Consider the following 72,089-nt stretch of genomic DNA (forward strand, 5'->3'; position numbering starts at 1 on the left):
AAGACCCGCGGGTTCCACACACAGCTCGACGAGGGGCCTGAGACCCCCTGAGCAACTCGAGAGGCCAGCGGGTTTCCCTTCTTCAGACAAGACGAGGCCTGACTCTCCTGTCCCAACTCTGCAGGGACCCTGCGGTCGGAGTCCGAAACGGAGACGAAGCCTGAGGTGCCTGCCTCCCCTCGAGGTGAGGCCCTCTTCCGTTGCGCCAGACCCAGCGGAGTCCCGAGGGGCCCCGCCACCTCCACAGGATCCCTCGCCTCTCAGAGGCACCCTGGGAAGTTCCCTAAGGTCCCCGGCAGAAGGCGAGGGAAACGAGGGTTTCCCGCCGCCCCCCGAGAAAGACCTCGAGAGTCCTTCTTCAACGCGTCTCGAGGCCCTAGGCCCCTCCCGTGACTCGAGAGCCACGACGCGCTCCCCTTCGCCACGCGCATGCAGACCTGACTTCCCTGGCACCACACGAGAGGCTCCCTGAGATCCTCGTCGTGCCTCGGGAGAAAACCCCCACGGGCGCCGCAGCTCGAGGAAACCCCTGAGACGCCCCCGTCCTCGCGAGCTGAGGGCCTTCTTTTACTGCATGGCCTGGAGAGCAATCCCGGATCCTCTCTCCAAACGGAAGAGGAGGCTGGACTCCCTTGAGGCCGCTCAGGGGGCTCCAAGAGACCCGCGTCGCGACTCGAGTGGAGAGCGGAGTCCTTGGCTTCCCCTCGAGATGAGGCCTGACTCCCCGGGGGAACCTGGAATGCAACCCCGAGATCCCTGCCTTCCCTGGAGAGGAATATTAGGTCCCGGACACACGCCTAGGTGAGGTCTCTTCGGCCCTGCAGTGACTCGAGCGCAACCCCCAGCTTTCCCTTGCAACCCGAGGGGAAGTTTGGGCTTCTCAGGGCCAACCCAAGGGGAAGGCTGAGATCCCCGTCGTAACTCGAGAATCCCGCCGCAACTCGAGAAAAACCACATGGCTCCCCCGTCATCGCAAGATGAGGCCCTTGGCCGCTACAGCGTATCAAGAGAAGTCCCACGTTCCATCCTGAAGTACAAAACGGTACTTGGCACACTTGATGCGACCCCCAAAGTTCCCTGACATACCGGTCTCACTCGAGGGAAACACCAAAGTTCACGGCAGCACTTCCTGTGAGCCCCTTCACCCCTCCTGATCGCGACAGAAGGGTCCATTCCCATGTTTTGTCTGCAAGGGGTTCCCGACGTTCCCCGTGAAACTCCAGATGAGGCCGGTCTCATGAGGAAATTCGAAAAGTAGCCTCATGGTTGGTGCCATATGCTGAAAGATCCCGAATTCCCGGTCCACTCTAGATAAGAACCTGACGCCCGGACATCTCTTCGAAGGCAACCCTGTGGATGAAGGCACAACACGAAGGGACACTGACATCCCCATGCATCGTCTGGAAAAACCCGCAGATTCCACTCACAGCTCCAAATGTGGACTGTCACCTCGTGAACAACTCGAGAGGCAAGTGAAGTTGCATTCCTTCACACATGACGAGGCCTTACTCTCCTGTCCCAACTCTTCAGGGACCCTGCAATTGGAGTCAGAAATGGAGAGGAACCCTGAGGTTCCTGCCTCAACTAGAGAAGAGGCCCTCTTCCATTGAACCAAACTCAGTGGTGTCCCGAGAGGCCCCTCCCAACACCACAGTATCCCTGAATTCTCAGAGGCTCCCTGAGAAGCTACCTGAGGTCACTGGCACAAGTCGAGGGAACCCAGAGTTTCCTGAAGTAACCCGAGAAAGACTTGGAGAGTCCTTTTTCAACGTCTCTTGATGCCCGATTCCCCTACCATGACTCCAGAGCAAGGACGCGCTCCCCTCGCCACAAGCAGGAAAACTGACTTCCCTAGTACCACACAAGAGGCTCCCTGAGTACCCCATCGTACCTCGTGAGAAAACCCACAATGGGGCCGCAGTTCGAGAAAAACCACAAGATGCCCTGGTCAAAGAGAGATGGGGGCATTCTTTTCCTGCCTGACCTGGAGAGCAATTCCTGGTCCTCTCTCCAAACTTCACAGGAGGATTGACTCCCTTTAGGCCACTCAGTTGGGTCCAAGAAATACCCGGTGCGACTCGAGAGGAGAGCGGAGTCCTTTGCTTCCCTGGAGACGAGGCCTGACTCCCCGGGGAGTTTGGAATGCAACCCCGAGATCCATGTCACCCCTGGACTGGAACATTATGTCCTAGACACAAGCCTAGATGAGGTCTATTTTGCCCTACAGTGACTCGAGAGCAACCTCCATCTCTTCCTCACAATTTGAATGGAAGATTGGTCTTCCCACGGTCAACACAAGAGGAAGTCTGAATTTCCCATCGTAATTCGAGAATTCAGCCTCAAGTCTTAAAAACCATGTGGTTCCCCCTTCATCGCAATATGAGGCCCTTGCCAGCTAGAGTCTCAAGAGAAGTCCCACGTTCCATCTTAAAGTTCAAAATGCTACTTGGCACCCTTGATGCGACCCCAAAGTTCCCCAACATACCGGTCTCACTCCAGGGGAACACCGAAGTTCCCGGTGTCTCCAGGGAAGTCCCATGTTCTGCCCTGAAGGGCGAAACGGTACTTGACACCCTTGATGAGACCGCAAAAGTTCCCTGACACGCTAGGTTCCCTCGAGGGGAACACCGAAGGTCCCGGCACCACTTCATCTGAGCCCCTTCTCCCCTCCTGATCGCGACAGGAGAGGCGATTCCCCTGCGTCGTCTGGAAGGGGTTCCCGGCCTTCCCGGCGCACCTCAGGATGAGGCCGGTCTCACGAGGTAATTCGAGACGAGCCACGTGGGTGGGGCCACATGCCGAACGCCCCCGATTCCCCGTTCCGCTCTTGAGAAGGACCCGAGGCCCGGACCCCTATTCGAAGGCAACCCTGTGGGTGAAGGCACAACACGAAGGGGCACTGCCACCCCCGTGCATCGTCCGCAAAGACCCGCGGGTTCCACACACAGCTCGACGAGGGGCCTGAGACCCCCTGAGCAACTCGAGAGGCCAGCGGGTTTCCCTTCTTCAGACAAGACGAGGCCTGACTCTCCTGTCCCAACTCTGCAGGGACCCTGCGGTCGGAGTCCGAAACGGAGACGAAGCCTGAGGTGCCTGCCTCCCCTCGAGGTGAGGCCCTCTTCCGTTGCGCCAGACCCAGCGGAGTCCCGAGGGGCCCCGCCACCTCCACAGGATCCCTCGCCTCTCAGAGGCACCCTGGGAAGTTCCCTAAGGTCCCCGGCAGAAGGCGAGGGAAACGAGGGTTTCCCGCCGCCCCCCGAGAAAGACCTCGAGAGTCCTTCTTCAACGCGTCTCGAGGCCCTAGGCCCCTCCCGTGACTCGAGAGCCACGACGCGCTCCCCTTCGCCACGCGCATGCAGACCTGACTTCCCTGGCACCACACGAGAGGCTCCCTGAGATCCTCGTCGTGCCTCGGGAGAAAACCCCCACGGGCGCCGCAGCTCGAGGAAACCCCTGAGACGCCCCCGTCCTCGCGAGCTGAGGGCCTTCTTTTACTGCATGGCCTGGAGAGCAATCCCGGATCCTCTCTCCAAACGGAAGAGGAGGCTGGACTCCCTTGAGGCCGCTCAGGGGGCTCCAAGAGACCCGCGTCGCGACTCGAGTGGAGAGCGGAGTCCTTGGCTTCCCCTCGAGATGAGGCCTGACTCCCCGGGGGAACCTGGAATGCAACCCCGAGATCCCTGCCTTCCCTGGAGAGGAATATTAGGTCCCGGACACACGCCTAGGTGAGGTCTCTTCGGCCCTGCAGTGACTCGAGCGCAACCCCCAGCTTTCCCTTGCAACCCGAGGGGAAGTTTGGGCTTCTCAGGGCCAACCCAAGGGGAAGGCTGAGATCCCCGTCGTAACTCGAGAATCCCGCCGCAACTCGAGAAAAACCACATGGCTCCCCCGTCATCGCAAGATGAGGCCCTTGGCCGCTACAGCGTATCAAGAGAAGTCCCACGTTCCATCCTGAAGTACAAAACGGTACTTGGCACACTTGATGCGACCCCCAAAGTTCCCTGACATACCGGTCTCACTCGAGGGAAACACCAAAGTTCACGGCAGCACTTCCTGTGAGCCCCTTCACCCCTCCTGATCGCGACAGAAGGGTCCATTCCCATGTTTTGTCTGCAAGGGGTTCCCGACGTTCCCCGTGAAACTCCAGATGAGGCCGGTCTCATGAGGAAATTCGAAAAGTAGCCTCATGGTTGGTGCCATATGCTGAAAGATCCCGAATTCCCGGTCCACTCTAGATAAGAACCTGACGCCCGGACATCTCTTCGAAGGCAACCCTGTGGATGAAGGCACAACACGAAGGGACACTGACATCCCCATGCATCGTCTGGAAAAACCCGCAGATTCCACTCACAGCTCCAAATGTGGACTGTCACCTCGTGAACAACTCGAGAGGCAAGTGAAGTTGCATTCCTTCACACATGACGAGGCCTTACTCTCCTGTCCCAACTCTTCAGGGACCCTGCAATTGGAGTCAGAAATGGAGAGGAACCCTGAGGTTCCTGCCTCAACTAGAGAAGAGGCCCTCTTCCATTGAACCAAACTCAGTGGTGTCCCGAGAGGCCCCTCCCAACACCACAGTATCCCTGAATTCTCAGAGGCTCCCTGAGAAGCTACCTGAGGTCACTGGCACAAGTCGAGGGAACCCAGAGTTTCCTGAAGTAACCCGAGAAAGACTTGGAGAGTCCTTTTTCAACGTCTCTTGATGCCCGATTCCCCTACCATGACTCCAGAGCAAGGACGCGCTCCCCTCGCCACAAGCAGGAAAACTGACTTCCCTAGTACCACACAAGAGGCTCCCTGAGTACCCCATCGTACCTCGTGAGAAAACCCACAATGGGGCCGCAGTTCGAGAAAAACCACAAGATGCCCTGGTCAAAGAGAGATGGGGGCATTCTTTTCCTGCCTGACCTGGAGAGCAATTCCTGGTCCTCTCTCCAAACTTCACAGGAGGATTGACTCCCTTTAGGCCACTCAGTTGGGTCCAAGAAATACCCGGTGCGACTCGAGAGGAGAGCGGAGTCCTTTGCTTCCCTGGAGACGAGGCCTGACTCCCCGGGGAGTTTGGAATGCAACCCCGAGATCCATGTCACCCCTGGACTGGAACATTATGTCCTAGACACAAGCCTAGATGAGGTCTATTTTGCCCTACAGTGACTCGAGAGCAACCTCCATCTCTTCCTCACAATTTGAATGGAAGATTGGTCTTCCCACGGTCAACACAAGAGGAAGTCTGAATTTCCCATCGTAATTCGAGAATTCAGCCTCAAGTCTTAAAAACCATGTGGTTCCCCCTTCATCGCAATATGAGGCCCTTGCCAGCTAGAGTCTCAAGAGAAGTCCCACGTTCCATCTTAAAGTTCAAAATGCTACTTGGCACCCTTGATGCGACCCCAAAGTTCCCCAACATACCGGTCTCACTCCAGGGGAACACCGAAGTTCCCGGTGTCTCCAGGGAAGTCCCATGTTCTGCCCTGAAGGGCGAAACGGTACTTGACACCCTTGATGAGACCGCAAAAGTTCCCTGACACGCTAGGTTCCCTCGAGGGGAACACCGAAGGTCCCGGCACCACTTCATCTGAGCCCCTTCTCCCCTCCTGATCGCGACAGGAGAGGCGATTCCCCTGCGTCGTCTGGAAGGGGTTCCCGGCCTTCCCGGCGCACCTCAGGATGAGGCCGGTCTCACGAGGTAATTCGAGACGAGCCACGTGGGTGGGGCCACATGCCGAACGCCCCCGATTCCCCGTTCCGCTCTTGAGAAGGACCCGAGGCCCGGACCCCTATTCGAAGGCAACCCTGTGGGTGAAGGCACAACACGAAGGGGCACTGCCACCCCCGTGCATCGTCCGCAAAGACCCGCGGGTTCCACACACAGCTCGACGAGGGGCCTGAGACCCCCTGAGCAACTCGAGAGGCCAGCGGGTTTCCCTTCTTCAGACAAGACGAGGCCTGACTCTCCTGTCCCAACTCTGCAGGGACCCTGCGGTCGGAGTCCGAAACGGAGACGAAGCCTGAGGTGCCTGCCTCCCCTCGAGGTGAGGCCCTCTTCCGTTGCGCCAGACCCAGCGGAGTCCCGAGGGGCCCCGCCACCTCCACAGGATCCCTCGCCTCTCAGAGGCACCCTGGGAAGTTCCCTAAGGTCCCCGGCAGAAGGCGAGGGAAACGAGGGTTTCCCGCCGCCCCCCGAGAAAGACCTCGAGAGTCCTTCTTCAACGCGTCTCGAGGCCCTAGGCCCCTCCCGTGACTCGAGAGCCACGACGCGCTCCCCTTCGCCACGCGCATGCAGACCTGACTTCCCTGGCACCACACGAGAGGCTCCCTGAGATCCTCGTCGTGCCTCGGGAGAAAACCCCCACGGGCGCCGCAGCTCGAGGAAACCCCTGAGACGCCCCCGTCCTCGCGAGCTGAGGGCCTTCTTTTACTGCATGGCCTGGAGAGCAATCCCGGATCCTCTCTCCAAACGGAAGAGGAGGCTGGACTCCCTTGAGGCCGCTCAGGGGGCTCCAAGAGACCCGCGTCGCGACTCGAGTGGAGAGCGGAGTCCTTGGCTTCCCCTCGAGATGAGGCCTGACTCCCCGGGGGAACCTGGAATGCAACCCCGAGATCCCTGCCTTCCCTGGAGAGGAATATTAGGTCCCGGACACACGCCTAGGTGAGGTCTCTTCGGCCCTGCAGTGACTCGAGCGCAACCCCCAGCTTTCCCTTGCAACCCGAGGGGAAGTTTGGGCTTCTCAGGGCCAACCCAAGGGGAAGGCTGAGATCCCCGTCGTAACTCGAGAATCCCGCCGCAACTCGAGAAAAACCACGTGGTTCCCACCTCTTGGTAAGATGAGGCCCTTGCCCGCCACGGCGTCTCAAGGGAAGTCCCCTGTTCCGCCCTGAAGGGCGAAACGGTCCCTGACAGCCTTCCTGCGACCCCCAAGAGTCCCCCGACACGCCAGGTTCCCCCGAGGGGAACACCGAGGGTCCCGGCACCGCTTCCTCTGAGCCCCTTCTCCCCTCCTGATCGCGATAGGAGAGGTGATTCCCCTACGTGGTCTGGAAGGGGTTCCCGGCCTTCCCGGCGCACCTCAGGATGACGCCGGGCTCACGAGGAAATTCGAGACGAGCCACGTGGGTGGGGCCACATGCCGAACGCCCCCGATTCCCCGGTCCGCTCTTGAGAAGGACCCGAGGCCCGGACCCCTCTTCGAAGGCAACCCTGTGGGTGAAGGCACAACACGAAGGGGCACTGCCACCCCCGTGCATCGTTCGCAAAGACCCGCGGGTTCCACACACAGCTCGACGAGGGGCCTGAGACCCCCTGAGCAACTCGAGAGGCCAGCGGGGTTCCCTTCCTCAGACAAGACGAGTCCTGACTCTCCTGTCCCAACTCTGCAGGGACCCTGCGGTCGCAGTCAGAAATGGAGAGGAAGCCTGAGGTTCCTGCCTCCAATCGAGATGAGGCCCTCTTTCATTTCGTCAAACATAGTGGAGCCCCGAGAGGCCCCTCTAACTCCTCAGTATCCCTCACCTCTCAGAGGCACCAGGGAAGTTCCCTAAGGTCCCCTGTAGAGGTCGAGGGAAACGAGTGTTTCCCGCCCCAACCCAAGAAAGACCTCGAGGGTCCTTAAATGTGTCTTGAGGCCCTAGTCCCTCCCATGACTCCAGAGCAATGACGCGATCTGCCTGGCCACACGCATGGAGGCCTGACTTCTCTGGCGCCGCACGAGAGGCTCCCTGAGCTCCCCATCATATCTCCTGAGAAACCCCACACTGGCGCCGCAGCTCGAGAAAACCCATGAGACGCTCCCGTCATCACGAGAGGAGGGCCATCTTTAACTGAATTGTATGCAGATCAAGCGTGAACCTTCTGTCCAAGCTACACAGGACGCTTGACTCCCTTTAGGCCACTCATTGGGCTCCAAGAGTTCCGTGTCGCGACTCGAGAGGATAGTGGAGTCCTTTGCTTCCACTCGAGACGAGGCGTGACCCACTGGGTGAGACTGGAATGCGACCCCGATATCCCTGTTGCCCCTGGAGAGGAACACTACGTCCTGGACCCAAGCCTAGATGAGGACTCTTTGCCCTGAAGTGACTCGAGAGCAACCCACAGCTCTCTCTGACAAGTTGAGTGGAAGATTGGACTTCCTGGGCCAACACAAGAGGAAGCCTGAATTCCCCGTCGTAACTCGAGAATCCCGCCGCAACTCGAGAAAAACCACGTGTTTCCCTCGTCATCGCAATATGAGGCCCTTGCCCGCTAGAGCATCTCCAGAGAATTCCCACGTTCCATCTTGAAGTGCGAAACTGTACTTGGCACCCTTGATGCGACCTCAAAAGTGCCGTGACATACCGGTCTCACTCGAGGGGACCACCGAGGTTCCCGGCACCACTTCATCTGAGCCCCTTCTCCCCTTCTGATCGCGACCGGTGTGTCGATTCCCCTGCTTTGTCTGCAAGGGTTCCCTACCTTCCCGGCGAACCTCAGGATGAGGCCGGTCTCCTGAGGAAATTCGAGACGTAGCCTCGTGGGTGGTACCACATGCTGAAAGACCCCAATTTTCTGGTACTCTCTTGAAAAGAACCCGATGCCCGGACACCTCTTTGAAGGCAACCCTGTGGATGAAGGCACAACACGAAGGGGCACTGACACCCCTGTGCATCGTCCGGAAAAACCCGCAGGTTCCACACACAGCTCAACAAGAGGCCTGTCACTCCGTGAGCAACTCGAAAGGCAAGCGGAGATCCATTCCTCCACGGAAGACGAGGCGTGACTCTCTTGTCCGTACTCGGTAAGTACTCTGCGACCCGAGTCAGAAATGGAGAGGACCCCTGAGGTTCCTGCCTCCATTCGAGATGAGGCCCTCTTCGATTGCACCAAACCCAGTTGAGTAACGAAAGGCCCCTCCCAAATCCACAGTGTCCCTGACTTCTCAGAGGCACCCTGAGAAGTTGCCTGAGGTCACCGACACAAGTCGAGGGAACCCAGGGTTCCCTGCCGCAACCCGAGAAAGACCTCGAGAGTCCTTCTTCAATGCGTCTTGAGGCCCGATTCGCCTACTATGACTCGAGAGCAATCACGCACTCCCCTTCACCACACGCAAGGAGACCTGACGTCCCTAGCACCACACGAGAGGCTCTCTGAGCTCCCCGTCATACCTCGTGAGAAATCTGATACTGGCGCCGCAGCTGGAGAAAACCCACGAGACGCCCACGTCATCGCGAGATGAGGGCCTTTTTTCCTGCATGGCCAGGAAAACAATCCCGAGTCATCTCTCCAAACTCCATAGGAGGCTTCACTCCCTTTACACCACGCAGTGGGCTCCAAGAGATACCCGTCGCGACTCGACAGGAGAGTGGAGTCCTTTTTTTCCCCTCAAGACGAGGCCTGACTCTCCGGGTGAGTCGAGAATGCAACCCTGAGATCCCTGTCGGCCCAGTAGTGGAACACTAGGTCCTGGACACAAGTGTAGATGAGGTCTATTTTGCCCTGCAGTGACTGGAGAGCAATCCCCAATTCTAACTTGCAACTCGAATGGAATACTGGATTTTCCTGACGCCACACAAGAGGCTCCCTGAAATCCCTGTGGTACTTCATGAGACACCCCACACTGGCGCCGCAGCTCGAGAAAACCCACGAGACGCCACCGTCATCTCGAGATGAGGGCCTTCTTTTCCTGCATGGCCTGGAGTCCAATCCCGAGTCCTCTCTCCAAACTCCACAGGAGGCTTGACTCCCTTTAGTACACACATTGGGCTCCAAGAGATACCCATCGCGACTCGAGACGAGAGCGGAATTCTTTGCTTACCCTCGAGGTGAGAACTGACTCCCCGGATGAGGCTGGAATGCAAACCCGAGATCCCTGTCGCCCCTGGAGAGCAACATTAGATCCTGGATACAAGCCTAGATTAGGTCTCTTTTGCCCTGCAGTGACTCTAGCGCAATCCCCAGCTCCCCCTCGCAACCCGAATGGAAGATTGGATTTCAAGGCCAACAAGAAGAAGCCTAAATTCCCGGTCATAACTCGAGAATCCGGCCGCAACTCGAGCAAAACCACGTGGTTCTCCCGTCATCACAAGATGAGGCCCTTGCCCGCTACAGCGTTTCAAAAGATGTCCCAGGTTCCGTCTTGAAATGCCAAACGGTACTTGGCACCCTTGATGCGACCCCAAAAGTCCCCCAACACGCCAGTCTCACTCAAGGGGAACACCGAGGTTCCCGGCACCACTTCATTTAAGCCCCTTCTCCCCTCCTGATTGTGACCGGTGGGTCGATTCCCCTGCTTTGTCTGCAAGGGGGCCCGACCTTCCCTGCACAACTCAGGATGAGGCCGGTCTCATGGGGTAATTCGATACGTAGCTTTGTGGGTGGTGCCACTTGCTGAAAGACTCCAATTTCCCGGTCCGCTCTTGATAAGAATCCGATGCTCGGACACCTCTTGGAAGGCAGCCTTGAGTATGAAGGTACAACACGAAGGGGCACTAACACACCTGTGCATCATCCGGAAAAACGGGCAGGTTACACACACAGCTCGACAAGTGGCCTGTCACCTCGAGAACAACTCGAGAGGCAAGAGGAGTCCCATCCTCCAGAAAAGACGAGGCCTGACTCTCCTGTACCAACATGCAGGGACCTTGCGATCTGAGTCAGAAATGGAGAGGAACACTGAGGTTCCTGCTTCAACTCGAGATGAGTCCCTCTTACATTCCACCAAATGCAGAGGAGTCTCGAGAGGCCCCTCCAAACTGCACAGTATCCCTGACTTCTCAGAGGCACTCTGAGAAGCTCCCTGAGGTCGCAGGCACAAGTCAAGGGAACCCTGGGTTTTATGCAGTGACCCGAGAAAGACCTCGAGAGTCCTTCTTCAACCCGTCTTGAGGCCCGATTACCCTACCATGACTCGAGAGCAATGACGAACTCCCCCTAGCCATCTCATGGGGACCTGACTTCCCTGGCGCCACACGAGAGGCTCCCTGAGCTCCCTCTCGTACCTCATCAGAAACCCGGCACTAGCGCGGCAGTCTAGAAAACCCACAAGACGCCGCCGTCATCGCGAGATGAGGGCCTTCTTTTCCTGCATGGCCTGGAGAGGAATCCCGAGTCCTCTATCCAAACAGCACAGGAGGCTTGACTCTCTTTAGGGCACACAGTGGGCTCCAAGAGATACCCATCGCGACTCAAAAGGACAGTGGAGTTCTTTGCTTCCCCTCGAACGAGGCCTGATTCCCCGAGTGAGTCTGGTATGCAAGCCCGATTTCCCTGTCGCCCCTAGGGATGAACATTAAGTCCTGGACACAAGCCTAGATGAGGTCTATTTTGCCCTGCAGTGACTCGAGGGCAATCCCCAGCTCTCCCTTGAAACTCGAATGGAAGATAGGACTTCCCTGGGCCAACACATGAGGAAGACTGTATTCCCCGTCGAAACTTGAGAATCCCGCCACAACTCGAGAAACGCTACGTGGTTCCCCCGTCATCGCAAGATGAGGCCCTTGCCCCCTACAGCGTCTCAAGAGAAGTCCCACGTTCCGTCTTGAAGTGCGAAACGGTATTGGCACCCTTGATGCGCCCTCAAAAGTTCCTCGACACACTGGTCTGACTCGAGGAGAACACCGAGGTTTCCGGCACCACTACATCTGGGCCCCTTCTCCCCTCCTGATCGCGACAGGAGGGTCGATTCCCCTGTTTTGTCTTGAAGGGGTTCCCACCTTTCCCGGTGCATCTCAGGATGAGGCCGGTCTCACGAGGATATTCGAGACATAGCCTCGTGGATGGTGACACATGCCGAAAGACCCCGATTTCACTGTTCGCTCTTAATAAGATCCCAATGCCCGGACACCTCTTTGAAGATAACCCTTTTGATGAAGGCACAACACGAAGGGGCACTGACACCCCCGAGTATCGTCCGGAGACACCCAGAGGTACCACACACAGCTCGAGAAGTGACCTGTCACCCCGTGAACAACTGGAGAGGCAAGCAGAGTTCCATTCCTCCACACAAGACGAGGCCTGACTCTCCTGTTCGAACTCTGCAGCGAAACTGCGATCCGAGTCAGATCTGGCCCAGGGGAAGTCATGAGAGGAAACATGAGTTTCCTGCCTCCACACGAGATGAGGCCCTCTTCCATTGCACCGAACCCAGTGGAGTCCCGAGAGGCCCCTCCCACCTGCACAGTATCCCTGACTTCTCAGAGGCACCCTTAGACCTTCCTGAGATCACCGGCACAAGTCGAGGGAACCAAGGGTTTCCTGCCCCAACCCGTAAAAGACCTCGAGAGTCCTTCTTCAACGCGTCTTGAGGTGCGATTCCCCTACCATGACTCGAGAGCAATGACGTGCTCCCCCTAGCCATGCGCATAGAAACCTGACTTCCCTGGCGCCACAGGAGAGGCTCCCTGAGCTCCCCATTATACCTCGTGAGCAACACCACACTGGAGCTGCAGCTCGAGAATACCCACGAGACGCCCCAGTCCTCACGAGATGAGGGCCTTCTTTTGCTGTATGGCCTGGAGAGCAATCCTGAGTCCTCTCTCCAAACTCTACAGGAGGCTTGACTCATGTTAGGCCACACAGTGAGCTCCAAGATATACCTGTCGCGACTTGACAGGAGAGCTGTGTCCTTGGCTTCCCCTCGAGACAAGGCCTGATTCCCCGGGTGAGTCGAGAATGCAATGCCGAGATCGCTGTCGCCCCAGCAGAGGAACATTAAGTCCTGGACACAAGCCTAGATGAGGTGTATTTGGCCCTGCAGTGTCTCGAGAGCAATCCCCAGTTCTAACTCGCAATTCGAATGAAAACTGGACTTCCCTGGGCCAGTTGAACAGGAAGCCTGAATTCCCCGTCGTAACTCGAGAATCCCGCCCCAACTCAAGAAAAACCACGTGGTTCCCCCGTCATCGAAAGATGAGGCCCTTGCCCGCTACAGCGTCTCAAGAGAAGTCCCACGTTCCTTATTGAAGAGCGAAAAGTTACTTGGAACCCTTGATGCGACCCCAAAAGTTCCCCGACATACCATTCTCACTTGAGGAGAACACCGAGGTTCCCGGCACCACTTCATCTGAGACTCTTCTCCCCTCTTGATCGCGACAGGAGGTTCGATTCCCCTGCTTTGTCTGGAAGGCATTCCCGACCTTCCTGGCGCACATCAAGATGAGGCCAGTCTCACGAGGAAATTTGAGACATAGCCTCGTGGGTGGTGCGGCATGCCAAAAGACCCCAATTCCCTGGTCCGCTCTTGATAAGAACCCGATGGCAGAACCCAACTCGAAGGCAATACTGTGGATCAAGGAACAACACGAAGGGGCAGTGACACCCCGGTGCGTCGTCCAGAAAAACCGCAAGTTCCACATACAAATTGACAAGTGGCCTGTCACCCCATGAACAACGCGAGAGTCAAGCGGAGTTCCATTCCTCCACACAAGACGAGGCCTGACTCTCCTGTCCCAACTCTGCAGGGACTCTGCGATCCGAGTCAGATCCGGCGCATTCGAAGCCAGGAGAGGAACCCTGAGGTTCCTGCCTCAACTTGTCATGAGGCCCTCTTCCATTGCACCAAACCCAGTGGAGTTCCGAGAGGCCCCTCCCAACTCCACAGTGACCCTGACTTCTCAGAGGCACGCTGAGAAGCTTCCTGAGGTCACTGGCACAAGTCGATGGAACCCAGGGTTTCCTGCTGCAACCCAGGAAAGACCTCGAGAGTCCTTCTTTAACACGTCTTCAGTCCCAATTCCCCTACCATGACTCAAGAACAATGACGGGCTCCCTCTCACCACGTGCATAGAGACCTGACTGCCCTGGCACCACGTGAGAGGCTCACTGAGCTCCCAGTCTTACTTCGTGAGAAACCCCACACTAGCGCCACAGCTCGAGAAAACCTACGAGACGCCCCAGTCATTGGGAGATGAGGGCCTTCATTTCATGCATTCCCTGGAGAGCAATCCCGTGTCCTCCCTCCAAACACCAGAGGAGGTTTGACTCCCTTTAAGCCACTCAGTGGGCTCCAAGACATACCCGTCCGACTCGAGAGGAGAGCAGAGTCCTTTGCTTCCCCTCGAGACGAGGCCTGACTCCAAAGTGAGTCTGGAATGCAACCCCGAGATTTCTGTCGAGCCTTGACATGAACATTAGGTCCTGCACACAAGCCTTGGTGGGGTCTCTTTTGCCTTCAGTGACTAGAGCGCACCTCCAGCTCTTCCTCGAATCTCGAATGGAAGATAAGACTTTTGTGGGCCAACACAAGAGGAAGCATGAATTCCCTGTGGTAACTCAAATATCCCACCGCAACTCGAGAAAAACCAAGTGGTTCCGCAGTCATTCCAAGATGAGGCCCATGCCCGCTGGAGCACCCCAAGTGAAGTCCAACGTTCCATTCTGAAGAGGGAATCGGTACTTGGAACGCTTTATGCGACCCCAAAAGTTACCCGACATACCTGTCTCACTTGAGGGAAACACCGAGGTTCCCAGCAGCACTTCATCTGAGCCACTTCTCTCCTCCTGATCGCCACAGGAGGGTCGATTCCTCTGCTTTGTCTGGAAGAGTTTCATGACCTTCGCGGCACACTTCAGGATGAGGCCGGTTTCATGAGGAAATTCGAGACAACCCACGTGGGTGGTGCCAAATGCTGAACGACCCCGATATCCCGGTCCGCTCTTCATAAGAACCCGATGCCCACACACCTCTTCGAAGGCAACCCTGTGGATGAAGACAAAAAACGAAGGGTCACTGACACCCCCGTGCATCGTCTGGAAAAACCTGCAGATTCCACACACAGTTTGACAAGGGGCCTGAAACCCCATGAGCAACTCGAGAGGCAAGCGGAGTTCCATTCCTCAGAAAAGACGTAGCCTGACTCTCCTGTCCCAACTCTGCACGGACCCTGATGTCGGAGTCAGAAACAGAGAGGAAGTCTGAGGTTCCTGCCTCCCCTCGAGATGAGCCCCTCTTCCATTGCGACAAACCCAGCGGAGTCCCGAGAGGCACCGCCAACTCCACAGTATCCCTCAACTCTCAGAGACACCCTGGGAAGTTCCCTAAGGTCCCCGGCAGAAGTCGAGGGAAACGACTTTTTCCCGCCACAACCCGAGAAAGACCTCGAGAGTCCCTCTTCAACGCGTCTTGAGGCCCTAGTCCCCTCCCATTACTCGAGAGCCACAACGCGCTCCTCCTCGCTACGCGCAGGGAGACCTGACTTCCCTGGCGCCGCACGAGAGGCTCCCTGAGATCCTCGCCGTGCCTCGCGAGAAAACCCCCACGGGCGCCGCAGCTCGAGGAAACCCCTGAGACGCCCCCGTCCTCGCGAGGTGAAGGGCCTTCTTTTCCTGCATGGCCTGGAGAATAATCCCGAGCCCTCTCTCCAAAATGAAGAGGAGGCTTGACTCCATTGACGCCACTAGGGGGCTCCAAGAGATCCGCGTCGCGACTCAGGAGGACAGCGGAGTCCTTTGCTTCCCCTCGAGACGAGGCCTGACACCCAGGGGGATCCTTGAATGCAACCCCGAGATCCCTGCCTTCCCTGGAGAGGAACATTAGGTCCTGGACACAAGCCTAGATGAGGTCTCTTTAGCTCTGCAGTGACTCGAGCGCAAACCCCAGCTTTCCCTCGCCAATCGAATGGAAGACTGGGCTTCCCAGGGCCAACAGAGGAGGAAGCCTGTAATCCCCATCGTCACTCGAGAATCCCGCCGCAACTCGTGAAAAAACACGTGGTTCCAACGTCTTCACAAGATGAGGCCCTTGCCCACTACAGCGTCTCAAGGGAAGTCCCATGTTCCGCCCTGAAGTGCGAAACAGTACCTGACACCCTTCGTGCGACACCCAAAAGCTCCCCGACATGCCGGGTACCCTCGAGGGAACACCGAGAGTCCCGGCACAGCTTCATCTGAGCCCGTTGTCCCCTCCTGATCACGACAGGAGAGTCGATTCCCCTGCGTGGTTCAGAAGGGGTTCCCGGCCTTCCCGGTGCACCTCAGGATGAGGCCGGTCTCACAGGGAAATTCGAGACGAGCCACGTGGGTGGTGCGACATGCCAAATGCCCCCGATTCCCCGGTCCGCTTTTGAGAAGGACCCGAGGCCCGGACCCCTCTTCGAAGGCAACACTGTGGGTGAAGGCACAACACGAAGGGGCACTGACACCCCCGTGCATCATCCGGAAAGACCCGCGGGTTCCACACACAGCTCAACCAGGGGCCTGAAAACCCCTGAGAACTCGAGAGGCAAGCGGGGTTCCCTTCCTCAGACAAGACGAGGCCTGACTCTCCTGTCCCAACTCTGCAGGGACCCTGTGGTCGGAGCCGAAACGGAGAGGAAGACTGAGGATCCTGCCTCCCCTCGAGGTGAGGCCCTCTTCCGTTGCGCCAGACCCAGCGGAGTCCCGAGAGGCCCCGCCAACTCCACAGGATCCCTCGCCTCTCAGAGGCACCCTGGGAAGTTCCCTAAGATCCCCGGCAGAAGGCGAGGGAAACGAGGGTTTCCCGCCGCAAGCCGAGAAAGACCTCGAGAGTGCTTCTTCTACACGCCTTGATGCCCTAGTCCCCTCCCAGGACTCGAGAACAATGACACGCTCCCCCTCGCCACGCTCATGGAGACCTGACTTCCCTGGCGCCGCACGAGAGGCTCCCTGAGAACTTCGTCGTGCCTCGTGAGAAAAGCCCCACGGACGCCGCAGCTTGAGGAAACCCCTGAGAAGCCCCCGTCCTCGCGAGGTGAGGGCCTTCTTTTCCTGCCTTTCCTGGAGAGCAATCCCGAGTCCTCTCTCCAAACTGAAGATTAGGCTTGACTCCCTTGAAGCCACTCAGAGGGCTCCAAGAGATCCGCGTCGTGGCTCAAGAGAAGAGCAGAGTCCTTTGCTTCCCTTCGAGGCGAGGCCTGACTCCACGGGGGATTCTGGAGTGCAACCCCGGGATCCCTGTCTTCCCCTGAGAGTACTACTAGGTCCTGGACACACGCCTAGATGAGGTCTCTTGGGCCCTGCAGTGACTCGAGCGCAACCCTCAGCTTTCCCTCGCAACTCGAATGGAAGATGGGGCTTCCCAGGGCCAACCCAAGAGGAAGCCTGAAATCCCCGTCGTAACTCGAGAATCCCGCCGCAACTCGAGAAAAACCACGTGGTCCCAACGTCTTCTCAAGATGGGGCCCTTGCCCGCTCGGGCGTCTCAAGGGAAGTCTCACGTTCCGTCCTGAGTTGCGAAACGGTACCTGACACCCTTCATGCGACCTGCAAAATTTCTCAGACACGCCGGGTTCCCTCGAGGGGAACACCGAGGGTCCTGGCACCCCTTCATCTGAGCCCCTTCTCCCCTCCTCATCACGACAGGAGAGTCGATTCCCCTGCGTATTCTGGAAGGGTTTCCCGGCTTTCCCGGCACACCTCAGGATGAGGCCGGGCTCCCGAGGAAATTCGAGACGAGCCCCGTGGGTTGTGCCACATGCCGAACGACCCCGATTTCCCAGTCCGCTCTGGATAAGAACCCGATGCCCGGACACCTCTTCGAAGGCAACCCTGTGGGTGAAGTTACCATTCGAAGGGGCACTGACACCACCGTGCGTCGTCCGGAAAAACCCGCGGTTTCCACACACAGCTTGACGAGGTGCGTGAGACACCCTGAGCAATTCGAGAGGCAAGCGGAGTTCCCTTCCTCAGACAAGACGAGGCCTGACTCTCCTGTCCCAACTCTGCAGGGACCCTGTGGTTGGAGTCCGAAAAGGAGAGGAAGCCTAAATTTCCTGTCTCCCCTCGAGATGAGGCCCTCTTCCATTGCGCCAAGCCCAGTGGAGTCCCGAGAGGCCCCGCCAACTCCACAGCATCCCTCACGTATCAGAGGCACCATGAGAAGTTCCCTCAGGTCCCCGGCAGAAGTCGAGGGAAACGAGGCTTTCCCGCCGCAATCCCAGAAAGACCTCGAGTGTCCTTCTTCAACGCCTCTGGAGGCCCTAGTCCTCTCCCATGACTGGAGAGCCATGACGCGCTCCCCCTCGCCACGCGCACAGTGACCTGACTTCCCTGGCACCGCACGAGAGCCTCCCTGAGATCCTTGTCTTGCCTCGTGAGAAAACCCCCACGGGCGCCGCAGCTCGAGGAAACCCCTGAGAAGCCCCCATCCTCGCGAGGTGAGGGCCTTCTTTTCCTGCCTGACCCAGAGCACAATCCCGAGTCCTCTCTCCAAACTGAAGAGAAGGCCTGACTCCCTTGAGGCCACTCAGTGGGCTCCAAGAGATCTGCGTCGCGACTTGAGAGGAGAGCGGCATCCTTGGCTTGCCCTCGAGGCGAGGCCTGACTCCCCGGGGGAGTCTGGAACGCCACCCTGAGATCCCTGTCTTCCCTTGAGATGAACGTTAAGTCCAGGACACAGGCCTAGATGAGGTCTCTTTGGCCCTGCAGTGACTCGAGTGCAACCCTCAGCTTTCCCTCGCAACTCGAATGGAAGATTAGGCTTCCCGGGGCCAACACAAGAGGAAGCCTGAAATCCCCGTCGTAACTCTAGAATCCCGCCGCAACTAGAGAAAATCCACATGGTCCCAACGTCTTCGCAAGATGAGGCCCTTGCCCGCTACGGCGTCTCAAGGGAAGTCCCAGGTTCTGTCCTGAAGTGCGAAACGGTACCTGACTCCTTTCATGCAACCCCCAAAAGTCCCCCACACGCCGGTTTCCCTCGAGGGTAACACCGAGGGTTCCGTCCCCACTTCATCTGAGCCCCTTCTCCCCTCCTGATGGCTACAGGAGAGTCGATCCCCCTGCGTTGTCTGGAAGGGTCCCCGGCCTTCCCAGCACACCTCAGGATGAAGCCGGCCTCACTAGGAAATTTGAGACTAGCCCCGTGGGTGGTCCCACATGCCGAAAGACCCCGATTTCCCTGTCCGCTCTTGAAAAGAACCCGAGGCCCGGACACCTCTTCGAAGGCAACCCAGTGGGTGAAGGCACAACACGAAGGGGCACTGTCACCGTCGTGCATTTCCGGAAACACCCGCAGGTTCCACACACAGCTCAACAAGGGGCCTGAGACACCCTGAGCACCTCGAGAGGCAAGCGGAGTTCCCTTCCTCAGACAAGACGATTCCTGACTCTCCTGTCCCAACTCTGCAGGGACCCTGCGGTCGGAGTCCGAAACGGAGAGGAAGCCTGAGGTTCCTGCCTTCCCTGGAGATGAGGCCCTCTTCCATTGCGCCAAACCCAGCGGAGTCCTGTGAGGCCCCGCCAACTCCACAGCATCCCTCATCTGTCAGAAGCACACTGGGAAGTTCCCTAAGGTCACCGGTAAACTTTTATTGCACAAGGTCCCCATGAAAAGGCCCACGCAGCAGGACAGCCACAGATTCTGTCTGCCATTAAAGGGCAGTATGGTGCCCTCCCCCCTTCTTTGCTGCCTCGGCGGCCACCAGGGTGCAATTCGCGTACCCTTCCCTTTCCCATCCTAGCAGGTGCTCCAGGGCCCGCTGGCCTACAAAGTGCCAGAAGCAGGGCTGGGCCAGCCGGCCAGAATTCAGGGTTCTGTCCCTTGGACTTCCAGCGGACACTAGGCTGCTTGGGAAAACCGCGCAGACTCTGAGGTTTTTCAGCAGAGGGGTGGAGCGGTAAAGGCCTTGACCCCAAAGACGAGGCCTTTCTGCGACTGCCAGGTTGGGGAGCTCTGAGACTGTGCCAACACAGGGCGGAATACATGGTTCCCTGCTCCACGCAGTCCCCGTTCCCTTACCTGTGTTCCGCACCCCTCCGCTGTGGCCAATGGATGCCGATCCTTGGGGATCCAGGAGTTCACGAAATGGGCATTCCCAGCCGAAATGGCGACCCCCAACAGCACATCTGGAAAGCCCTCCCCCACCCCCGCCAGGAGCCGACCCCCACTGCGAACGGAACCCCACCCCGCCCCGCGCCGCCAGGTTTCGCCCCGGCCCTGCCGGGCTCCCGGCGGGTTCCCAGCCATATTGGCGACCCCCGGGAGCACAACAGGGACCGACCCCCCACCCACAGCGAGCGGAATCTCGACATGTGTAGCCCAGGTTTACCCCACCCTGGCTGCGCTCCCGGCGCTTTTCCAGCTGCAGTGGCCATCTCCGAGAGCACAACTGGGAAGCCCTCCCCTACCCCCGCCAGGAGCCGACACCCGCCCTATGCCGCCCGGGTTCGCCCCGCCCCTGCTGCGCTCCAGGGGCGCTGCCCACCTCACCAGTGGCTCTGGGTGAGCCCCGTCCCCACGCCCGGTTCCAGGAGAGGCTCTCGGACCTCGCTGCTGCCGCCAGGTCAAACATGAGGAAAATACATACACCCCACAGAGACAATCCAAGCTGTCTATGATTTAGGGATAAAACGAGGACTACAGAAAGGCAAGATGACCTGACCTAGGAGGGCCATGATATTCTATAGAACCAGACAAAGTTGGTTACCAAGGAAACTTTTTTCCTTGGAACCCAGAAAGCTGGTTCTTTGCATATGCAATGACCAACAATTAGCTTGTTACCCAAGCCTGCCTTACTGCCACCCCCATCCCCCCACTCCCCAGAAGACTGGCTCAAAGAAATATTTTAAATCTCAGGCGGAAACCTGGAAGATGTCTTGTCTGTCTGTTTGGATTAAGGTATGTGTCAGTGTGAGCCTTGTGTTTTTTGATAATATTGCTCAAGTTCTGTGTTCTGATTTCAATGGTCTCAAGACAAGGCAGCCCTTCCAAATCAAACTGCTGGAAATACAAGAAAACATTGACCTAAATGAATGTCAGAGTTCCGTGAACTGGGAACTAGTCAATATTAAATATCTAGTATTTTTGGTTTTGCTCCTCCACTATAGACATGTCTAAGAGTCAACAACATTAAGCACAACATGTTCATAGTGCCTAGGTTTCTTTTGAGGTAAAAATTGCTCTATTGTTATATCTGTCACAAGCTTGTCAGGAAGAAACTACCTGGAAACGACAACAACAAAAGTAAAAAATGTAAATGTGATATGAGCTTTTAGACAAACTCTTTACAATAATTATACTCTAAAATATCTGCCTCTCATAGTCTTGATTGAAGGCAGAGCAGAAGGGGATGACAGAGGATAAGATGGTTGGATGGCATCACTGACTCGATGGATATGAGTTTGAGCAAGCCCCTGGAGCTGGTGACGGACACAGAAGCCTGGCGTCCTTCAGGCCACGGGGTCCCAAAGAGTCAGACACGACTGAGCAACTGAACTGAACTGAACTAACAAACGTTTCTCCAGGTGTTTTGGTTACCCGAGTTTCTATCCTTGTGACGACAGTGTATTGAATAGCTAGGTCATTTCCAAATAAATGAAAGTTCTGAAACATTCACGACTTGAAAGGACCTCCCTTTTACACAGAAAAAAAAGAGATTTTTGACTCTCCATGAATAGTGTCTGGCACCATCCTGACATGTTAAATGTAAGAAAGCAATTGTTTTGTTTTGTTTTGTTCTGTTCTTGGGGGTGGGGGGAGGGGGGCGGGCTATAGCCAATGCCAATATAAAAGTCAGTTCTTGGTTGCTGAAGGGAAATGTATGACTTGTTATTACAAGAAAGTATGTGGAATGCAATGGCACTTGAGGAAGGAAAACAAAGTAGTTCTGTCTTACAGGTGGCCGTTTCAGGATGGGAGAAGCAAAGGAATGGGTACAGAATGGGATAAGGAGGTGTAGGGAAAGTGGACCCCCAGAAAAGAGTTCTGTGCCTAGCACAAGTTTTCTTGAGATGTCGAACTGCCTTTGATAATGGAGTTTAAGTTTCTTTACCTCTTAAGTGATCTCTTCTAGGTTGACCTAGAACATAAATCTTTTGTTAGCTTTGGCTAAGTGGAGAAGTAGTGTTTCACGGTGACATATGTGATCCTTCCTGACTGTTTGCAGACCTTTTGATAACGATGCACTGCTTCTGCTGCTGCTGCCGCCGCTGCTGCTGCTAAGTCGTTTCAGTCGTGTCCGACTCTGTGCGACCCCATAGACGGCAGCCCACGAGGCCCCGCAGTCCCTGGGGTTCTCTAGGCAAGAACACTGGAGTGGGTTGCCATTTCCTCCTCCCATGCATGAAAGTGAAAAGTGAACGTGAAGTCGCTCAGTGGTGTCCGACTCTTAGCGACCCCATGGACTGCAGCCTACCAGGCTCCTCCATCCATGGGATTTTCCACGCAAGAGTACTGGAGTGGGGTGCCATTGCCTTCTCCCATATCTATGCACAAGCCTGCCTAAATCATTGACTTCTAGCTAGCTTTGGGATGCCAATGACCATCCACCCTTACAAGGCAACAGAGAAGAGAAAAACACTTACCACAGGAGGTCCTGGTAAGGAACGAGGAACTAACAAGCTCCCACCAACCAGGATTCTGCAGAGGTCAACAAGAGGTCAGTAAGAGATGGAAGACTGCAGTCCAGAGGTCCTAGCAACTTCCATCTTGCAGCAGAGACCCAGCATAGTCAAAACGAATTCAATGTTGCAAAAAATAAGTAAACAAATAAAGGACAGAAGTTCTTTGAACACATGACTGAGATTAGGGCTGAGGCAGTACATGTACGGTGCCCGGAAAATCTTAAAGTATGAGAAAGGAAAGAAATTAAAGACAACTATCAAGCTGTCCAAACTGATAAAAACGAAAGATTACACAGTTTTTTCTGTATATATTACCAGATAATAATCTGAAAAGGAATTAAAAAAAATTCCCTTTCAATAATGTCAACATGAATACAACACTTTGCCATGGATGTAACGAGGATGACAAGACTGGCACACTGGAACTTATACACCCTGGCTGAAAACTATCCTGAATACATGGACAGGTATTCCATAACAATGGAAAGACTTAAGATGGCAATACCATGGAATGCATCTTCAATCTGAAATGAAGATTTGATATGATTTGATCGCTCAGAGCTTTTGTGTCATCAAGTGTTATTAAAGTATAAATGAGATAGAGAAAGCTGCTGACTTAGACTTGAGGCGGGGTGTACGCCCTGCTGGTCTCTAGCCAGATATTCTACAGGCACTAGCAGTCAGCTAAGGAAAGAAAGGCACTGTCTCAGGGAATGGCACCAGGCCCCTCCCCCACGACATGCCTTGAGGTCACATTGGCAGCAGGTGAGTCATCCTGGGCCAAAAACTGATTGACATGAATCTTGAAGAAAGGCAGTATTCCAGGCAAATATATCATTTCCTTAACATAGATTAGGAGAACAAGGTACGAGGAAAACATACTGTTTTGTTCAAGTCGCTTCTGAGCCTATTGGGGGAATAGACCTGAAGCCAGAGTCCAGCAGATATACATAGGATATTTACATCGCTTAAGACAAACATTTCCTCAGGAACAAATGCATTGCTTAGCTCAAGGTTTGTCTGCGAAATTCTTACACATCAGGAGATGGCTCCGAGCTGGGTTTCTACACACAAGAACATGAATGCAAAGGACAAGCCTGCACAGCCCATCTGCCCCCCTCCCCCACAGCCAGCAGCATTTCCAAGTGACCTCCTAAGGCCTTCCCCAAAATACAGGGGCACCTCTGGGTTACCTGTTTCCCTCACTTTGAACACTTTTCTTAAAAAAAAAAAAAATCCTGCACACTTCTTGACAGAATGCCACAGTGCAAGGAAAACAGGCCTTCAATACTTAAACCTCCCTGTGCCAAACACTTGGGGCTTGGTTCTGTTTTGTTTTGTTTTTTAATTACACCACCACATAATTTAAACTTTTTACAATTTCTAATTATTCAGTACCAAAACACCAAACTTTTATTGCACAAGGTCCCCATGAAAAGGCCCACGCATCAGGACAGCCACAGATTCTGCCATGAAAGGGCAGCAAGGTGCCCTCCCCACTTCTTTGCTGCCTGGGCGGCCACCAGGGTTTGAAATCCATGCACCCTACTAAGTTTCTAGGGTGCAATCCGTGGACCCTTCCCTTTCCCATCCCAGCAGGTGCTCAAGGGCCCGCTGGCTTACAAAGTGCCAGAAGCAGGGCTGGGCCAGCCGGCCAGAGTTCAGTGTTCTGTCCCTTGGACTTCCAGGGGACACTAGGCTGCTTGGGGAAACCGTGCAGACTGAGATTTTTCAGCAAAGGGGTGGAGCGGTAAAGGCCTTGACACCAAGGGCGAGGCCTTTCTGCAACCGCCAGGTTGGGGAGCTCCGAGAATGTGCTAACAGAGGGTGGAATACTTGGTTCCCTGCTCCAAGCAGTCCCAGTTCCCTGACCTGTGGCCCGCAGCCCTCCGCTGCACCCACTAGATGTGGATCCTTGGGGACACAGGAGCGTAGGAAATGGGTGTTCCTAGCCGCAGTGGCGACCCCCAAGAGCACAACTGCGACCGAACCCCCACCCACAGCCATCTAAATCTCGACCCGCGCAGCCCAGGTTTACCCCGCCCCGGGTGCGCTCCCGGCGCATTTCCAGCCGCAGTGGCCACCACTGAGAGCACAACTGGGAAGCCCTCCCCCACCCCCACCAGGAGCCGAACCCCGCCCCGCGCCACCCGGGTTCACCCCGCCCCTGCCGCACTCCCAGCGCGTTTCCAGCTGCAGTGGGGACCCCCGAGAGCACAACTGTTACCGCCCCCCACCCCCTCCCGACCAGAACCCCGACCCGCGCCGCCCGGGATCGCCCCGCCCCTGGCGCGCTCCCGGCGCTTTGCCCACTTCCACCAGGGGCTCCTGGTGAGCCCCGTCCCCACGCCCGGTTCCAGGAGAGGCTCTCGGACCTCGCTACTGCCGCCAGGTCAAACACGAGGACAATACATCCACCCCACAGAGACAATCCAAGCTGTCTATGATTTAGGGATAAAACGAGGACTACAGAAAGGAAAGATGTCCTGACCTAGGAGGGCCATGAGAGTCTATAGATCCAAACAAAATTGGGTACCAAGGAAACTTTTTTCCTTGGAACCTGGAAAGCTGGTCCTTTGCATATGCAATGACCAAAAATTAGCTTGTTACCCAAGCCTGCCTCGCTGCCACCCCCACTCCCCCCCCCACTCCCCAGGAAAATGGCTCAAAGAAATATTTTAAATCTCAGGTGGAAAACTGGAAGATGTCTTGTCTGTCTGTCTGGATTAAGGTATGTGTCAGTGTGAGCCTTGTGTTTTTTGATAATATTGCTCAAGTTCTGAGTTCTGATTTCAATGGTCTCAAGACAAGGCAGCCCTTCCAAATCAAACTGCTGGAAATACAAGAAAACATTGACCTAAATGAATGTCAGAGTCCCGTGAACTGGGAACTAGTCAATATTAAATATCTAGTATTTTTGGTTTTGCTCCTCCACTATAGACATGTCTAAGAGTCAACAACATTAAGCACAACATGTTCATAGTGCCTAGGTTTCTTTTGAGGTAAAAATTGCTCTATTGTTATATGTGTCACAAGCTTGTCAGCAAGAAAGTACCTGGAAACAGCAACAACCAATGTAAAAAATGTAAATGTGATATGAGCTTTTAGATAAACTCTTAACAATAATTATACTCTAAAATATCTGCCTCTCATAGTCTTGATTGAAGGCAGAGGAGAAGGGGATGACAGAGGATAAGATGGTTGGATGGCATCACTGACTCGATGGACATGAGTTTGAGCAAGCCCCTGGAGTTGGTGATGGACACGGAAGCCTGGCGTCCTGCAGGCCACGGGGTCACAAAAAGTCAGACTCGAATGAGCAACTGAACTGAACTGAACTTACAATCGTTCCTCCAGGTGTTTTGGTTACCTGAGTTTCTATCCTGGTGCTAAACTAAGTGACGACAGTGTATTGAATAGCTAGGTCACTTCCAAATAAATGAAACTTCTTAAACATTCACGACTTGAAAGGACCTCCCTTTTACACAGAAACAAAAGAGATTTTTGACTCTGCATGAATAGTGACTGGCACCATCCGAACATATTAAATGTAAGAAAGCAATTTTTTTGTTTTGTTTTGTTTTGTTTTGTTCTGTTCTTGCAGGAAGCAGGGTGGGCGCTATTATCACTGATAGGTATGCTCACCAATCTATCAAATGCCAATATAAGAGTCAGTTCTTGGTTGCTGAAGGGAAATGTATGACTTGTTATTACAAGAATGTATGGAATGCAATCACACTTTAAGAAGGAAAACGAAGTAGTTCTGTCTTACAGGTGGCATTTTCAGGACGGGAGAAGCAAAGGAATGGGTACAGAATGGGATAAGGAGGTTGTAGGGAAAGTAGGCCCCCAGAAAAGAGTTTTGTGCCTAGCACAAGTTTTCTTGAGATGTTGAACTGCCTTTGCTAATGGAGTTTAAGTTTCTTTACCTCTTAAGTGATCTCTTCTAGGTTGACCTAGAACAGAAATCTTTTGTTAGCTTTGGCTAAGAGGAGAAGTATTGTTTCACGGTGACATATGTGATCCTACCTGACTGTTCTCATCCCCTTTGATATCTATGCACTGCTGCTGCTGCTGCTGCAGCTGCTAAGTGGTTCAGTTGAGGCCGACCCTGTGCCACGCCATAGATGGCAGCCCACCAGGCCCCACAGTCCCTGGGGTTCTCTAGGCAAGAACACTGGAGTGGGTTGCCATTTCCTCCTCCTATGCATGAAAGTGAAAATGAAGTCGCTCAGTGGTGTCCGACTCTTAGCCACCCCATGGACTGCAGCCTACCAGGCTCCTCCGTCCTTGGGATTTTCCAGGAGTGGGGTGCCATTGCCTTCTCCCATATCTATGCACAAGCCTGCCTAAATAATTGACTTCTAGCCAACTTTGGGATGCCCATGACCGCCCACCCTTACCAGGCAACAGAGAAGAGAAAAACACTTACCACAGGAGGTTCTGATAAGGAACAAGGAACTAACAAGCTCCCACCTACCAGGAATCTGCAGAGGTCAACAAGAGGTCAGCAAGAGATGAGAGACTGCAGTCCAGAGGTCCTAGCTACTTCCATCTAGCAACAAACACCCAGCATAGTCAAAACGATTTCAATGTTAAAGAATAAATACATAAATAAATAAAAGGACAGAAGTTCTTTGAACACATGTCTGAATTTAGGGGTGAGGCATTACATATGTGTCCCAGGATAATCTTAAAGTGTCAGAAAGTAAAGAAATTAAAGACAACTATCAAGCTGTCCAAACTGATAAAAATGAATGATTACACAGTTTTATCTGTATACATTAGCAGATAATAATCTGAAAAGGAATTTTAAAAAATTCCCTTTCAATAATATCAACATGAATAAAACACTTTGCCATGGATGTAACGAGGATGACAAGACTGGCACACTGGAAATTATACACCCTGGCTGAAAACTATCCTGAATACATGGACAGATATTCCATAACGATGGAAAGACTTAAGATGGCAATACCATGGAATGCATCTTCAATCTGAAATGAAGATTTGATATGATTTGATCGCTCAGAGCTTTTGTGTCATCAAGTGTTATTAAAGTATAAATGAGATAGAGAAAGCTGCTGACTTAGACTTGAGGCGGGGTGGGGGCGGGTAGTAAGAGTACCCCCTGCTGGTCTTTAGCCAGATATTCTACAGGCACTAGCAGTCAGCTAAGGAAAGAAAGGAACTGTTTCAGGGAATGGCACCAGGCCCCTCCCCCACGACATGCATTGAGATAATATTGGCAGCAGGTGAGTCATCCCGGGCCAAAACTTGATTGACATGAATCTTGAAGAAAGGCAGTATTGCAGGCAAATATATCATTTCCTTAACATAGATAAGGAGAACAAGCTAGGAGGAAAACATGCTGTTTTGTTCAAATCGCTTCTGAGCCTTTTGGGGGAACCGACCTGAAGCCAGAGTCTAGCAGAAATACATAGGATATTTACATCGCTTAAGACAAACATTTTCTTAGGAAAAAATGCATTGCTTAGCTCAAGGTTTGTCTGCGAAATTCTTACACATCAGGAGATGGCTCCGAGCTGGGTTTCCACACACAAGAACATCCATGCAAAGGACAAGCCTGCACAGCCCATCTGCCCTGCTCCCGCACAGCCAGCAGCATTTCCAAGTGACCTCCTAAGGCCTTCCCCAAAATACAGGGGCACCTCTGGGTTTCCTGTTTCCCTCACTTCGAACACTTTTCTTAAAAAAAAAAATCCTGCACACTTCTTGATAGAATGCCACAGTGCAAGGAATACAGTCCTTCAATATTTAAACCTCCATTTGCAAAACACTTGGAGCTTGGTTTTGTTTTGTTTTGTTTTTTAATTACACCACCACATAATTTAAAGCTTTTACACGTTCTAATTATTCAGTTCCAAAACACCAAACTTTTATTGCCCAGGGTCCTCATGAAAAGGCCCACGCAGCTGGACAACCACAGATTCTGCCATGAAAGGGCAGCAAGGTGCCCTCCCCCCTTCTTTGCTGCCTGGGCGGCCACCAGGGTTTGAAATCCATGCACCCTACTAAGTTTCTAGGGTGCAATCCGTGGACCCTTCCCTTTCCCATCCCAGCAGGTGCTCAAGGGCCCGCTGGCTTACAAAGTGCCAGAAGCAGGGCTGGGCCAGCCGGCCAGAGTTCAGTGTTCTGTCCCTTGGACTTCCAGCGGACACTAGGCTGCTTGGAAGAACCGCGCAGACTCTGAGATTTTTCAGCAGAGGGGTGGAGCGGTAAAGGCCTTGACCCCAAAGGCAAGGCCTTTCTGCGACCGCCAGGTTGGGGAGCTCCGAGAATGTGCCAACAGACGGTGGAATACTTGGTTCCCTGCTCCACGCAGTCCCAGTTCCCTTACCTGTGGTCCGCAGCCCTCCACTGCACCCACGGGATGGCGATCCTTGGGGACCCAGGAGCGGACGAAATGGGAGTTCCCAGCCGCAGTTGCAACCCCCGAGAGCGCAACTGGGAACCCCTCCCCATCCCCCCCATGAGCCGACTCCCGCCCCGCGCCCCCAGGGTTAGCCCCGCCCCTGCCGCTCTCCAGGCGCATTCCCAGCCGCAGTGGCGACCCCCGGGAGCACAACTGGGACCGACCCCCACCCAAAGCCATCGGAATCTCGACCCGCGCAGCCCGGGTTTACCCAGTCCCGGGTGTGCTCCCGGCACGTTTTCAGCCTCAGTGTCCACCTCCGAGAGCACAACTGGGAAGCCCGCCCCCACCCCCGTCAGAAGCCGACCCCCGCCCCACGCCGCCCGCGTTCGCCCCGCCCCTGCACGGTCCAGGTACCTTCCCAGCTTCCAGCGTTCACGCCCAGGTAGGAGCAGGATGTAGGAGTATGGGAGATGTGTCTGGAGCCTGACAGCCTCAGCTCCGCTCTGGCCTGCCCTTTGGACCTAGGAGCCAGGCCAACTTGCAGAGGGCTTAGGGCCCCATTGTATGCAAACTACCAAGGCCTACCGAAAGGAGAGCTCTGTCCGAGGGAAGGGAAGCACCCCAGGCTGCATTCCCAAGCTGTTGTTTAGCCGCCCAGACTCAGCGCTGCACAGGGGTAATCAGGTTCTCTGTGCCCGCAGCTTCACACACAGGTGTGTCTCCTTAGGAATCAAGAAAGATCCTGACAGAGTGAGGTTCATTAGAGCTATACTAAAGAGCAAAGGCTTGTCCATGTGGTCTTGCCTTCCCCTGTGCCTTTGGGTCTCCAGGCTCGGCCCCAGCTCCGTGGAAACAACCCCTGAGAAAATATCTTCAAGATCCACTTTTCCCAGTGTCTGGGAACCGGGGTTCGTAGGAGGAGAGAAAAGCACGCCTCCATCGGGAACGAAAAGGCAGCCCACCTGCCTGTGTTTTGAAGCCTCTATTTGGAAGGAATGGGTTAGCTTCTCCTAAAGGAGACCTCCAGATCTGCTCAGAAGTCGGTAATTCCAGAGGCAGGGTACTGGTTCCTGACTGCCCTTTGCTAGCCTTGCAAAGATACTCCTAGATTCTAGAGTTATTTTCCATGAAGGAGCAGGCTTCGGGAATGTGTCAGACGGGACTGGCTCCTTATTGACCTCAGCTCAGCTATTGCCTTTCCATTCAAACTAGGACAAGGCCCTACTTTATGAAGGGTAAGGGTCTTCTTCTTTGCAAACTGCCAAGGGCTACAGCAATGAGACCTCTGTCAAGGTGAGGGAAGCCTAAGAGGATGGATTCTCAAGCAGGTGCTTTGCCACAAAGCATCAGCACCCCACGGAGAGAATCAAGCTCCCTGTGCACCAATGTTGGGAGTGTAGCTTCACACACAGAGTTGTCTCTATAGGAGCCAAGAATGTTCCTGAGAGATTAGGTTCACTAAACCTCTCCTACAGAGCATAGACCTGTCCATGTGGTTTTGCCTTCCCCTGTGAGTTGGGTCCTCGAGGTCCGCCACACCTCCGGGGAAACTGTCCTTCAGAAAAGATCTCCAGGAACCGCTTCGCCGAGGCTGGGAAATGCTGTTCACATGAAGTAAGGCAAGCGAATCTCCTGCAGAGTAAAAGAGGCCTTACAGTCCCTGGAGGAGCAGGCTGCCAGAATGTGTGAAAACTGACTGTTGCCTTACTGGCCTCAGCTCCACCATTGCCTGTTCATCCGAGCTAGCACCCAGGCCTACTTGGAAAAGCGTTTGGGTGCAGATTTCTACAAAGTGCCAAGGGCTACAGCAGTGAGAATTCTCTCGGTGGTAAGGGAGAGCATTTTATGGATTCTCAAGCTGTTTTCTGAATGACAGCGTCAAAATGAACAGAGAGAATCAGGCTCTCTCTGCCCCTATGTTAGGTACGCAACTTCACACACAGAGGTGTCTCTGTAGGAGCCAAGAATGCTCCTGAGAGATGAGGTTCACTAGAGGTCTGCTACAGAGCATAGACCTGTCCATGTGGTCTTGCCTTCCCCTGTGCCTTTGGGCCCCGGGCTCGGCCCCAGCTCCGTGGAAACAACCCCTGAGATAATATCTTCAAGATACGCTTTGCCCAGAGGCTGGGAACTGGGGTTCATAGGAGGAGAGAAAAGCAAGCCTCCTTCGGGCACGAAATGCAGCCAACCTGCCTGTGTTTTGAAGCCTCTATTTGGAAGGAATGGGTTAGCTTCTCCTAAAGGAGACCTCCAGATCTGCTCAGAAGTCGGTAATTCCAGAGGCAGGGTGCTGGTTCCTGACTGCCCTTTGCCAGCCTTGCAAAGACATTCCAACATTCTAGAGTTATATTCCATGAAGGAGCAGGGTTCGGGAATGTGTCAGAGGGGACTGGCTCCTTATTGGCCTCAGCTCAGCTATTGCCTTTCCATTCAAACTAGGACAAGGCCCTACTTTATTAAGGGTAAGGGTCTTCTTCTTTGAAACTGCCAAGGGCTACAGCAATGAGACCTTTGTCAAGGCGAGGGAAGCCTAAGAGGATGGATTCTCAAGCAGGTGCTTTACTACAAAGGATCAGCACCCCACGGAGAGAACCAAGATCCCTGTTCCCCAATGTTGGGAGTGTAGCTTCACACACAGAGTTGTCTCTATAGGAGCCAAGAATGTTCCTGAGAGATTAGGTTCACTAAACCTCTCCTACAGAGCATAGACCCGTCCATGTGGTTTTTCCTTCCCCTGTGAGTTGGGTCCCCAAGGTCCGCCACACCTCCGGGGAAACTGTCCCTGAGAAAAGATCTCCAGGAACCGCTTCACTGAGGCTGGGAAACGCTGTTCACAGGAAGTAAGGCAAGCGAATCTCCTGCAGAGAAAAAGAGGCCTTACTGTCCCTGGAGGAGCAGGCTGCCAGAGTGTGTGAAACCTGACTATTGCCTTACTGGCCTCAGTTCCACCATTGCCTGTTCCTCCGAACTAGGACCCAGGCCTATTTGGAGAAGCGTTTGGGTGCGGATTTCTACAAAGTGCCAAGGGCTACAGCAGTGAGAATTCTCTCAGCGGTAAGGGAGAGCATTTTATGGATTCTCAAGCTGTTTTCTGAACGACTGCGTCAAAATGAACTGAGAGAATCAGGCTGTCTGTGCCCCTATGTTAGGTACGCAGCTTCACACACAGAAGTGTCTCTATAGGAGCCAAGAATGTTCCTGAGAGATGAGGTTCACTAGAAGTCTGCTACAGAGCATAGACCTGTCCATATGGTTTTGCCTTGCCCTGTGAGTTGGGTCCCTGAGGTCCGCCCCAGCTCAGGGGAAGGAGCCCCGGAGAAAAGATCTCCAGGGACCGCTATTCCCCCAGGCTGGCAAACGCAGTTCACAGGAGGTAACACAAGCGAGCCTCCTGCAAGGCACAACAGGCCTTAGTCTCCCTGGACGATCAGGCTGCCAGAGTGTGTGAGACCTGACTGGTGCCTTACTGGCCTCAGCTCCGCCATTGCGTGTTCCTCCGAACTAGGACCCAGGCCTACTAGGAGAAGGGTTTGGGTATGGATTTCTGAATACTGCCATGGGGTATAGCAATGAGAACTGTGTCACGGGTAAGGAAGAGCATTGTATGGATTTTCAAGCTGTTGTTTGAACGACAGCTTCAAAGCTGCACAGAGAGAATCAGACTCTGTGTCTCCATGTTCGGTACACAGCTTCACAGACAGTGGTGTCTCCATAGGAAACAAGAACGTTCCTGACAGAGTGAGGTTCACTAGAGCTCTCCTAGAGAGCAAAGACTTGTCCATGTGGTTTTTCTTCCCCTATGCGTTTGGGGCTCCAGGCCCGGCCCCAGCTCCGTGGAAACAACCCCTGAGAAAAGATCTTCAAGATCCGCTTTTCCCAGAGGCTGGGATGTGGGGTTCATAGGAGGCGGGAAAAGCAGGCCTCCTTCAGAGAGCAAGAGGCAGCCAAGCGGCCTGCGTTTGGAAGCCTCTATTTGGAAGAATGGGTTAGCTTCCCCTAAGGGAGACCTCCAGATCTGTTCAGAAGTCGGTAATTCCAGAGGCAGAGTGCAGGCTCCTGACTGCCCTTTGCCAGCCTTGCAGAGACATTCCTAGATTACAGCGTTATTTTCCATGAAGGAGCAGGCTTCGGGAATATGTCAGACTTGACTGGCGCCTTATTGGCCTCAGCTCAGCTCTTGCCTTTCCTTTCAAACTAGGACAAGGGCCCACTTTATGAAAGGTAAGGGTCCTCTTCTTTCCAAACTGCCAAGGGCTACAGCAATGAGACCTCTGTCAAGGCGAGGGAAGCGTAAGCTGATGGATTCTCAAGCAGGTGCTTTGCCACAAAGCATCAGCACCCCACGGAAAGAATCTGGCTCCCTTTGCCCCTACGTTGCGTGTGTAGCTACACGCACAGAGGTGTCTCGATAGGAGCCAAGAATGTTCCTGAGAGAGGAGGTTCACTGTTGGGGGCCAGAGTGAGGCACTCCGCCCATGGCAAAGGTCATGAGGAAGGAGGCTCGACATACGCAAAGGTGGGATCGAGCCTCAGGAGTCCCCCTGGAAATCCTCGAGCATCTACCCCCATAACCAGAGCCTGCCTACCTTACTACTTTGTGCTCTCACCTACACCTCTGACTTTACGGGGGGCTGTCCCCCACCACCTCTTTCGGAGAAGGAGTTAACCTAGAGCTCCAGTTGATAAAAACCCCTGGGTGTGACAAGAGTGTTTTAACCTACAAACTCCTCTGAAGGTTCTCTAGCCTGCCTGACAGGCTTGTCCGGCCACATGTGATTGCTCACAGCCTCCCAACCATGAGAGGCACGAGATGCTTTCAACCTTCTAAAAACAGGTTCCTTAGAAAAGTTAGAAAATTATTAGTATAAGTATAATGGGCTGATTAGAAATCATATTGGTGAAGGGTTTTTCATTTGTTGAGCTGATGTTTACTGCTAAGTCTCCACATCCCCTGCCCTTATACACATTAATGAATATATAGAAGAAATAAGTATTAACCTTTGATATAAATCACGTTAGACCTTAGGCTAAGTAAATTCTTTCCTTAACTAAAACCCACTACACCCTCACCCTATAGGAATGTAACTTTATTTGGGTGGCGTCTGTTTTAAGAATAATCACCCCTGGAGAAATAAGTGTCCTGGTTGACTGACCGCTGTCACAAGGAGAGGGTCGTAAATTGTCAGCAGGCCCCCCGGCCAGAAGATGATGTAACACCCCTAAGACCTCTGTATACTTTTGTATGAAGCACCTGACTTTGATCAAAGTCAGGACTGCTGACCCCACGTGACTTTTGCATAACATCTCAGTGTATAAAAGTAGACCATGGAAAATAAAGAATTGGGATCAGTTTCTCGAAATACTGGTCTCCCCATGTCTCTCTCTCTCTCTCACTCTGGTTGAGTCTCCATCTGGAGCGCGGAACCCACCAAGCTTACTAATTTTGCCTGGGCTTCTAAGATCCGACCGGGGAGGCCTCAGTGTCTCCTCTCCTTCGGGAGAACGGAAGGACGCCTGCGGCCTACGTAAGTGGTGCAAGCTTCTTGTCTTGAAGTTTTATTGGTCCCCCGCGTAAACCAAGCTACTCAGCCTCTTTTCTCCACTGAATTTTCCTACTGAGCTATCCTCATTTTATTACTCTTTATATCCTTAATTAACGTTTAATTAAGCAGTTGTTCCCTGACCCTCGCCTACGCCGTCTCTGCTTCGAATACCCTGGATCAGCTGGGGCTGGACCCCGGCAGTTCACTAGAGATCTCCTACAGAGCATAGACCTGTCCATTTGGTTTTGCCTTCCCCTGTGAGTTGGGTCCCCGAGGTCCGCCCCAACTCCAGGGAAACAGCCCCTGAGAAAAGATCTCCAGGAACTGCTTTCCGCCCAGGCTGGGAAACGCTGTTCACAGGAAGTAAGGCAAGCGAGCCTCCTGAAGGGAAATAGAGGCCTTACTGTCCCTGGAGGAGCAGGCTGCCAGAGTGTGTGACACCTGACTGGTGCCTTACTGGCCTCAGCTCCGCTATTGCATGTTCATCTGAACTTGAACCCAGGCCTACTTGGAGAAGTGTTTGTGTGTCGATTTCCAGAAACTGCGAAGGGCTACAGCAATGATAACTCTCTCAGTGGTAAGGGAGAGCATTGTGTGGATTCTCAATTTGTTGTTTGAACGACAGCGTCAAAGCTGCACAGAGAGAATCAGGTCTCTGTGTCTCTATGTTGGGTAAGCAGCTTCCCACACAGAGATGTCCCCGTTGGAGCCAAGAACATTCCCCATAGACTGAGGTTCACTAGAGCACTCCTAGAGAGCAAAGACTTATCCATGCGCTTTTCCCTTCCCCTGTGCCTGAGGGTCTCTGGGATCAGCCCCTGCTCCTTGGAAACAGCCTCTGAGAAAAGATCTCCAAGAACCTCTTATCACCCAGGCTGGGAAGTGGAGTTCACAGGAGGTGGGATAAGCAAGCTTCCTTCGGCAAGAAGAGACAGCCAACCGGCCTGTGTTTGGAAGCCTATATTTGCAAGGAATGGGTTAGTTTCTCCTGACCGAGACCGCCAGATGTGCTGAGAAGATAGAAATTCCAGAGGCAGGGTCGAGGTTCCTGACTGCCCTGTGCCAGCCTTGCAAAGACATTCCCAGATTCTAACGTTATTTTCCATGAAGGAGCAGGCATCGGGAATATGTCAGACTTGACTGGCGCCTTACTGGCCTCAGCTCAGCTACTGCCTTTCCATTCAAACAAGGACAAGGGCCTACTTGGTGAAGGGTAAGGGTCTGCTTCTTTCCAAACTGCCAAGGACTACAGCAATGAGACCTCTGTCAAGGTGAGGGAAGCCTATGCGGATGGATTCTTAGCAGGTGCTTTGCCACAAAGCATCAGCACCCACGGAGAGAATCAGACTCCCTTTGCCACTATGTTGGGTGTGTAGCTTCATGCACAGAGGTGTCTCTGTAGAAGCCAAGAATGTTCCTGAGAGATGAGGTTCACTAGAGCTCTCCTACAGAGCATAGACCTGTGCATGTGGTTTTGTCTTCCCCTGTGAGTTGGGCCCCCGAGGTCCGACCCAGCTCCAGGGAAACAGCCCCTGAGAAAAAATCTCCAGGAACAGCTTTGCGCCCAGGCTGGGAAATGCAGTTCACAGGAGGCAAGGCAAGCGAGCCTCCTACAGGGAAAAAGAGGCCTTACTGCTCCTGGACGATCAGGCTGCAAGAGTGTGTGAGACCTCACTTGTGCCTTACTGGCCTCAGCTCCGCCGTTGCCTGTTATTCCGAGCTTGGACCCAGGCCTACTAGGAGAAGGGTTAGGTTGCGGATTTCCACAAACTGTCAAGGACTACAGCAATATGAATTCTCTTAGCAGTAAGGGAGAGCATTGTATGGATTCTCAAGCTGTTGTTTGAATGACAGCTTCAAAGCTACACAGAGAGAATCAGGCTCTCTGTTCCCCTATTTTGGCTGTGCAGCTTCACACACAGAATTTGACTCTGTTGGAGCCAGAAATATTCCTGAAAAACTTAGGCTCACCAAAGCTGTCCTCCAGAGCAAAGACATTGGATGCGGTTTTGCCTTCCCTTGTCAGTATGGGTCCCCTAGCTTGGCCCCAGCTCCGGGGATACAGCCTCTGAAAAAAATCTTCCAAGAAGCGATTTTCCTCCAGGCTGTTAAGCGGAATTCGCAGTTTGCAAGTTAAGGAAGCCTGCTTCGTGGAAGAGCAAGCAGCCAACTGGCCCTGTGTTAGGAAGCCTGTATTTGAAAGGAATGGGTTAGCTTCTACAGCGGGAGAACCTCAGATCTGCTAAGGGGACTGAAATACTAGAGTCAGGGTCGAGGTTCTCCCTTGTCCTTTGCGCACCTTGCAAAGACATTCCTAGCTTCTACCGTTAGTGTCCCTGTAGTAGCAGGCTGCAGGAGCGTGTGATAAATGACTGCCGCGTTCCTGTCCTCAGCTCCGCTATTGACTTTCTATTCGAACTAGAACCCAGGCCTACTTTGAGAGGGGTTAGGGTCCAGTGTTTTCAAACTGCCAAGGGCTACGGCAATGCGAGCTCTGTCAGAGGTAAGAAAAGAGCAATTGGTTGGATTCTTCAGCTGCTGCGTGGCTGCACAGCTTCCGCGCCGCATGGAGAGCATGAGGCTCCTTGTGGCCCTATTTTGGGTATGCAGCAACATGCACACAGAATGTCTGTGTTCACTTATGTACAGGCTTATGAACACTAGAGTTCTCCTACAGAGCAAAGACCACTCAGTGGGCCCCAAGAGATACCTGTCGCGACTCGCGAAGAGAGTGGAGTCCTTTGCTTCCCCTCGAGATGAGGCCTGACTCCCCGGGTGAGTATGGAATGCAACCCCAAATCCCTGTCGCCTATGGAGAGGAACATTAAGTCCTGGATACAAGCCTAGATGAGGTCTAGTTTGCCCTTCAGTGAATGGAGCCCAATCCCCAGCTCTCCCTGGCAACTCGAATGGAAGATTAGACTTCCTGGGCCAACACAAGAGGAAGCCTGAATTCCCCGTCGTAACTCGAGAATCCCACCGCAACTCGAGAAAAACCACGTGCTTCCCTCGTCATCGCAAGATGAGGCCCTTTGTCCGCTACAGCATATCAAGAGAAGTCCCACGTTCCATCCTGAAGTGCGAAACGGTACTTGGCACCCTTGATGCGACCCCAAAAGTTCCGCGACATACCAGACTCACTCAAGGGGAACACCGAGGTTCTCGGCACCACTTCATCTGACCCCTTCTCCTCTCCTGATTGCGACAGGAGGGTCGACTCCCCTTCTCTGTCTGCAAGGGGTTCCCGACCTTCCGGGCGCACCTCAGGATGAGGCCGGTCTCATGAGGAAGTTCGAGACATAGCCTCGTGGGTGGTGCCACATGTCGAAAGACCCCAATTTCACGGTCCACTCTTGAAAAGAACCCGATGCCAGCACACCTCTTTGAAGGAAAACCTGTGGATGAAGGCAGAACACGAAGGGGCACTGACACCCGCGTGCATCGTCCAGAAAAACCCGCAGGTCCCACAGACATTTCGACAAGTGGCCTGTCACCCTGTAAACAACTCGAAAGGCAAACGAAGGTCCATTCCTCAACAGAAGACTAGGTGTGACTCTCTTGTCCCTACTCTGCAGGGACCATGGGATCCGAGTCAGAAACGGAGAGGAAGCCTGAGGTTCCTGCGTCCACTCGAGATGAAGCCCTCTTCCATTGCACCACACCCAGTGGAGTCCCGAGAGGCCCCTACAAACTCCACAGTATCCCTGAGTTCTCAGAGGCACAATGAGAAGCTCCCTGAGGTCACATGCACAAGTCGAGGGAACCCTGGGTTTTCAGCCGTGACTCGAGAAAGACCTCGAGAGTGCTTCAAAATGTGTTGAGTCGCGATTCCCCTACCATGACTCGAGAGCCATGACACGCTCCCCCTCGCCACGCGCATGGAGACCTGACTAACCTGGCACTGCACGAGAGGCTCCATGAGTTCCTCATCGTACCTCGTGAGGAAACCCACACTGGCGCGGCAGCAAGAGGAAACACATGAGACACGCCGGTCATCGCGAGATGAGGGACTTATTTTCCTGCATGGCCTGGAGACCAATCACGAGTCCTCTCTCCAAACTGAAGAGGAGGCTGGACTCCCTTGAAGCCGCTCAGGGGGCTCCAAGAGATCCGCGTCGCGACTCGAGAGGAGAGCGGAGTCCTTGGCTTCCCCTCGAGATGAGGCCTGACTCCCCGGGGGAGCCTGGAATGGAACCCCGATATCCCCGCCTTCCATGGAGAGGAATATTAGGTCCCGGACACACGCCTAGGTGAGGTCTCTTGGCCCCTGCAGTGACTCGAGCTCAACCCCCAGGTTTCCCTCGCAACTCGAGGGGAAGATTGGGCTTCCCAGGGCCAACCCAAGAGGAAGGCTGAGATCCCCGTCGTAACTCGAGAATCCCGCCGCAACTCGAGAAAAACCACGTGGTTCCCACCTCTTGGCAAGATGAGGCCCTTGCCCGGGACGGCGTCTCAAGGGAAGTCCCCTGTTCCGCCCTGAAGGGTGAAACGGTCCTCGACAGCCTACCTGCGACCCCCAAAAGTTCCCCGACACGCCGTGTTCCCTCGAGGGGAACACCGAGGGTCCCGGAACTGCTTCATCTGAGACCCTTCTCACCTCCGGAACGCGAAAGGAGAGGCGATTCCCCTGCGTGGTCTGGAAGGGGTTCCCGGCCTTCCCGGCGCACATCAGGATGAGGCCGTCCTCACGAGGAAATTCGAGACGAGCCACGTGGGTGGTGACACATGCCGAACGCCCCCGATTCCCCGGTCCGCTCCTGAGAAGGACCCGAGGCCCAGAACCCTCTTCCAAGGCAACCCTGTGGGTGAAGGCCCAACACGAAGGGGCACTGCCACCCCCGTGCATCGTCCGCAAAGACCCGCGGGTTTCACACACAGCTCGACGAGGGGCCTGAGACCCCCTGAGCAACTCGAGAGGCCAGCGGGGTTCCCTTCCTCAGACAAGACGAGGCCTGACTCTCCTGTCCCAACTCTGCAGGGACGCTGCGGTCGGAGTCCGAAACCGAGAGGAAGCCTGAGGTTCCTGCCTCCACTCGAGGTGAGGCCCTCTTCCGTTGCGCCCGACCCAGCGGAGTCCCGAGGGGCCTGTAACCTCCACAGGATCCCTCGCCTCTCAGAGGCCCGCTGGGAAGTTCCCTAAGGTCCCCGGCAGAAGGCGAGGGAAACGAGGGTTTCCCGCCCCCCCCCGAGAAAGACCTCGAGAGTCCTTCTTCAATGCGTCTCGAGGCCCTAGTCCCCTCCCGTGACTCGAGAGCCAGGACGCGCTCCCCCTCGCCACGCGCATGGAGACCTGACTTCCCTGGCGCCGCACGAGAGGCTCCCTGAGATCCTCGTCGTGCCTCGGGAGAAAACCCCCACGGGCGCCGCAGCTCGAGGAAACCCCTGAGACGCCCCCGTCCTCTCGAGCTGAGGGCCTTCTTTTCCTGCATTGCCTGGAGAGCAATCCCGGGTCCTCTCTCCAAACGGAAGAGGAGGCTGGACTCCCTTGAGGCCGCTCAGGGGGCTCCAAGAACCCCGCGTCACGACTCGAGAAGAGAGCGGAGTCCTTGGCTTCCCCTCGAGACGAGGCCTGACTCCCCGGGGGAGCCTGGAATGCAACCCCGAGATCCCTGCCTTCCCTGGAGAGGAATATTAGGTCCCGGACACACGCCTAGGTGAGGTCTCTTCGGCCCTGCAGTGACTCGAGCGCAACCCCCAGCTTTCCCTCGCAACCCGAGGGGAAGATTGGGCATCCCAGGGCCAACCCAAGGGGAAGGCTGAGATCCCCGTCGTAACTCGAGAATGCCGCCGCAACTCGAGAAAAACCACGTGGTTCCCACCTCTTGGCAAGATGAGGCCCTTGCCCGCGACGGCGTCTCAAGGGAAGTGCCCTGTTCCGCCCTGAAGGGCGAAACGGTCCCTGACAGCCTTCCTGCGACCCCCAAAGGTCCCCCAGCACGCCAGGGTCCCCCGAGGGGAACACCGAGGGTCCCGGCACCGCTTCCTCTGAGCCCCTTCTCCCCTCCTGATCGCGACAGGAGAGGCGATTCCCCTGCGTGGTCTGGAAGGGGTTCCCGGCCTTCCCGGCGCACCTCAGGAGGAGGCCGGTCTCACGAGGAAATTCGAGACGAGCCACGTGGGTGGGGCCACATGCCGAACGCCCCCGATTCCCCGGTCCGCTCTTGAGAAGGACCCGAGGCCCGGACCCCTCTTCGAAGGCAACCCTGTGGGTGAAGGCACAACACGAAGGGGCACTGCCACCCCCGGGCATCGTCCGCAAAGACCCGCGGGTTCCACACACAGCTCGACGAGGGGCCTGAGACCCCCTGAGCAACTGGAGAGGCCAGCGGGGTTCCCTTCCTCAGACAAGACGAGGCCTGACTCTCCTGTCCCAACTCTGCAGGGACCCTGCGGTCGGAGTCCGAAACGGAGAGGAAGCCTGAGGTTCCTGCCTCCCCTCGAGGTGAGGCCCTCTTCCGTTGCGCCAGACCCAGCGGAGTCCCGAGGGGCCCCGCCACCTCCACAGGATCCCTCGCCTCTCAGAGGCACCCTGGCAAGTTCCCTAAGGTCTCCGGCAGAAGGCGAGGGACACGAGGGTTTCCCGCCGCCCCCGAGAAAGACCTCGAGAGTCCTTCTTCAACGCGTCTCGAGGCCCTAGTCCCCTCCCCTGACTCGAGAGCCAGGACGCGCTCCCCCTCGTCACGCGCATGGAGACCTGACTTCCCTGGCGCCGCACGAGAGGCTCCCTGAGATCCTCGTCGTGCTTCGGGAGAAAACCCCCACGGGCGCCGCAGCTCGAGGAAACCCCTGAAACGCCCCTGTCCTCGCCAGCTGTGGGCCTTCTTTTCCTGCATGGCCTGGAGAGCAATCCCGTGTCCTCTCTCCAAACGGAAGAGGAGGCTGGACTCCCTTGAGTCCGCTCAGGGGGCTCCAAGAGACCCGCGTCGCGACTCGAAAGGAGAGCGGAGTCCTTGGCTTCCCCTCGAGACGAGGCCTGACTCCCCTGGGGACCTGGAATGCAACCTCGAGATCCCTGCCTTCCCTGGAGAGGAATATTAGGTCCCGGACACACGCCTAGGTGAGGTCTCTTCGGCCCTGCAGTGACTCGAGCGCAACCCCCAGCTTTCCCTCGCAACCCGAGGGGAAGATTGTGCTTCCCAGGGCAAACCCATCGGGAAGGCTGAGATCCCCGTCGTAACTCGAGAATGCCGCCGCAACTCGAGAAAAACCATGTGGTTCCCACCTCTTGGCAAGATGAGGCCCTTGCCCGGGACGGCGTCTAAAGGGAAGTGCCCTGTTCCGCCCTGAAGGGCGAAACGGTCCCTGACAGCCTTCCTGCGACCCCCAAAAGTCCCCCGACACGCCGGGGTCCCTCGAGGGGAACACCGAGGGTCCCGGCACCGCTTCCTCTGAGCCCCTTCTCCCCTCCTGATCGCGACAGGAGAGGCGATTCCCCTGCGTGGTCTGGAAGGGGTTCCCGGCCTTCCCGGCGCACCTCAGGATGAGGCCGGTCTCACGAGGAAATTCGAGACGAGCCACGTGGGTGGGGCCACATGCCGAACGCCCCCGATTCCCCGGTCCGCTCTTGAGAAGGACCCGAGGCCCGGACCCCTCTTCGAAGGCAACCCTGTGGGTGAAGGCACAACACGAAGGGGCACTGCCACCCCCGTGCATCGTCAGCAAAGACCCGCGGGTTCCACACACAGCTCGACGAGGGGCCTGAAACCCCCTGAGCAACTGGAGAGGCCAGCGGGGTTCCCTTCCTCAGACAAGACGAGGCCTGACTCTCCTGTCCCAACTCTGCAGGGACCCTGCGGTCGGAGTCCGAAACGGAGAGGAAGCCTGAGGTTCCTGCCTCCCCTCGAGGTGAGGCCCTCTTCCGTTGCGCCAGACCCAGCGGAGTCCCGAGGGGCCCCGCCACCTCCACAGGATCCCTCGCCTCTCAGAGGCTCCCTGGGAAGTTCCCTAAGGTCCCCGGCAGAAGGCGAGGGAAACGAGGGTTTCCCGCCGCCCCCGGAGAAAGACCTCGAGAGTCCTTCTTCAACGCGTCTCGAGGCCCTAGTCCCCTCCCGTGACTCGAGAGCAAGGATGCGCTCCCCCTCACCACGTGCATGGAGACCTGACTTCCCTGGCGCCGCACGAGAGGCTCCCTGAGGTCCTTGTCTTGCTATGGGAGAAAACCCCCACGGGCGCCGCAGCTCGAGGAAACCCCGGAGACGCCCCCGTCCTCGCGAGCTGAGGGCCTTCTTTTCCTGCATGGCCTGGAGAGCAATCCCGGGTCCTCTCTCCAAACGGAAGAGGAGGCTGGTCTCCCTTGAGGCCGCTCAGGTGGCTCCAAGAGACCCGCGTCGCGACTCGAGAGGAGAGCGGAGTCCTTGGCTTCCCCTCGAGACGAGGCCTGACTCCCCGGGGGAGCCTGGAATGCAACCCCGAGATCCCTGCCTTCCCTGGAGAGGAATATTAAGTCCCGGACACACGCCTAGGTGAGGTCTCTTCGGCCCTGCAGTGACTCGATCGCAACCCCCAGCTTTCCCTCGCAACCCGAGGGGAAGATTGGGCTTCCCAGGGCCAACCAAAGGGGAAGGCTGAGATCCCCGTCGTACCTCGAGAATGCCGCCGCAACTCGAGACAAACCACGTGGTTCCCACCTCTTGGCAAGATGAGGCCCTTGCCCGCGACGGCGTCTCAAGGGAAGTGCCCTGTTCCGCCCTGAAGGGCGAAACGGTCCCTGACAGCCTTCCTGCGACCCCCAAAAGTTCCCCGACACCCCGGGTTCCCTCGAGGGCAACACCGAGGGTCCCGGCACCGCTTCCTCTGAGCTCCTTCTCCCCTCCTGATCGCGACAGGAGAGACGATTCCCCCGCGTGGTCTGGAAGGGGTTCCCGGCCTTCCCGGCGCACCTCAGCATGAGGCCGGTCTCACGAAGAAATTCGAGACGAGCCACGTGGGTGGTGCCACATGCCGAACGCCCCCGATTCCCCGGTCCGCTCTTGAGAAGGACCCGAGGCCCGGACCCCTCTTCGAAGGCAACCCTGTGGGTGAAGGCACAACATGAAGGGGCACTGCCACCCCCGTTCATCGTCCGCAACGACCCGTGGGTTCCACACAGAGCTCGACGAGGGGCCTGAGACCCCCTGAACAACTCGAGAGGCCAGCGGGGTTCCCTTCCTCAGACAAGACGAGGCCTGACTCTCCTGTCCCAACTCTGCAGGGACCCTGCGGTCGGAGTCCGAAACGGAGAGGAAGCCTGAGGTTCCTGTCTCCCCTCGAGGTGAGGCCCTCTTCCATTGCACCAAACCCAGATGAGTCGCGAGAGGCCCCTCCCAACTCCACAGTATCCCTGAATTCTCAGAGGCACCTTGAGAATCTACCTGAGGTCACCGGCTCAAGTCCAGGGAACCCAGGGTTTCCTGCTGCGACCCGAGAAAGACCTTGAGAGTCCTTCGGCGCGTCTTGAGGCCCGATTCCCCTACCATGACTCGAGAGCAAAGACCCGCTCCCCATCGCCATGCTCATGGAGACCTGAATTCCCTGACTCCTGAAGAGAGTCTCCCTGAGCTCCCCGTCGTACCTCTTCGGAAACCCCATTCAGGCACCGCAGCTCGAGAAAACCCACGACACGCCCCCGTCATCATGAGGTGAGGGACTTGTTTCCTGCCTGGCATGGAGAGCAAAACCGAGTCCTCTCTCCAGACTCCACAGGAGGCTTGACTCTCTTTAGGCCTCTCAGTTGGCTCCAAGAGATACCTGTCAGGACCTGAAGGGAGAGCAGAGTCCTTTGCTTCCCCTCGAGACGAGGCCTGACTCCCCGTGTGAGTCTGGAATGCAACCCCGAGTTCCTGTCACACCTGGAGAGGAAAACTCGGTCCTGGACACAAGCCTAGATGAGGTCTATTTTGCACTGCAGTTACTAGAGCGCAATCGCCAGCTCTCCCTCGCAAATCGAATTGAAGATTGGACTTCCCTGGGCCAATACAATTGGAAGCCTGAATTCGACATCGTAACTCGAGAATCCCGCCGAAACTCGAGAAAATCCACGTGGTTCCCCCATCAGCGCTAGATGAGGCCCTTGCCCGCTACAGCGACTCAAGAGAAGTCCCACTTTCTGTCTTGAAGTGCGAAACAGTACTTGGCACCCTTGATGCAATCTCAAAATTCCCCGACATACCGGTCTCACTCGAAAGGAACACCGAGGTTCCCGGAACCACTTCATTTGAGCTCCTTCTCCCCTCGTGATCGCGACAGGAGTGTCGATTCCCCTATGTCTGGAAGGGGTTCCCGACCTTTCCAGCGCGCCTAAGGATGAGGCAGGTCTCACGAGGAAATTCGAGACATAGCCTCGTGGGTGGTGCCACAAGCCGAAAGACCCCGATTTCCCGGTCTGCTCTTGATAAGAACGTGATGCCGTGACACCTTTACGAAGGAAAACCTGTGGATGAAAGCACAACACGAAGGGGCACTGACACCGTGCATCGTCCAGAAAAACCCGCAGGTTACAAACACAGTTCAACAAGTGGTCTGTCACCCCGTGAACAAATCGACAGGCAAGTGGAGTTCCATTGCTGCACACAAGACGAGACCTGATTTTCTGTACCAACTCTGCAGGGAAACTGCGATCCGAATCAGTACCAGCGACAGGAAACCCAGGAGAGGAAACATGAGGTTCCTGCCTCCACTCGAGATGAGGCTCTCATCCATTGCACCAAACCCAGTGGAGTCCAGAGAGGCCCCTCCCAACTCCACAGTACCCCTGACTTCTCAGAGGCACCCGGAGAAGCTCCATGAGGTCACCGGCACATGTCGAGGGAACCCAGGGTTTCCTGCCACAATGGGAAAAAGACCTCGAGAGTCCTACTTCAACGTGTCTTGAAGCCCGAATCTGCTTCCATGGCTCTATAGAAATGACACGCACCCCCTCGCCACGCACATGGAGACCTGACTTCCCTGGCGCCATAAGAGAGGCTCCCTGAGCTCCCTGTCGTACCTCGTGAGAAACCCCACACTGACGCCGCAGCTTGAGAAAACTCACCATACGCCCCTGTCATCGCGAGATGAGGGCCTTCTTTTCCTGCATGGCCTGGAGAGGAATCCCGAATCCTCTTTCCAAACTCCACAGGAGGCTTGACTCCCTTTAGGCCACTTAGTGGGCTCCAAGAGATACCCGTCGCGACTCGAGAGGAGAATTGAGTCCTTTGCTTCCCCTCGAGACAAGGCCTGACTCACCAGGTGGGTCTGGAATGCAACCCCGAGATCCCTGTCTCCCCTGGAGAGGAACATTAGGTCCTGGAAACAAGCCTAGATGAGGTCTCTTTTGCCCTTCTGTAACTCGAGAGCAATCCCCCGCTCTCCCTGACAACTCGAATGGAAGATTGGACTTCCCTGGGCCAACACAAGAGGAAGCCTGAATTCCCCTTCGTAACTCGAGAATCCCGCCGCAACTCGAGAAAAAGCACTTGGTTCCCTCGTCATCACAAGATGAGGCCCTTGCCCGCTACAGCTTCTCAAGAAAAGTCCCACGTTCCGTCTTGAAGTGCAAAACGATACTTGACACCCTTGATGTGACCCCAAAAGTTCCCCGAAATATCGGTCTCACTCGAGGTGAACACCGAGGTTCCCGGCACCAGTTTATCTGAGCCCCTTCTCCCCTCCTGTTCGTGATAGGAGGGTCACTTCCCCTGCTTTGTTTGTAAGGGGTTCCCGACCTTCACGGGACACTTCAGGATGAGGCCAGTCTCACGAGGAAATTCGAGACGTAGCTCGCGGGTGGTACCACATGCCAAAAGACTATGATTTCCCGGTACGCTCTTGATAAGAACCCGATGCCTGGACACCTCTTCGAAGGCAACCCTGTGGATGAAGGCACAACACAAAGGGGCACTGACACCCTCGTGCATCGTCCGGAAAAACCCGCAGGTTCCACATACAGCTCAACAAGTGGCTTGTCACCCCTGAAGAACTCGAGAGGCAAGTGGGGTTTCATTCCTCTACACAAGACAAGGCCTGACTCTCCTGTCCCAACTCTGCAGGGACTTTGCGATCCGAATCAGACCAGCGCCAGTGAAGTCACGACAGGAACGCTGAGGTTCCTGCCTCCACTCGAGATTAGGACCTCTTCCATTGCATGAAACCCAGTGGAGTCCCGAGAGACGCGTCCCAGCTCCACAGTATCCCTGACTTCTCAGAGGCACCCTGAGAAGCTCCCTGAGGTCACCAGCACAATTCGAGTGAACCCAGGGTTTACTGCCGCCACCATAGAAAGAACTCAAGAGTCCTTCTTCAACGCATTTTGAGGCCTGATTCCCCTACCATGACTCGAGGGCAATGACACGCTCCCTCTGCTACACTCATGAAGCCCTGACTTCCCTGGCGCCACACGAGAGGCTCCCTGAGCTCCCCGTCATACCTCATGAGAAACCAAACACTGGCGCCACAGATAGAGAAAACCCACGAGACGCCCCCATTTTCGCGACATGACGGCCTTCTTTTCTAGCATGGCCTGGAGAGCAATCCCGAGTCCTCTCTCCAAGCTCCACAGTAGGCTTGACTCCCTTTTGGTCACTCAGTGGACTCCAAGACATACCCGTCGCGACTCGAGAGGACAGCGGAGTCTTTTCCTTCCCCTTGAGGCGAGGCCTGACTCCTCGGGTGTGTCTGATATGTGAACCGGAGATCCCTGTCGCCCCTGGAGAGAAACATTAGGTCCTGGACACAAGCCTAGATGAGGTCTCTTTTTTCCTGCAGTGACTCGAGAGCAATCCCCAACTCTCCCTCGCAACTCGAATGGAAGACTGGACTTCCCTGGGCCAACAGAAGAGGAAGCCTGAATTTCCCGTTGTAACTCAAGAATCCCGCCACAACTCGAGAAAAACCACGTCGTTCCCTCTTCATCGCAAGATGCGGCCATTGCCGCTACAGCGTCTCAAAAGAAGTCTTACGTTCCATCTTGAAGTGCGATACGGTACTTGGCACCTTTGATGCGACCCCAAAAGTTCCCCAACACACTGGTCTCACTGGAGGGGAACACCGAGGTTCCCGGCATCACCTCATCTGTGCCCCTTCTCCCCTCCTGATCGAGACAGGAGGGTCGATTCCCCTGCTTTGTCTGCAAGGGGTTCCGACCTTCCCGGCGCACCTCAGGATGAGGCCGGTCTCACTAGGAAATTCGAGACGTAGCCTGGTGGGTGGTGCCACATGCGGAAAGACCCCGATTTCCTGGTCCGCTCTTAATAAGAACCCGATGCCAGGACACCTCTTCGAAAGCAAACCTGTGGATGAATGCACAACACGAAGGGGTACTGACATCCCCATGCATAGTACGGAAAAACACGCAGATTCCAAACACAGATCGACAAGTGTCCTGTCATCCCTTGAAGAACTAGAGAGGCATGCAGAGTTCCGTTCCTCCACACAAGAGAAGGCCTGACTCTCCTTTCCCAACTCTGCAGGGACCGTGCGATCGGAGTCAGAAATGTAGATGAAACCTGACGTTCCTGCATCAACTCGAAATGAGGCCCTCTTCCATTGCGCCATACCCAGTGGAGTCCCGAGAGGCCCCTAAAACTCCACAGTATCCCTGATTCTCAGAGGCACCCTCAGAAGCTCTCTGCGGTCACTGGCACAAGTCGAGTGAACCCAGGGTTTCCTGCTGCATTCTGAGAAAGACCTTGAGAGTCCTTCTTTACCGCGTCTTGAGGCCCGATACCCTACCATGACTGGAGAGCAATGACGCATTCCCCTCGCCACGCCCATTGAAACCTAACTTCCCTGGCGCCACACGAGAGGCTCCCTGTGCTCCCCGTCCTACCTCATGAAAACCCCACACTGGCACCGCCGCTCGAGAAAACTCACGAGACGCCCCCATCATCGTAAGATGAGGGCCTTCTTTTCCTACATGACCTAGAGAGCAATCCCGAGTCCACTCTCCAAACTCCACTGGAGGCCGGACTCCCTTTAGGCCACTCAGTAGCCTCCAAGAGATACACGTCGCTACTCTAGAGGAGAGCAGAGTCCGTTGCTTCCCCTCGAGCCGAGGCCTGACTACTTGGGTGAGTCTGGAATGGGATCCCGAGATCCGTGTTGCCCCTGTAGAGGAAAACTCGGTCCTGGACACAAGCCTAAATGAGGTCTTTTTTGTCCTGCATTGACTCAAGTGCAATCCCCAGCTCTCCCTCGCAACTCGAATGGATGATTGGACTTCCCTGGGCCAACACAAGAGGAAGCCTGTATTCCCCATTGTAATTCGAGAATCCCGCGGCAACTGCAGAAAAACAACGTGGCTCCTCCGTCATCGAAATATGAGGCCCCTGTCAGCTATAGCGTCTCCAGGGAAGTCCCATGTTCCGTCTTGAAGTGTGAAACGGTACTTGGCACCCTTGATGCGACCCCCAAATTTCCCTGACACCCCGGTCTCACTCGAGGAGAACATGGAGGTTCCCAGCACCGCTTCAGCTGAGCCTCTTCTCCCCTCCTGATGGCGACAGGAGGGTCGATTCCCCTGCTTAGTCTGGAAGGGGTTCCCAGACTTCCCGGCGAACCTCAGGATGAGGCCAGTCTCACGAGGGAAGTCGAGACGTAGCCTCGTGGGTTGTTCCACATGCCGAAAGACCCTGATTTCCTGGTCCGCTATTGATAAGATCCCGATGCCCGATCACCTCTTCGAAGGTAACCCTGTGGATGAAGGCACAACACGAAGGGGCACTGACACCCCTGTGCATCGTCCCCCAAAACCGCAGGTTCCACATACAACTCGACAGGTGGCCTGTCATCCCGTGAACAACTCGAGAGGCAAGCGGAGTTCCATTACTCCACACAAGACGAGGTCTGACTCTCCTGTCCCAACTCTGCAGGGACCCTGCTATCCGAGTCAGAAATGGAGAGGAACCCTGACGTTACTGCCTCAATCCGAGATTAGGTCCTCTTCAATTGCACCAGTCCCTGTGATGTCCCGAGAAGCCCCTCTCAACTCCACAGTATCCCTGACTTCTCAGAGGAACCCCGCTAAGCTCCCTGAGGTCATGGGCACAAGTCGAGGGAACCCAGGGTTTCCTGCCACACCCCGAGAAAGACCTCGAGAGTTCTTCTTCGAAGCGTCTTGAGACTTGATTCCCCTACCATGACTCGAGAACAATGAGGCGCTCCCCCACGCCACGTCCATGGAGACCTGACTTCCGTGGCACCACAGGAGTCTCACTGAGCTCCCCGTCCTATCTCGTGAGAAACCCCAACCAGGCACTGCACCTTGAGAAAACCCACGAGACGCCCCCGTCATCGCGAGATGAGGGCCTTATTTTCCTGCATGGCCTAGAGAGCAATCCCGAGTCCTCTCTCCAAACTCCACAGGAGGCTTAACTCCATTTAGGCCACTCTTGGGCTCCAAGGGATACCCGTCGCGACTCGAGAGGAGAGTGGAGTCCATTCATTCCCTTCGAGATGAGGCCTGACTCCCCGGGTGAGTCTGGAATGCAACCCCGAGATCCCTGTCGCCCCTGGAGAGAAAAACTCGGTCCTGGACACAAACCTAGATGAGCTCTATTTTGCCCTGCAGTGACTCGAGAGCAATCTCCAGCTCTCACTTGCAACTCGAATGGAAGATTGGACTTCCCTGGGCCAACACAAGAGGAAACCTGTATTCCCCATCGTAACTCAAGAATCCTGCCGCAACTCGAGAAAAAACACGTGGGTCCCCCGTCAGTGCAAGATGAGGCCCTTGCCCACTACAGCATCTCAAGAGAAGTCCCAGGTTCCGTCTTGAAGTGCTAAACGGTACTTGGCACACTTGATGCAACCAGAAAAGTTGCCCGACTTTCACTCAAGGAGAGCACCGAGGTTCCCGGCACTACTTCATCTGAGCCCTTTCTCTCCTCCTGATCCCGAAAGGAGGGTCGATTCCCCTGCTTTGCTTGGAAAGGGTTCCCGGACTTTCCTGCGCGCCTCAGGATGAGGCCGGTCTCACGAGAAAATTCGAGACGTAGCCTAGTGGGTGGTGCAACATGCTGAAAGACCCCAATTTCCCGGTCCGCACTTGAGGAGAACACGATACCCGGACACCTCTTCGAAGGCAACCTTGTGGATGAAGGCACAACAGGAAGGAGCACTGACGCCCCCGTGCATCTCCGAAAAACCCGCAGGTTCCACACACATCACGAAAAGTGGTGTTATCCTTGAACAACTTGAGATGTAAGCGGAGTTCCATTCCTCCGCAGAACACGAGACCTGACACTCCTGAGCAAACTCAACAGGGACCCTGCGATCTGAGTCACATCCGGCCTCCAGGAAGTCAGGAGCAGAACCCTGAGGTTCCTGCCTCAACTCGAGATGAGGCCCACTTCCATTGCACCAAACCCAAAGGAGTCCCGAGAGGCCTCTCCCAAATCCACAGTATCCCTGACTTCTCAGAGGCACCCTGAGATGCTCCCTGAGGTCACAGGCACAAGTCCAGGGAACCCAGGGTTTCCTGCCGCAACCCTAGAAAGACATCGAGAGTTCTTTTTCAACCCGTCATGAGGCCCGATTCCCCTACCCTGACTTGAGAGCAATGACGCGCTCCCCCTTGCCCCGCCCATTGAGACCTGACTTCCCTGTTGCCACACGAGAGGCTACCTGAACTCCCCGTCGTACCTCGTGAGAAACCCCAAACTGGCGCCGCAGCTCGAGAAAACCCACGAGACGCCCCCGTCATCTCGAGATGTGGGCCTTCTTTTCCTGCATGGCCTGGAGAGCAATCCCGAGTCCTCTCTCCAAAATGAAGAGGAGGGTTGACTCCCTTTAGACCACTCAGTGGGCTCCAAGAGATACGCGTCGCAACTCGAGAGGATAGCCAAGTCCTTTGCTTCCCCTCGAGACGAGGCCTAACTCCCCGGGTGAGTCTGTAATGCAAACCCGAGATCCCTGTCGCCCTTGGAGAGGATCACTGGGTCCTGAACACAAGGCTAGATGAGGTCGCTTTTGCCCTGCAGTAACTCGAGAGCACTCCCCAGCTTTCCCTCGCAACCCGAATGGAAGATTGGACCTCCCTGGGCCAACACAAGAGGAAGCCTGAATTCCCAGTAGTAATTCGAGAATTCCGCCTCAACTTGAGAAAAACCACGTGGTTCCCCCGTCTTTGCAAGATGAGGCCCTTGCCCGCTCCAGCGTCTCAAGAGTAGTCCCACGTTCTGTCTTCAAGTGCGAAATGATATTTGGCACCCTTAATGCTACCCCAAAAGTTCCCCGACATACGGGTCGCACTAGAGGGGAACACCGAGGTTCCTGGCACCACTTCATCTGAGCCCCTTCTCCCCTCCTGATCGCGAAAGGAGGGTCAATTCCCCTGCTTTGTCTGCAAGGGGTTCCCGGCCTTCTCCACGCACCTCAGATGAAGCTGTCTCACGAGGAAATTCGAGACGTAGCCTCGATGGTGGTGCCACATGCCGAAAGACCGCGATTTCCCGATCCGCTCTTGATAAGAACGCGATGCCCAGACACCTATTCGAAGATAGTGTGGATGAAGGCACAACACGAAGGGGCACTGACACCCCCGTGCATCGTCCGGAAAAGACCGCAGGTTACTCATACAGCTCAACAAGTGCCTGTCACCCAGTGAACAACTCGAGAGGCAAGCGGAGGTCCATTCCTGCACACAAGACAAGGCCTGACTCACCTCTTCCAACTATGCAGGGGGCTGCGATCGGAATCAGAAATGGAGAGGAACCCTGAGGTTCCTGCCTCCCCTCGAGATGAGGCCCCCTTCCATTTCACCAAACCCAGTGGAGTCCCGAGAGGTCTTTCCCAACTCCACAGTATCCCTGACTTCTCAGAGGCACCTGGAGAATCTCCGTGAGGTCACCGGCACAAGTCAAGGGAACCCAGGTATTCTTGCCAAGACCCGAGAGAGATCTTGAGAGTCCTTCAACGCGTCTAGAGGCCTGATTCCCCTACCATGACTCGAGAGCAATGACGCGCTCCCCCTCGCCACACGCATCGAGACCTAACTTCCCTGGCGCCACACAAGAGGCTCCCTGAGCTCCCCGTCGTACCTCCTGAGAAACCAACACAGGCGCTGCAGCTCGGTAAAACCACCGAGACCCCCCCCCCCCGTCATCGTGAGATGAGGGCCTTCTTTTCCTGCATGTCCTGGAGTGCAATCCCGAGTCCTCTCTCCAAACTCCAGAGGAGGCTTGACTCCCTTTAGTCCACTCAGTGGGCTCCAAGAAATACCCGTCGCGACTCGAGAAGAGAGAGAAGTCCTTTGTTTCCCCTCGAGAGGACGCCTGACTCCTGGGTGAGTCTAGAATGCAACCCCAAGATCCCAGTCATCCCTTGAGAGGAACATTAGGTCCTAGACACAAGCCTGGATGAGGTTTCTTTTGCCCTGCAGTGACTCGAGCGCAACCCCCAGCTCTCCCTCGCAACTCGAATGGAAGATTGGGCTTCCCTGGGCCAACACAAGAGGAAGCCAGAAATCCCCTTCGTAACTCGAGAATCCCGCCGCAACTCGAGAAAAACCACGTGTTTCCAACGTCATCCCAAGATGAGGCCCTTGCTGCTATGGCGTCTCAAGAAAAGAACCACGTTCCGTCTTGAAGTGCGAAACGGTACTTTGCACCCTTGATGCGACACCAAATGTTCCCGGACACGCTGGTCTCACTCGACAGGAACACCGAGGTTCCCGCACCACTTCATCTGAGCACCTTCTCCCCTCCTGTTCGAGACAGGAGGGTCTATTCCCCTGCTTTGTTTGGAAGGGGTTTCCCACATTCCCGGCGCATCTAAGGATGAGGCCGGTCTCACGAGTAAATTCGAGACATAGCGTCGTGGGTGGTGTCACATGCCGAAATACCCCGATTTCCCGGCCCACTCTTGAGAAGAACCCGATGCCCGGACACCTCTTCGAAGGCAACCCTGTGGACGAAGGCACAAAATGAAGGGTCACTGACACTCCCGTGCATCATTCGGTAAAAGCCGCAGGTTCCACACACAGCTCGACAAGAGGCCTGTCATCCCATGAACAACTCGAGAGGCAAGCAGAGTTCCATTCCTCCACTCAAGACGAGGCCTGACTCTCCGGTCCCAACTCTGAAGGAACCCTGCGATCGGAGTCCGAAATGGAGAGGAACCCTGAGGTTCATGACTCCACTCGAGATGAGGCCCTCTTCCATTACACCAAAAACAGTGGAGGCCCGAGAGGCCCCTCCCAAATCCACAGTATCGCGACTTCTCAGAGGCACCCTTAGAAGCTCCCTGAGGTCACCGGCACAAGTCGAGGGAACACAGGGTTTCCTGACGCAACCCGAGAAAGACCTCGAAAATCCTCCTTCAACGCATCTTGAATCCCGATTCCCCTACCATGACTCGAGAGCAATGACGCATTCCCCCTCGCCACTCGCATGGAGACTTGACTTCCCTGGCGCCACACGAGAGGCTCCCTGAGCTCCCCGTCACACCTCGTGAGAAATCCCACACTGGCTCCCCAGCTCGAGAAAACCCACGAGACGCCTCCGTCATCGCGAGATGAAGGCCTTCTTTTCCTGCATGGCCTGGAGAGCAATCTCGAGGCCTCTCTTCAAACTCCACAGGAGGCCTGACTCCCTTTAGGCCACTCTGTGGGCTCCAAGAGATACCCGTTGGGACTCGAGAGGAGAGCGAAATTCTTTGCTTCCCCTATATACCAGGCCTGACTCCTCAGGTGAGTCTGGAATGCAACCCCGAGATCCCTGTCGCCCCTGGAGAGGAACATTAGGTCCTAGACACAAGCATAGATGAGGTCTCATTTGCCCTGAAGTGACTCGAGAGCAATCCCCTGCTCTCCCTCGCACCTCGAATGGAAGAATGGACTTCCCTGGGACAACACAAGAAGAAACCTGAATTCCCCGTCGTAATTCGAAAATCCCGCTGCAACTCGAGGAAAACCACGTGGTTCCCCCGTCATCGCAAGATGAGGCCCTTGCCAGCTACAGCGTCTCAGTAGAAGCCCTACGTTCCATCTTGAAGTTTAAAACGATAATTGGCAACCTTGATGTTAGCACAAAAGTTCCCCGACACCCTGGTCTCACTCGAGGGGAACACCAAGGTTCGGTGCACCGCTTGTTCTGAGCCCCTTATCCCCTCCTGATCGCGACGGGAGGGTCGATTACCCTGCTTTGTCTGGAAGGGGTTCCGGACCTTCCCGGCGCACCTCAGGATGAGGCCGGTCTCACGAGGAAATTCGAGACGTAGCCTTGTGGTTGGTGCCACACGCCGAAAGACCCCGATTTCCGTGTCTGCTCTTGATAAGAACCCAATGCTAGGACACCTCTTCGAAGGCAATCCTGTGGACGAAGGCACAAAACGAAGGGGTCTGACACCCTCCTGCATCGTTGGAAAAGCCCGCAAGTTCCACATACAGATCGACAAGTGGCCTGTCACCCCGTGAACAACTCGAGAGGCAAGAGGAGTTAAATTCCTCCACACAAGACGAGGCCTGACTCTCCTGTCCCAACTCGGCATGGACACTGAGATCCGATTCAGAAATGGAGAGGAACCATGAGGTTCCTGCCTCAACTCGAGATAAGGCCCTCTTCTACTGCACCAAACCCAGTGGAGTTCGGAGCGGCCCCTCCCAACTGCACAGTATCCCTGACTTCTCAGAGGCACCCTGAAAAGCTCCCTGAGGTCACGGGCATAAGTCGACGGAACCCAGGGTTTCCTGCCGTAACCTGAGAAAAACCTCGCGAGTCCTTCTTCACGCGTCTTGAGGCCCGATTCCCCTACCATGACTGGAGAAAAATGACGCGCTCCCCCTCGCCACGCGCATGAAGATCTGACTTCCCCGGCACCACATGAGAGGCTCCCTGAGCTCCCCATCGTACCTCGTAAGAAACCCCACACTGGCGCCGCAGCTCGAGAAAACCCACGAGACGCCCCTGTCATGGTGAAATAAGGGCCTTTCCTGCATGACCTGAAGAGCAATCCCGAATCCTCTCTCCAAACTCCAAAGGAGGCTTGACTCCCTTTAGGTCACTCAGTGGGCTCCAAGAGATACCCGTCGATACTCAGGAGGAGAGCGGTGTCCTTTGCTTCCCCTCGAGATGAGGCCTGACTACGAGGGTGAGTCTGGAATGCAACCCTGGATCCCTGTCGCCGCTGGAGAGGAACCTTAGGTCCTGGACAAAAGCCTAGATGAGGTCTCTTTGGCCCTGCAGTGACTCAAGCGCAACCCCTAGCTTTCCCTTGCAACTCGAATGGAAGATTGGCCTGTCTGAGCCAACACAAGAGGAAGCCTGAATTTCCAGTTGTAATTTGAGAAACCCGCCGCAACTCGAGAAAAATCACGTGGTTCCCCGTATTGCAAGATGAGGCCCTTGCCCCCTACAGCGTCTCAAGAGAAGTCTCACATTCCGTCTTGAAGTGCAAAACAGTACTTGGAACCCTTGATGCTACCCCAAAAGTTCCCCTATATACCGATCTCACTAGAGGGGACACTGAAGTTTCCGGCACCACTTCATCTGAGGCCTTTCTCCTCTCCTGATCGTGATAGGAGGGTCGATTCCACTCCTTTGTCTCGAAGGGATTCCCGACCTTCCTGGCACACCTCAGGATGAGGCCGGTCTCACGAGGAAATTCGAGAGGTAGCCTCGAGGGCCATACTACATGCCGAAAGACCCCAATTCCATGGTCCACTTTTGATCAAAACCAGACTCCTGGACACCTCTTCGAAGGCAAGCCTGTGGATGAAGGCACAACACGTAGGGGCACTGACACCCCGTGCATCTTCCGGAAAAACCCGCAGGTTCCTCACACAGCTCCACAAGTGGTCTGTCACCTCGTGAACAACTCGAGAAGCAAGCGGAGTTCCATTCCTCCACACAAGACGATGCCTGACTCTCCTGTCACAACTCTAGGGACCTTGCGCACCGAGTCAGAAATGGAGAGGAAGCCTGAGGTTCCTGCCTCCACTCAAGATGAGGCCCTTTTCCATTGCCACAAAACCAGTGGAGTCCCGAGAGGCCCGTCCCAAATCCACAGTATGCCTGACTTCTCAGAGGCACCCTGAGAAGCTCCCTAAGGTCACCGGCAGAAGTCGACGGAACCCAGGGTTTCCTGCCGCAACCCGAGAAAGACTTTGAGAGTCCTGCTTTAACGTGTCTTGAGGCCCGATTCCCGTATCATATCTCGAGAGCAATGACGCGCTCCCCCTTGCCATGCGCATGGAGACCTGAATTCCCTGGTGCCACACGAAAGGCTCCCTGAGCTTCCCGTCGCACCTCGTCAGAAACCGCACACTGGCACCGCAGCTCGAGAAAACCAACAAGACGCCCTTGTCATCGCGAGATGAGGGTCTTCTTTTCCTGCATGGCCTGGAGAGCAATCCTGAGTCCTCTCTCCAAACTCCACAGGGGGCTTGACTCCCTTTAGGCCACTCAGTGGGCTCCAAGAGACACCTGTAGTGACTCAAGAGGAGAGCGGGGTCCTTTGCTTCCCCTCGAGTCGAGCTCTGACTGCCAGGATGCGTCTGGAATGCAACCCCGAGATCGCTGTCGGCCCTGGAGAGGAATATTAGGTCCTGGACACAAGCCTAGATGAGGTCTCTTTTGCCCTGCAGTGACTCAAGAGCAAACCCCAGCTCTCCCTCGAAACTCGAATGGAAGATTGGACTTCCCTGGGCCAACACAAGAGGAAGCCTGAATTCCCCGTCGTAACTCGAGAATCCCGCCGCACCTTGAGAAAAACCACGTGATTCCCCCGTCATCCCAAGATGAGGCCCTTGCCCTCTACAGCGTGTCAAGAGAAGCCCCAAGTCTGTATTGAAGTGCAAAACGGTACTTGGCACCCTTGAAGTGACCCCAAAAGTTTCCCGACACACCGGTCCCACTCGAGGGGAACACCGAGGTTCCCGGCACGACTTCAACTGAGCCCTTTCACTCCTCCTGATCGCGACAAGATGGTCGATTCCCCTGCTTTGTCTGGAAGGGGTTCCCGATCTTCATGGCGCACCTCAGGATGACACCAGTCTAATGAAGAAATTCGAGACGTAGCCTCATGGATGGTGCCACGTTCTGAAAGACCCCGATTTCCTGCTCTGCTATTGATAAGAACCCGATGTCCGGACACCTCTTTGAAGGCAACCCTGTGGATGAAGGCACAACACGAAGGGGCACTGACCCCCTCATGCATCTTACGGAAAAAACCGAAGGTTCCACTCACAGCTCGACAAATGGTCTGTTATCCTGTGAACAACTCGAGAGGCAAGTGGAGTTCCATTCCTCCACACAAGACGAGGCCTGACTCTCCTGTCCCAACTCTTCAGGGACCCTGTGGTCGGAGTTTTAAATGGAGAGGAACCCTTAGGTTCCTGCCTCAACTCGAGATGAGAACCTTTGCCATTGCACCAAACCCAGTGGAGTTCCGAGAGCGCCTCCCAAGTCCACAGTATGCCTGACTTCTCAGAGGCACCCTGAGAAGCTCCCTGAGGTCACCGGTACAAGTCGAGGGAACCCAGGGTTTCCTGCCGTAACCTGAGAAAGACCTCGAGACTCCTTCTTCAACGCGTCTTGAGTCCCGATTTCCCTACCATGACTCGAGAGCATTTATGGGCTCCTCCTCATCACACGCATAGACACCTGACTTTCCTGGCACCACACGAGAGGCTCCCTGAGCTCCCCGTCATACCTCGTGAGAAAACTCATACTTGCGCTCCAACTCTAGAAAACCCACAAGACGCCCCCGTCATTACGAGCTGAGGGCCTTCTTTCCTGTATGGCCTGGAGAGCAATCCCGAGTCCTCTCTCCAACTCCACAGGAGGCTTGACTCCCTGGAGGCCACTCAGTGGGCTCCAAGAGATACCTATCGCGACCCAGGAGGATATCAGAATCCTTTGCTTCCCCTCGAGCCGAGGCCTGACTCACTGGGTGAGTCTGGAATGCGTCCCCGTGATCCCTATCGCCCCTGGAGAGGAACATTAGGTCCTGGACACAAGCATAGATGAGGTCTATTTTGACCTGCCGTGACTTGAGAGCAATTCCCACCCAGCTCTCCCTGGCAACTCGAATGGAAGAATGGACTTCCCTGGGCCAACAGAAGAGGAAACCTGAATTCCCCGTCGTAAGTCAACAATCCCATCGCAACTCGAAAAAAACCACGTGCTTTCCCCTTCATCACAAGATGAGGCCCTTGCCCGCCACAGCGTCTCAAGAGAAGTCCCACGTTTCATCTTGAAGTTTGAAACAGTATTTGGCAAGCTTCGTGAGACCCCAAAAGTTCCCTGACATACCGGTCTCACTCAAGGGGAACACCGAGGTTCCCGGCACCACTTCATCTGAGCCCCTTCTCCCCTCCTGATCACGACAGTAGGGTCGATTAACCTGCTTTGTCTGGAAGGCTTTCCCGACCTTCCAGGGACACCTCAGCATGAGGCCCGTCTCACGAGGAAATTCGAGACGTAGCCTCGTGTGTGGTGCCGCATTCCAAAAGACCCCGATTTCCTGGTCCGCTTTTGATAAGAACCCGATGCCCGCACACCACTTCGAAGGCAACCCTGTGGATGAAAGCACATCACGAAGGGGCACTGACACCCCCGTGCATTGTCTGGAAAAAACCGCAGGTTCCACACACAGCTCGACAAGTAGCCTGTCACTCCTTGAACAACTCGAGAGGCAAGCGGAGTTCCATTCCTCCACAAAAGACGAGGCCTGACTCTCCTGTCCCAACTCTGCAGGGACCCTGGAATCTGAGTCAGAAATGGAGAGGAACCCTGAGGTTCCTTCCTGATCTCGAGATTAGGCCCTCTTCCATTGCAGCAAACCCAGTGGAGTCCTGAGAGGCCTCTCCCAGCTCCATAGTATCCCTGACTTCTCAGAGGCACCCTGAGAAGCCACCTGAGGTCACAGGCACAAGTCGAGGGAACCCAGGGTTTCCTGCCGCAACCCGAGAAAGACCTCGAGCGTCCTTTTTCATTGCGTTGAGCCCTGATTCCACTACCATGACTCGAGAGCAATGACGTGCGCCCCCTCGCCACTGGTATGGAGACTTAACTTCCCTGACACCACACGAGAGGCTCCCTGAGCTCCCGGTCGTACCTTGTGAGAAAACCCACACTGGCACCGCAGCTCCAGAAAAACCACGAGACTCCCCCAACATCGCGAGATGAGGGCCTTCTTTTCCTGCATGGCCTGGAGAGCAATCCCGCGTGCTCTCTCCAAACTCCACAAGAGAGGAGCCAAGATTGCTGAGGAGTAGGACGGGGAGAACTCTTTCCCCCCCAAACAATTTCATCAAAAGAGCATTTAAACGTCGAGTAAATTCCACAATACAACTTATGAATGCTGCCAGGGGACATCAGGCACCCAGAAAAGAACCCAACTCTTGGAAAGTAGGTAGGAAAAAGTATAAAAGACAAAAAAAGAGACAAAAGAGGGAGGGAGGGATTTCCATCCCGGGAAGATAGTCTTAAAAAGAGAAAAGTTTCTAAACACCAGGAAAGCTTTTCACTGCCAAATCTTTGCCAAGCTTTGGAAGCACAAAGGGCAACATAAGGGGGATAAAAATAAATAAACAATTAAAACTCGCAGATTGCAAGCCCTACGGTAACTCCCCCAGCCGCAAAGCAGTGCAGACGCCTGCTCACACCATTAGCAAGCAGGGGCTGGGCAGGGAGGCGCGGCGCGGGCTGCATTGCTTAGAGTAAGAATCTGGCCTGAATACCCTGAGCACTATCTGAACGAAATAACTTGGGCTAGCAAACCAGACTCTGGGATATCTACCACGCAAAAAGCCAGCCCTAACCTAAGACACCGCCAGGCCCGCGCACGGAACAAAGGACTGAACAGAGATAGCCGGCTGCAGACCTTCCCCCTCCGGTGACAGGCAGCCAGAGCCAGAAGGGGGCAATCGCAGCCCCAGAGAGACATTATCTATAAAACTGTAAGCAGCCTTCTTTGCTAACTAAAACTTCTTGGGGATCTGGACGGTCAACATCTGCCTGAGAAGGTGCGCCTGTTTTACACCCAGATAACCGAGTGGCGGGGAGGCGATAAGTCACAACCTTGGCGCTCGCCAAACACCTCATCACCTGAGCTGCTCGGACCTGGGAAGAGCACAAAACGCAGGCCCAACCGAGTCTGTGCCTCTGAGGACTACCCGAGTGCCTGAACCTGAGCGGCTTGGACCTGGGAGGTGCATGCAGCCCAGGGCCAGCCTCGGATTGTTCCCGGTGGAACAACCTAGAGCCCGAGCAGTGTGGGCAGGGAGGCTACACGTGCCGTGAGCGGGGGCAGACCCAGTGTGGCTGAGGCACTGCGAGCGCACGCCAGTGTTATTTGTTTGCAGCATCACTCCCTCCCTCCCTCCCCACAGCGCAACTGAACAAGTGAGCCTAAAAAAAAAAAAGTGTCCTCCACCGTCCCCTTTGTGTCAGGGCGTAAACCAGACACTGAAGAGACCAGCAAACAAAAGAAGCTATAACAGAGGGAAACGCCTTGGAAGCTACAGGCAATAGATTAAAACCCTGTGGTTACTAGGACTACATAGGAAGGCGCCTATAGATCTTGAGAAATATAAGTCGGACCAAGGAACTAGCCAAAAATGAACCGAACCCACGATACTCACAACAAAACCAGAGAAAGTCCTAGATATATTTTTATGATCATTCTTACTTTTTTTTAATTTTTTTAATTTTAAGTTCTCTATTGTTCATTTAATTTTCACTTTTATAACCTATTACTTTGCAAAAAAAAAAGACCCTATTTTTTTCTTCTTCAGCAAACTTCATATATATATATATATATATATATATATATATATATATAATAATTTTTTGACCTTGTTTTTTTGTTTTGTTTTTTTTTTCTTCTTTTCTTTAACATTGTATTTTTCAAATTCCAAACTATACTCTAGATTTTTAATTTATGCTTTTTGATATTTGATATCAATTTTGTACCTGTAGTTTCTTTATAATTTTTGCGACATTGCTTGTTTTTGTTTGTTTGTTTTCTCTTTAGTTTTCTTCTTCCTTTTTTTTAACATTGTATTTTTGAAATTCCAAACTCTACTCTAGATTTTTAATTTTTGCTTTTTGGTATTAGTTATCAATTTTGTACCTGTATTTTCTTGATAATTTTTGCGACCTTGTTTGTTTTTCTTTGTTCGTTTTTTCTCTCTTTCTTTTCCTTCTTCTTTTCTTTAACATCGTATTTTTGAAATTCCAAACTCTACTCTAGATTTTTAATTTTTGCTTTTATGTATTTGTTACCAATTTTGTACCTTTAAGAACCCAATCTTCAGTACCCATTTTTCACTAGGGAGCGAGATTACTGGCTTGACTGCTCTCTCTCCCTTTGGACTCTCCTTTTTCTCCACCAGGTCGCCTGTGTCTCCTCCCTAACCCCTCTCTACTCTACCCAACTCTGTGAATTTCTGTGTATTTCAGACGGTGGAGAACACTTAGGGAACTGATTACTGGCTGGATCTGTCTCCCTCCTTTTCATTCCCCCCTTTTATCCTTCTGGCCACCTCTGTCTCCTTCCTCCTTCTTCTCATCTCTGTATAACTCTGTGAACATCTCTGAACGGTCCAGTTGTGGAGTGCACATAAGGAAGTGACTACTGGCCAGCCCACTCTCTCCACTATTGATTCCACCTGATCTCATTTTTGTCACCTCTAACTCCCTCCTCCCTCTTCTCTTCTCCATGTAATGCTGTGAACCTTTCTGAGTGGCCCTCACAGTAGAGAAACTTTTCTTCTTTAACGTAGATGTTTTATCAATGGTGCTGTATAGAAGGAGAAGTTTTGAAACTACTGTAAAAGTAAGACAGATAACTGGAAGCAGGAGGCTTAAGTCCAAACCCTGACTCCAGGGAACTCCTGACTCCAAGGAACATTAATTGACAGGAGCTCATCAAATGCCTCCATACCGACACTGAAATCAAGCACCACACAAGGGCCAACAAGTTCCAGGGCAAGACATACCAAGCAAATTCTCCAGCAACAAAGGAACGCAGCCCTGAGCTTCAAGATACAGGCTGCCCAAAGTCACCCCAAAGCCACAAACATCTCATAACTCATTACTGGACACTTCATTGCACTCCAGAGAGAAGAAATACAGCTCCACCCACCAGAACACGGACACAAGCTTCCCTAACCAGGAAACCTTGACAAGACACCTGTACAAACCCACACACAGCGAGGAAATGCCACAGTAAAGAACTCCACAAACTGCCAGAATACAGAAAGGACACCCCAAACTCAGCAATTTAAACAAGATGAGACAGAGGAATACCCAGCAGATAAAGGAACAGGATAAATGCCCACCAAACCAAACAAAAGAGGAAGAGATAGGGAATCTACCTGATAAAGAATTCCGAGTAAGGATAGTGAAATGGATCTAAAATCTTGAAATTAAAATGGAATCACAGATAAATAGCCTGGAGACAAGGATTGAGAAGATGCAAGAAAGGTTTAACAAGGACCTAGAAGAAATAAAAAAAGAGTCAATATATAATGAATAATGCAATAAATGAAATTAAAAACACTCTGGAGGCAACAAATAGTAGAATAACAGAGGCAGAAGATAGGATTAGTGAATTCGAAGATAGAATGGTAGAAATAAATGAATCAGAGAGGATAAATGAAAAACGAATTAAAAGAAATGAGCACAATCTCAGAGACCTCCAGGACAATATTAAACGCTACAACATTCGAATCATAGGGGTCCCAGAAGAAGAAGACAAAAAGAAAGACCGTGAGAAAATACTTGAGGAGATAATAGTTGAAAACTTCCCTAAAATGGGGAAGGAAATACTCACTCAAGTCCAAGAAACCCAGAGAGTCCCAAACAGGATAAAGCCAAGGCGAAACCCCCCAAGACACATATTAATCACATTAACAAAAATCAAACACAAAGAACAAATATGAAAAGCAGCAAGGGAAAAACAACAAATAACACACAAGGGAATTGCCATAAGGATAACAGCTGATCTTTCAATAGAAACTCTTCAAGCAAGGAGGGAATGGCAAGACATACTTAAAATGATGAAAGAAAATAACCTACAGCCCAGATTATTGTACCCAGCAAGGATCTCATTCAAGTATGAATGAGAAATCAAAAGCTTTTCAGACAAGCAAAAGCTGAGAGAATTCTGCACCACCAAACCAGCTCTCCAACAAATACTAAACAGGAAACACAAAAACGGTGTATAAATTCAAACCCCAAACAATAAAGTAAATGGCAATGGGATCATACTTATCAGTAATTACCTTAAACGTAAATGGGTTGAATGCTCCAACCAAAAGACAAAGACTGGCTGAATGGATACAAAAACAAGACCCCTACATATGTTGTCTACAAGAGACCCACCTCAAAACAGGGGATACATACAGACTGAAAGTGAAGGGCTGGAAAAAGATTTTCCATGCAAATAGGGACCAAAAGAAAGCAGGAGTAGCGATACTCATATCAGATAAAATAGACTTTAAAACAAAGGCTGTGAAAAGAGACAAAGAAGGTCACTACATAATGATCAAAGGATCAATCCAAGAAGAAGATATAACAATTATAAATATATATGCACCCAACGCGGCAGCACCACAGTATGTAAGACAAATGCTAACAAGTATGAAAGGAGAAATTAACACTAACACAATAATAGTTGGAGATTTTAATACCCCACTCACACCTATGGATAGATCAACTAAACAGAAATTTAACAAGGAAACACAAACTTTAAATGATACAATAGACCAGTTAGACCTAATTGATATCTATAGGACATTTCATCCCAAAACAATGAATTTCACCTTTTTCTAAAGTGCACATGGAACCTTCTCCAGGATAGATCACATCCTGGGCCATAAAGCTAGCATTGGTAAATTCAAAAAAATAGAAATCATTCCAAGCATCTTTTCTGACCACAATGCAGTAAGATTAGATCTCAATTACAGGAGAAAAACTATTAAAAATTCCAACATATGGAGGCTGAACAACACGCTGCTGAATAACCAACAAATCACAGAAGAAATCAAAAAAGAAATCAAAATTTGCATAGAAACGGATGAAAATGAAAACACAACAACCCAAAACTTGTGGGACACGGTAAAAGCAGTCCTAAGGGGAAAGTTCATAGCAATACAGGCACACCTCAAGAAACAAGAAAAAAGTCAAATAAATAAACTAACTCTACACCTAAAGCAACTAGAAAACGAAGAAATGAAGAACCCCAGGGTTAGTAGAAGGAAAGAAATCTTAAAAATTAGAGCAGAAATAAATGCAAAAGAAACAAAAGAGACCATAGCAAAAATCAACAAAACCAAAAGCTGGTTCTTTGAAACGATAAATAAAATTGACAAACCATTAGCCAGACTCATCAAGAAACAAAGGGAGAAAAATCAAATCAATAAAATTAGAAATGAAAATGGAGAGATCACAACAGAAAACACAGAAATACAAAGGATCATAAGAGACTACTATCAACAATTATATGCCAATAAAATGGACAACGTGGAAGAAATGGACAAATTCTTAGAAAAGTACAACTTTCCAAAACTGGACCAGGGAAGAAATAGAAAATCTTAACAGACCCATCACAAGCACGGAAATGGAAACTGTAACCAAAAATCTTCCAGCCAACAAAAGCCCAGGTCCAGACGGCTTCACAGCTGAATTCTACCAAAAATTTAGAGAAGAGCTAACACCTATCCTGCTCAAACTCTTCCAGAAAATTGCAGAGGAAGGTAAACTTCCAAACTCATTCTATGAGGCCACCATCAGCCTAATACCAAAACCTGACAAAGATCCCACAAAAAAAGAAAACTGCAGGCCAATATCACTGATGACATAGATGCAAAAATCCTTAACAAAATTCTAGCAATCAGAATCCAACAACACATTAAAAAGATCATACACCATGACCAAGTGGGCTTTATCCCAGGGATGCAAGGATTCTTCAATATCCGCAAATCAATCAATGTAATACACCACCTTAACAAATTGAAAAATAAAAACCATATGATTTTCTCAATAGATGCAGAGAAAGCCTTTGACAAAATTCAACATCCATTTATGATAAAAACTCTCCAGAAAGCAGGAATAGAAGGAACATACTTCAACAAAATAAAAGCTATATATGACAAACCCACAGCAAACATTATCCTCAATGGTGAAAAATTGAAAGCATTTCCTCTAAAGTCAGGAACTAGACAAGGGTGCCCACTTTCACCATTACTATTCAACATAGCTTTGGAAGTTTTGGCCACAGCAATCAGAGCAGAAAAAGAAACAAAAGGAATCCAAATTGGAAAAGAAGAAGTAAAACTCTCACTGTTTGCAGATGACATGATCCTCTACATAGAAAACCCTAAAGACTCCACCAGAAAATCACTAGAACTAGTCAATGACTATAGTAAAGTTGCAGGATATAAAATCAACACACAGAAATCCCTTGAATTCCTATACACTAATAATGAGAAAACAGAAAGAGAAATTAAGGAAACAATTTCATTCACCATTGCAACGGAAAGAATAAAATACTTAGGAATATACCTACCTAAAGAAACTAAAGACCTATATATAGAAAACTATAAAACACTGGTGAAAGAAATCAAAGAGGACACTAATAGGTGGAGAAATATACCATGTTCATGGATTGGAAGAATCAATATAGTGAAAATGAGTATACTACCCAAGGCAATTTATAGATTCAATGCAATCCCTATCAAGCTACCAACAGTATTCTTCACAGAGCTAGAACAAATAATTTCACAATTTGTATGGACATACAAAAAACCTCGAATAGCCAAAGCGATCTTTAGAAAGAAGAATGGAACTGGAGGAATCAACCTACCTGATTTCAGGCTCCGCTACAAAGCCACAGTTATCAAGACAGTATGGTACTGGCACAAAGACAGAAATATAGATTAGTGGAACGAAATAGAAAGCCCAGAGATAAATCCACACACATATGGACACCTTATCTTTGACAAAGGAGGCAAAAATATACAATGGATTAAAGACAATCTCTTTAACAAGTGGTGCTGGGAAATCTGGTCAACCACTTGTAAAAGAATGAAACTAGAACACTTTCTAACACAATACACAAAAATAAACTCAAAATGGATTCAAGATCTAAACGTAAGACCAGAAACTATAAAACTCCTAGAGGAGAACATAGGCAAAACACTCTCTGAAATACATCACAGCAGGATCCTCTATGACCCACCTCCCAGAATATTGGAAATAAAAACAAAAATAAACAAATGGGACCTAATTAACCTTAAAAGCTTCTGCACATCAAAGCAAACTATTAGCAAGGTGAAAAGACAGCCTTTGGAATGGGAGAAAATAATAGGAAATGAAGCAACTGACAAACAACTAATCTCAAAAATATACAAGCAACACCTACAGCTCAACTCCAGAAAAATAGATGACCCAATCAAAAAATGGGCCAAAGAACTAAATAGACATTTCTCCAAAGAAGACATACAGATGGCTAACAAACACATGAAAAGATGCTCAAAATCACTCATTATCATAGAAATGCAAATCAAAACCACTATGAGGTACCATTTCATGCCAGTCAGAATGGCTGCAATCCAAAAGTCTACAAATAATAAATGCTGGAGAGGGTGTGGAGAAAAGGGAACCCTCTTACACTGTTGGTGGGAATGCAAACTAGTACAGCCACTATAGAGAACAGTGTGGAGACTCCTTAAAAAACTGGAAATAGAAGTGCCTTATGATCCAGCAATCCCACTGCTGGGCATACACACTGAGGAAACCAGAAGGGAAAGAGACACGTGTACCCCAATGTTCATCGCAGCACTGTTTCTAATAGCCAGGACATGGAAGCAACCTAGATGTCCATCAGCAGATGAATGGATAAGAAAGCTGTGGTACATATACACAATGGAGTATTACTCCGCCATTAAAAAGAATAGAATGAATCAGTTCTAATGAGGTGGATGAAACTGGAGCCGATTATACAGAGTGAAGTAAGCCAGAAAGAAAAACACCAATACAGTATACTAACGCATATATATGGAACTTTGAAAGACGGTAACAATAACCCTGAGTACGAGACAGCAAAAGAGACACTGATGTATAGAAGAGTCTTATGGACTCTGTGGGAGAGGGAGAAGGTGGGAAGATTTGGGAGAATGGCATTGAAACATGTAAAATATCATGTATGAAAAGAGTTGCCAGTCCAGGTTTGATGCATGACACTGGATGCTTGGGGCTAGTGCACTGGGACGACCCAGAGGGATGCTATGGGGGGGGAGGAGGGAGGAGGGTTCAGGATGGGGAGCACATGTATACCTGAGGCAGATTCATTTTGATATTTGGAAAAACTAATACAATTATGTAAAGTTTAAAAATAAAATAAAATTAAAAAAAAAATCCACAGGAGGCTTGACTCCCTTTAGGCCACTCAGTGGTCTCCAAGAAATACCCGTCGGGACTCGAGAGCAGAGCAGAGTCCTTTCCTTCCTCTCGAGATGAGGTCTGACTCCTCGGGTGCGTCTAAAATGCAACCCCGAGATCTCTGTCGCCCCTGGAGAGGAACATTAGGTCCTGGACACAAGCTTAGATGAGGTCTCTTTTGCCCTGAAGTGACTCGAGAGCAATCCCTAGCTCTCTCTCGCAACTCCAATGGAAGATTGGACTTCCCTGGGCCAACACAAGAGGAAGCCTGAATTCCCCATCGTAACTCGAGAATCCCGCCGAAACTCGAGAAAAACCACATGGTTACCCCGTCATCGCAAGATGAGGCCCTTGCCCGCTACAGCGTCTAAAGAGAAGTCCCAGGTTTCTTCTTGAAGTGTTTTCACACTTCAAGTGTGAAAACTTGGCACCCTTGATGCGATTCCAAAAGTTCCCCGACACCCTGGTCTCTCTCGAGGGGAACACCGAGGTTCCCGGTATGACTTCATCTGAGCCACTTCTCCCCTCCTGATTGCGACTGGAGGGTCGACTCCCGTGCTTTGTCTGGAAGGGGTTCCCAACCTTCCCAGCGCACCTCAGGATGAGGCCGGTCTAACGAGAATATTTGAGTCGTAGCTTCATGGGTGGTAACACATGCTGAAAGACCCCGATTCCCCGGTCCACTCTTGATAAGAACCCGATGCCCGGACACCTCTTGAAAGGCAACCCTGTGGAAGAAGCCACAACACGAAGGGACACTGACACCCTCGTGCATCGTCCGGAAAAACCCGCAGATTCCAAACACAGTTCAACAAGTTGCCTGTCACCCCGTGAATAACTCGAGAGGCAAGCGGAGTTCCATTCCTCCTTACAAGACGAGGCCTGACTCTCCTGTCCCAACTCTGCAGGGACCCTGCGATCAGAGTCAGAAATGGAGACGAACCCTGAGGTTCCTGCCTCCACTCGAGATGAGGCCCTCTTCTATTGCACCAAACCCAGTGGAGTCCCGAGAGGGCCCTCCCAACTCCAGGGTATCCTTGACTTCTCAGAGGCACACTGAGAAGCTCCCTAAGGCCACCGGCACTAGTCGAGGGAACCCAGGGTTTACTGCCGTGACCCAAGAAACACCTTGAAAGTCCTTCTTTAACGGTTCTTGAGGCCCGATACACCTTCCATGACTCTACAGCAATGACGCGCTCCCCCTCGCAATGCGCATGGAGACCTGACTTCCCAAGCGCCACATGAGAGGCTCCCGGAGCTCCCCGTAGTACCTCATGAGAAACCCCACACTGGCGCTGCAACTCGAGAAAACCCACGAGACGCCCCCTTCATCGCGAGACGATGGCCTTCTTTTCCTGCATGGCCTGGAGAGCAATCACGAGTCCTCTCTCCAAACTCCACAGGAGGCTTGACTCCCTTTAGGCCACTCAGTGGGCTCCAAGAGATACCCGTCGCAAATCGAGAGGAGAGTGGAGTCCTTCGCTTCCCCTCGAGACAAGGACTGACTCCCCGGGTGCATCAGGAAAGCAACCCCGAGATCCCTGTCCCCCCTGGAGACGAACATTATGTCCTGGACACAAGCCTAGATAAGGTCTCTTTTGCCCTGCAGTAACTCAAGCGCAATCCCTAGCTCTCCCTCGCAACTCGAATGGAAGACTGGACTTCCCTGGGCCAACACAAGAGGAAGCCTGAATTTCCTGACCTAACTCGAGAATCCCGCCACAACTCGAGAAAAACGACGTGGTTAACCCGTCACCACAAGATGAGGCCCTTGCCAGCTACAGCGTCTCAAGAGAAGTCTCACGTTCCGTCTTGAAGTTTGAAACGGTACTTAGCACCTTTGATGTGACTCCAAAAGTTCCCCGACATCCCAGTTTTACTCGAGGGGAACATCGAGGTTCCCGGCACCACTTCATCTGAGGCCCTTCTCCCCTCCTGATCGGGACAAGAGGGTCGATTCACTTGCTTTGTCTGAAAGGGTTACCGACCTTCCTGGTGCACCTCAGGTTGAGGTCTGTCTCAAGAAGAAATTCGAGACGTAGGCTTGTGGGTGGTGCCACATGCCGAAAGACACTGATTTCCTGGTCTGCTCTTGATAAGAATCTGAAGGCTGGATACCTCTTCGAAGGCAACCCTGTGTATGAAGGCAAAAAACGAAGGGGAACTGACACCCCCATGCATCGTCCGGATAAAACTGCAGGTTCCACACACAGCTCGACAAGTGGCCTGTTATCCGGTGAACAACTCGAGAGTCCAGTGGAGTTCCATTCCTCCACACAAGACGAGGCCTGACTCTCCTGTCCTAACTCTGTAGGGACTCTGTGTTCAGAGTCAGAAATGGAGAGCAACCCTGAGGTTCCTGCTTCAAATCGAGATGAGGCTCTCTTCTGACAAGGTCCAGCCTCGGCTGGTCCAGGGTTTTCGAAGGGGAGACAGAGTAGGCGACCTATTGATTTATTTATCGAAGATATAAAGAGTAATAGAATGAGGATAGCTCAGTAGGAAATTTTAGTGGAGAAAAGAAGCTGAGTAGCTTGGTTTATGCGGAAAATCAGTATAACCCGTGACACCAGGTTAGCTCTGACCACGGAGGCCGCAGGCTCCCTCTCGAATAGCGAAAAGTGCCCCACCTTAGACACCTTCTCAAGTGGTCTTCGAAGCCCAGGCAAATAAATGGTCGCAGAGGATATCCGCGCTCCAGATGGACACTCATCTGAAAATTGAGGGGAAGAATGACATTAGGAGACTAAGCGTTGGCAATCAAGGCCCGTAGCTTTATTTTCAACAGGGGTTTTTATACCCTAAGTTACACATAGAGGATAATGGGGATGCAAAGACAGCAGCCTTTGATCCTTATCAAAAACCAGAGTTTCTCTCCTGCAAATGTATCGTATACAAATGGTTTAGGTGATTTACATCATCTTCTAGCCAGAAGACCTATTAACATTTTATGACTCTTGACAAAGACTTATCAACCATAAGACTTATTTTCTCTAAGAGTAATTATTTTAAGGTTTGGCCCCATCTTTCGAAGATAAAATTGCATTCCTATAGGGCAGATGTGTAATGGGCTTACAACAAAGGAAATAATTTATTACCTTAAGGGTCTAAAGTTAGTAACACCAAGGCCACTACTTATTTCTTCTACATACCAACTATATTAATTAATACACATTCAAGGATACAATTCAGGGGATGTGGAAACTTGGCAACAAGCATTGGTTCATCAATGAAATCTTTTACTAGTTTTATTCTGACAGTTTCTAACCCTCTGCGAGGCTCTAAGCTATTTGAATATCTTAAGCTTCCCGTGCCTCTCGAGGCTCGGAGACTGTAAACAATTGTATGCATTGCTGTAGGAGACCGGGTAAACTTGTCAGGCGAGTTAGAGAGCCATCTGACGTGTTTGGATTTAAACACTCCTAATTGCCCAGGAACTTTATTAATTGGAGCTGTAAGTTAGCTCTTTGACAGAGAGAGTGAGATGGTGGTGGGGGACAGCCCCCAGTAAAGTCAGAGGGGAGAGCACAAAGCAATAAAGTAGGCAGACTCTGGTTTTGGGGGGTAGATGCTCAAGAATATCCGGGAGGACTCCCGAGGCTCGATCCCGCCTTTGTGTATGCCCAGCCTCCTTCCTCATGACCTTTGTCACGAGTGGAATGTCTCTCGCCAGCTCCCGGCATCTCCCCGTTTTTTATTTCTTAAAACAGCCAGATGTAGCTCAGTCGCGAGCCTCTGAATACTCTGCCGAAGAATCCTGACAATACAAGGAAGAATGATTATGAGAAGCAGAATTAAAGCAGCCACCGCAGCATAGCTAAAGACATTAGACAGAATATTCTTTCCTGAGATGTAGTTAGGGAAAGTATGGAAGAAATCATTTGCTGTTCCAGCAGCAGTAAAATCTAATCGGGAGTGCTCCATGGTTGCTATTTGATAGTGAAGTTTCCCTACGTCTCAACCAATGTCAGAGCTGTTCCAGATACCTGAAATATGGTTTTTAATCTTTTCCCATTCAAAATCTGTCTCATTTACTTTCAGGGGTGTTACACATATCCACCGATAGTCAGCATGACAAGACAATGCCATTTTCACCTTTAAAGCCTGCAATTCAGTCCCAATATGTATTACTGCTTCCTCTAGGGCGTCTACCCTCATTTCTAATTTTCTCTCTATAGCTTCCTGTGTTGCCAATGTTAAAGAAACATTTTTGGACATAGAATCAACATATTGAGCAGTATGTACTTGTTGAGTCAATGATATTGCTGCCACAGTAACAGAAGTGATTGCACTTATCAAAGCTGCTGTTCCCAAGATAAGTAAGCCCACAAACCGTCGTGTTTGCATTAAATCCTGTAGTTGTTGTAATACAGCAAGACCATAATTCAATAAGTGGTTACATCATAAGATAAGGTGGATGTTGTAGCATTACAAAGGAGCAAACATTATATTGAGGGTTTAAACAAGATGAACCAGGGAGCAGCTATAGGCGTCAGCCCGGGGGAGCAGTGTCCCCAGCATCAGGAGGCAGAACGCGAGCGGCAGGCTGTGGG

This window comes from Bubalus kerabau, chromosome 20 (genome assembly GCF_029407905.1).
Source record: "Bubalus kerabau isolate K-KA32 ecotype Philippines breed swamp buffalo chromosome 20, PCC_UOA_SB_1v2, whole genome shotgun sequence".
In the NCBI taxonomy this organism is placed as follows: domain Eukaryota; kingdom Metazoa; phylum Chordata; class Mammalia; order Artiodactyla; family Bovidae; genus Bubalus; species Bubalus kerabau.